This window comes from Lygodium microphyllum, chromosome 22 (assembly GCF_053477565.2).
Source record: "Lygodium microphyllum isolate KBCC chromosome 22, Lygodium_microphyllum_v1.1.10, whole genome shotgun sequence".
NCBI classification, from domain to species: Eukaryota; Viridiplantae; Streptophyta; class Polypodiopsida; order Schizaeales; family Lygodiaceae; genus Lygodium; species Lygodium microphyllum.
This window is the reverse complement of record NC_141156.1, coordinates 68720527-68792615: the sequence shown is the minus strand read 5'-3', so window position 1 is coordinate 68792615 and position 72089 is coordinate 68720527. Positions and strand designations below refer to the sequence as shown.

The 72089-nt window shown below is 44.3% G+C and overlaps 1 protein-coding gene across 2 annotated transcripts; it reads right to left on the bottom strand.

Moving 5' to 3' along the window:
- Positions 1 to 14989: 14989 nt before the first annotated feature.
- LOC148017262 (zinc finger (CCCH-type) family protein / RNA recognition motif (RRM)-containing protein) lies at positions 14990 to 66705 on the bottom strand. Of its 2 annotated transcripts, none has more exons than XM_087662532.1 (6): positions 66154 to 66705; positions 65770 to 65888; positions 64035 to 65071; positions 62650 to 63903; positions 62188 to 62544; positions 14990 to 15912 (listed from the first exon to the last, which is right to left on the bottom strand). In XM_087662532.1, the coding sequence occupies exons 1-6, from the start codon at positions 66219 to 66221 to the stop codon at positions 15397 to 15399; spliced, it is 3351 nt and encodes a 1116-aa protein (XP_087518658.1). In that variant the 5' UTR covers positions 66222 to 66705; the 3' UTR covers positions 14990 to 15396. The 2 variants fall into 2 exon arrangements, with proteins under 2 accessions (XP_087518658.1, XP_087518659.1); XM_087662533.1 differs by having other exon boundaries at positions 62206 to 62544.
- Between the last annotated feature and the right edge of the window lie 5384 nt (positions 66706 to 72089).

Genomic DNA, 72089 nt, shown 5'->3' with positions numbered 1-72089 from the left:
AGTGTCTTAGCCATGCCCAGTTGTACATGTGTGGGACATTAAATAAGTCAGGTTAGACTGTGTGACCTACTAGTGTTAGTCATGGTTAGTGAAACCTAGTGTATGACTTACTCTTGAGTAAGTGAAAAAAAACAATGGAATAATGGAAGAAGAAGAAAGAGAGCATGACTAAGCTCTATGTTGCTCTCTTCTATCTATGTCTCATTTCTGAACATGTGATTAGAAGATTGGATTGAAAAACTATGCAAATTAGAAATAAGAAGGAAAACAAATAAGAAACTAGTAAGGATGGGAAACAAAGAAGAGAGTGAGAATTGAGGGAAGTAATCAAACATCGAACAAAATTCAAATTGAATATTATTTTTCACTTTAATGAGGATGAGTAAGATCTTCATTATGACAATCTTTGTCACCTTTTTAGCGGCCTAGATTTCTAAGTTTGATGTGACCATGAGATTATCACGACAATGGCTTATTAATAATTTTTTATATATTTACTTACCAAAATATAAAAAATTTAAAAAATCTAAAAAATAATTTTTTCTTGAAATATTTTCTCTCTCTATGATTGCTTACAATGCATTTTTGAGACCTCAAAACTCCCCTAATGTGTATGAGGCCTCTATCTACATATGTCAATGGGTTTCTACCTTCAAATTGAAGTTTCATTTGATATTACGATTGATGTATGAGTCTTTTTTTGGAGTTTAAATAGTGTATGCTCATCTTAGAAACTCTCATACTTTGAAATTCTTGCATCATCACATGAAGTGCTATTCTAGGTAACTCGCTAACTACATGGTAGTGATGATCACACAAAGAGATGTCTTAGGAGCTACGAAAACCATCTTGATTTACTCATCCTCAAAATCATGAGGTTTTACCATTACTTTTCAAATATGGTCAAGTAGAATGTGATGAGATGACTCTCAGGAAGTTGATAGTTGAATCATGATGAAAAAACATAATAGTGCATCATCTTCCTTGTCACAGTGGCTATCACTCATCACATGATACTCATTGTTCAATGCACCATGCCTACCAAATGGCCACATTTTCTTGATGAGACTTTTTTTGACACATCTATCATATTCTTTTCTTAAAGACTAAAAATAGGTCCACTACTTTCTCCAAGCTTAACTACAAAAACTATTAAAATACTTTTTTCCAAACTCTTCACTATTTTTAGGGCTTCTACCATTTAAATCCACTCCTGATTGATATGCCTCCCTCAAGGCTATACTTTCAAGCTCGTCCTCTTGAATTTCATGTTATAGTGCTTCTACCAAGTTGTCAAAATTCTCTTTACTCTACAACCTTTTAATTTGTTTCAAGTCTTCTACATATGTATTTACAATAAATATCCCAATCCATTTTTTCCTTTATTGGGCCCAAGGAGCTATCAATGTTGCAACATCAACCAGTTAGTCTTCAATTGAATAAAAATTGGAATAACAACACTCTACTTGCTAGCTTGTACTTGCTAGGTACGATGCACAATTAATTATGCTCTATAGACTTGTTCCTTAACATTAACTTTCCCTCATGATGGACATCTAGAACTTGCTTTTGTGCATTAGCTCTTATTCAACATTTTTGAGACCAAGAAGGTAGTGCTTGTTGTAGAGTGCTCCTACATGTCTTTCATCACTATGGTTCACGACAATTAGCACTACTCTATCATATCTATGCCCCAAGGTTCATAACATGGACCTACTATTCAAGGAAATCAAGGTAGCCATGTAATCCAACAAATGCCGCCATAATAAGAGGAGATACAATAAGAAGCATAAAAATTTTGTAGTTATACCTAGCCCATCCATATATGGCCTCTAAAATAATTAACAACCTAATGTATAATTAGAACTTTTGTGGAAACCATGCTTAAGTAAGAGACTATACCTACTAACTATATTGACCAATAACCTTAATAACAATCATTTTTTCCACTTTCACAATCCAAGTTCAATGTTCTTACTACTTATCTCTTGTCTCTTCCTATTATGTGTGCAAGCTTGTATAAGAGGGAGAGAGAACAAGAGGACATAATAGGTAAGAGTTTATGCATAAGAGTCTCCACACCATCTCCTTCTCCTCTTCCTTATGATAACCCATGGAGCCTTGTACGACAATTTCAAAGGTGAGAAGGATCGAAGCTTGCACGGTAGAGCTATGGCAGGAGAGCAAGAGCAAGAGAGAGAGAGACTCACAATGTGGGAACTCCAACTGTCATAATGTGTGACCGGGCCTTCCTTTATTCAAACTGTCATTGAAAGAATAAAGAATAAAGTGACGATGATGAGCGCCCGCCACTTGCAATGTGCAACGGCAGGTACTGTCAGTGTAGTAATACACAGGCGGTTAGGCGGAGGCACCTTTACCCCCAATAACCTCCCACTTAAAGGAAAATCTACCCCAGTGAGGAGTGAAAAGAAAAAGAAAAGACAGTACAATGTACACATGTACAACATGATGAGGGAAAATGTCATCTCATCCAATGCCCATCAATCTCTTGAGAAAGGAAAATCACTCAGTAGTGAGGCTTTTGGTGAGCAGATCTACAAGATTTTTATTAGTGGAGATCTTTACATGGTCAACAGACCTATCCTCCACGACCCCACATATGAAGTGATATCTCACCTCAATGTGTTTCGTCTTCGCATATGGAAGACCGAATTCTTGGCTAGCTGAATAGCACTCGTAGAATCCGAATGCACTGTAGGTATAGAATCAATCCCAAGGTCATGAACCAAATGGCCCAACCATATGGCTTCCTTGCAAGCCTCAGTGGCTGCAACATACTCGACCTCAGTGGTAGATAGAGCCGTACGCTTCTAAACCCTAGACATCCAAGAGATAGCACCTCCAGCATAGGTGAATACATAGCCAGAAGTGGACTTCCTACTATCTACATGTCCTACATAATCAAAGTCTGTGTACCCCATAACTCATGTATCCTAGCTGCCATAGCAAATACACATATCTGTTGTGCCTTTCAAGTATCTCATGATACCCTTCACGCCATCCCAATGTTTCTTGCCACGTGTAGCCATATAGCATGCCACAATACCAACAACTGCAAAGGAAATATCTGGACGACTGGCTACCATGGTATACATCAAACTGCCTACGGCTTATGCATAAGGGATCATCGCCATCTCGGCCCTCTGCTCATCTATTTGTGGACAATCGGCATGTGAGATCTTCACATAAGAAGGTAATGGACAGCCAATAGGCTTCACATCCTGCATGCGGAAACGCTCAAGGACTTTATAAATGCACTCCCTCTGTGAGAGGTAGAGTAGTCCCGGATGCCTATCGCGCTTAATGCACATACCAAGAATGTGAGAGGCTTGTCCCAAATCCATCATCTCAAAGCTCTTCTTCAACTGACATTTAAGAGCATCCAGTTCATCATGAGCTTTCCCTGCTATCAACATATGATCCACATAAAGTACCAAAATAAGCAATGAGCCATCATGAGCTTTCTTCATGTAAAGACACCGATCCATAGCACTCCAATTGTCGCCCTATGACTACATAAAGGCATCAAACTTATGATACTACTCCCTAGGTGCCTACTTCAAGCCATAAATACTTTTCTTCAACTTGCACACTAGGTGCTCCCTGTGAGGTTCTGCAAAGCCCTTAGGTTGGTCCATGTATATCTCATCATGCAAATTTCCCATGTAAGAATGCAGTCTTGACATCCATCTGATACATGTCCAAGTCAAGCTGTGCAACTAAGGCCAAAACCAAGCTTAGGGTGGTCATCTTGACCATAGGAGAAAAAACTTCATCAAATTCAACTCCATGCTCATGTTTAAAACCCTTAGCAACAAGTCTTGCCTTATAAGCCCCGACTTGGGGTGGCCATGGGTACTTTTCAGCTTGTACACCCATTTGCACGACAAAGCCTTCTTGCCTTGAGCCAAGGAAACCAAATCCCAAGTCATGTACTTATGCAATGAGTCTATCTCAAACTACATAGCCCTCTCCCAAGAATGACTGTCACCCCTGCGCATAGTCTCATCATAGGTGAGAGCTCTCTAGTATATGTAACTAAGACATAATGCGTTGACGGCTCAAATCTATCACGTGGACATCTATCTCTAGTAGACCGTCTCATGGCAAGCTCTACTGCCTTTCCAACACCATGGCCATGTGTACCAACTACTGCTACTACAGGCTGCCCAACTAGCTCCACAGGAGCACATGGCTCCTCCTAGCATATAACCATGTGTATCTCTACCACCTTCTCAAGCTGTCTATGCATCATGATTGTGGATGACTTTCCATGCTTGCGGATCCTAGAGGCAGTAACCCATCTCGCCTGCATCTCCATAGCCAAGGAAAATGCATTTGACAATCTTAGGATCCAACTTACTACGCTTGTCCTTGGGCACATGGCAGAAGGCCTCACATCCAAAGACACGTAGATGCACATAAAGTCCATATCTCCTCTGCAACTTGGAAATCCGAACCACTAGAAGGTGATCTATTTATGATATGCACAACTGTACTGACTGTCTCATCCCAAAATCTCTGTGGTAGGCTTGCACGGCTAAGTATACTGCATATACGCTCCTAGATGGTTCTATTCATCCGCTTAGTTGACGAACCATAGCAAGTACTGCCAATAAAGAATTACAACCGTACATCCCCAATGCCAACAATAGCAAGTGACCTATCATCACCCAAGAGAACTTAAATAGAGACAATGCGATAGGAGTGTAACCACTAACGGCATGGTGTAACTTGAAATGAAGCACCAGAATCCAAAAGCCAGCACTGCGCATACATAGAGTGAACCTCAGTCAATGGCATAGCATCACAAGAACTAGCTGCAAGTATGCACTCCCCATCGGAGTCCTCAGTCTACATGACATTTATCTCCTCGATTTTCACACTGGATTTCGTAGGCATAATGCTACGATCAGAGGACTTTTCCTATACTTTTTCTTTCCCCTTCTCTTTGTGCTTCTCATTGCGCAACTCATGACAATATGGGCATATGTAACCCTTCTTGCCGCAATGATGACATGTCACATTAGCATTTCTTCCACGATACTTGCTACGTGACTTACCAGCGACTCAAACCTAGACTTCTGCGAGTCTCTGCCACGTCCAAACCCACGATCATTCTTTCCATTAACCATCTCTACCACCTCTAACAGTCAAAGCATGCGACACACGAGAGGCATTCAAGTTCTTACGGTTGTTCTTTTCCTGCAGAAGAGCACTCTCTATATCAGGCAAGTTTAGAATAGTAGCAGGAGCATATAAGGCCGTCCGGAATACATCCCATGACTCACTCAAAGTCCCAAGAAAAAAAAATGGAGTAACCTCATTATTGAAGGTAATGCCCTGTGAAGTCAAGTTCTTGAGAATAGCATGGAACTAGCTCAAATGAGTAGACATTGACATATTCTCCTTCATTGGCAGGTCCATAAACTGCTTCAGCCAATACATCTGACTTGCTGGTCTTTTCTTGTCATAGAGGTTCTTAATTTTATCCCAAAGCTTCCAAGCACTCTATGCTTCCTCAACCACATTGTAATGCATATGTTCAATGAGAGACAAGATGAGGGTGGACTTGCATAACTCATCAAGCTCATCCCATTTGTCATTAGTCATAGTTTTAGGCTGCTCACCATGCGTCCTTAGTGGCTTTATCTGAGATTTATGCACCAATACCTACCAAACTTGGCTCTTCCAATAGGCATAATTTGTACCATCAAGCTTAATGATGTTGAACATAGCACTATCAATGGAAGAAGATGCCAAACTGCAGTCCAAAATGGTGCAGACAGTTCAAAACTGCTTGTTGTTTTTTGCTGTAAACTATCAAAATACCACCAAAACCAAGGCAAAATGACCACGAACGTATAACTAATGATTTTTCCCACCAAGTACCATCAAAAGTATATAAAATCAGGATGATTCAGCATGAAAATACCACATCAGTCCTGTAATAAATTACAGCTAGGTACAATGAGAGGAAGTTGTAGGCAAAATAAATTCACCAAGGCAACCACTAACTGTCAAGGCATAACCAGCATCAAGCAGACATTAATCAACATGTGACAGTCATACAGACATCGAGCAAACACCCAAGCATGTCAAATGAATCCGTCAGTAAGCCAGCACACCCCCTGTATAATAGCGCAAAGTGTACACAACACTGGCAAGACCTGACACAAATAGGTGTATTCTTAGGAAGTGCAAAGCCTAAATCAGCCCAAGTACATGTATGCACACCATGGCATATCAACCATGCAACATCCAAGTGAAGAAGATTCCAGTCTCAGAAGACTCAAAGCTCAATAGCATAAACCGCCTGCTCAATGTTTGTCAAGCATCCAAAGGTGCTCCCACTTGCACAAAAGTCATATGGATCAAGCCAAGAAGCTCAAGAAAGGCATATGATAGCACCAATGACAAAAGATCCAAGACCAAGAATCAATAAGACATCATGAGCATATAGGCTCTGTAGCCCCAATCATAGCATCCATAAACATCAACTGTATCCCAAATACAACTCTGGCAAGCCAAGAAATATCCCAAGAAAGCTTCAGGAATCCAAATTCAAGTCAAGACAAAGCTCTAGTAGCAATCGGCTCCAAACAATGTAACCAGCATATAGTAATGGCATATGCCAAGCATGTCAAGATCGGTCAAACATAAGCAAAGTATATGCCATAAGTACATCGAAGACGGAGCATCCAAATGCTTTCCAAAGCCAATCTCAAGCTCAATCAATGATCCAGTATGAAAGCGAAGTTCAAAGTAGTCCCTGAATGTCAATGCATCATTGCATACATCCAAGACATAGCCCGAAACCAATAGGCATAACCAAAGGCAATCAGAGGCACTTCAGCCCACTATGTACAATAGACATTCACTGCTTGAAACTAAGTATTCGCAGGTCCAAATCATCACCAGAATGTTGGCAAAGCATTAGCACAACATCCACCAAACATAGGCATTAATGGCATAACATACAGGTATGAGCTAGTGTATGTAGATGAGCTCCAGGACTTGTACACTTCTGCTACAGACCTAGACAGACTTGCTGTTGTATATTACAGCTAATGTGTGCTCAAATCAATGTCCCAAATATCAAGAGAAGCATCAATACATTGCAACCAACATTGCCAAGCATTGCTCTAGTCCCCAAGAGACCAAGTATGGTCATTGCCACGTGGAGTAGGAGTGCTACCCTTTGTTGCTATGAAATAGTGCAAACTGATGTGGCTGATTTGATGGTGCTACTGCTCATAAATTACTGATTTAGGGTCAAAGGAAGCTTGAGGGGGTGCCAAAGAAGGCACACAACAAGCCTTAGCAAGTCTTGTATCAAGCCAAATGAGATATGAGAAGAGGGAGGACCAATGGTGGCTGCCCCTTCTTGTAAATACCCTGTGCGACTTGTAAACCAATGAAAAACCTTGAAGCAAAAGAAGCAATACCTATAATGCAATGCCTTGAGGGTGCCCAAAGGGATTAGGAAGGTGCTCAAGAATCAGAGGAGTGACAAGAGCTCAAGGGAGTCAGATATGGCTACCAAGAGTGAGAACCAATGATGTAGGGATTCGAATCCATGCTGAAGGAGTCACAAACCAAGCTAGAATGCTCAAGCAACCATGTTCTAATACCAATTGAGAGGTGAAAAGGATCGAAGCTTGCACAGGAGAGCTATGGCAGAAGAGCAAGAGCAAGAGAGAGAGAAACTCACAATGTGGGGACTCCAACAGTCACAATGTGTAACCATGCCTTCCTTTATTCAAACTGTCACTGAAAGAATAAAGAATAAAGTGATGGTGATGGGCACTCGCCACCTGCAGTGTGCAGTGGCAGGTACTGTCAATGTAGTAATACACGGGCGGCTAAGCGGAGGTGCCTTTACCCCCAACACAATTGAGGTGTCGACCAAGGCATATGGAGCTTGGAGCATGCATTGGATCTAAAATTGGATGTATGATCAAATTTCATTAATATAGAATTTCTCTGACAATTTGCACCATCATTTTGTTGTGTCTTTATGTCTTGTTTCAGTCATATTTCTACTATACTATCATAACTATTACATGCTATTTGATTATGGTTATGTAGTGTTATAATTGAGTTTCACATTGATTTCTTGAAGCAGCAAAGTCATCCGCAATACCTATAGTAGCAGCAGCATGATATATTTCCTTATACCATCAAAGCAGCCTTATTATGTGTTATGCATAGATTAGGGGTTGTAACACTTTGGTGATCCTGCCATTGTCATCCTAGACCTCTAGTTTGAAAGACAATTAAAAACAACTTTGTTTCGTGAAAGAAATCCAAATTTCTTGTAAATCCTTGAAGTTCGATTATGCAATTATGCTTCCAAGTATTTTTGGATTAAAACTCCATCAAAAACAACCCTATTTTAAGGAAAAAATATGAATGTCATGTAAAACTTGAAGTAATGAAACCCTTTCTAAAGCAAGAAGATGTAGTTCAAAGGCCTAATTATGTGTTTTTGTGTGTATGTCAAAGAATTATCCCTATCTGTCCAACGTCATTTTGACAAGGAGAAGATCCACCATTGATGTGTATGATCATAATGCAAATAGGAAGCGTGCATTGATGGACAATGAGGGTAATAATACAGGTAAGTAGACTTCTATGGATATGTCTTTTGGCATGCATGACAGTCACCATGAAGAAATGTAGTCTTCTATGTATATGGACTTTTCATATTGGCTTGATATAGATCTAGAGCATGATGCTAAGAGTGATGTTGTGGTTATGGATATATAGAAAAAAGTTGGGCTTTCAAAAATCGAATTGGAAACAATGCCTGAGAAAGAAATTATGCATCATAAAGGCATTATGGATGTAGACAAAATGTCTATGGTTCCTTCTTGTATTATGTCTCAAAATCTGGATTCAACTTATGCTTGGGCAAGTGGACTACATAAATTCCTTGTTGACTTATAAGTGGATGGAGCTATAAAGGCAAGTGTAGTGCCCTAGGGTCCACCTTGTAGAACATGTAAGATACCACGTGAGTTCAAAAAAATAGTTTATTATATTTAGTAAAACTTATAGGATTATATTTACAAAAGGGGTTTCTTAATTATAATTTGAAAAAAATTTGTAAGTTTAGTAAAGCAAAAGCGATCATTTTAAGTAGCAAGAAAGGGTATTTCTTAATATCCTTTGAGCGCACATTATATAGATGATTTCTTATAGGTGGACTACATAGGTGTGGTGCAAACTTTGCAACAACAACTTGCAAAAGAGAAAGAGAAGAAAGATTAAAATGTAGAAAATGAGGGAGCTTCATGATAATGAAGTTGAGGCCCTTAAGTGGCAAATGGATGAGTATGGCAACATATTGTAGAAATGCAAAGTCTCTTTAACTATTCTTAAAGAATGAACTACCACTATGCAAGACAAGTTGCCCAAGACAATGCTAGGTTGAGCATTGAGAGGGTATTGCTAGAAGCACGAATTAATCTTTTACTACATGTTGAAAAGCAATTGATGTAAGATTTAGAGGTTGATCTTGAGGGTTCAATCTTTATGCAAGAATATCTTAACACTATGAAGAGTTCTTTAATGAAGTTTATGCAATAATAATGAAATGCTATAGCAAGTAGGATGTCACAACTTATTTATAAACCTTACGCTTTGCTACATCATAGTGGCAACCACTTGCCATACAAATACATGATGATGCAGTTTGTCAAGCCCAAAAATGCTTATCCTATGCAGCCATCCTTACCATGCAAATAAACCTACCATTTATGGAAAAGTACCCTTAGCACTCCAAGCCCCACTTGAACAAGGACCCAATGTATCAAGGAGAAAAATCAGTCCATTAGGCATCCCAAGGCCATCGGGCCAATATGTCACACATCCCTTAAGCAATGTTTCTATCCATTATGTTGAAGGACCAACAATCAAATATTTGACCACTCATCCTTATATATGATGAGGGAAATGTACTCTTAATTAATTATAAACCCATCCCAATCATGGTTTTAGGAAGGGGAAGAAAGATGAAATAGCCTCATCAAGCGATCACATGCTAAAACTGCAACTAACTTGGCTCTTCTTCCCCTTGAACCATGACATGTGTTGGATCCCCAACAAACTTTTGTTTTCTTTGAATTATATAAATGATCTCTTCATAATCACATGTTCTCAAGGTTCCTTCACAAACAAAAGCTGAAAAGGATACTTAGGTATACTCAAGATATCCCAAGGTTCCTTCACAAACACAAATGAAAAGGATACTTTGGCATACCAAAGAAGTCCCAATTGTGCCTATATGTATTTGTCTCCAACTCCTTAAAAGACAGTGGTACTCTTTGTATTCTTTTTTTAAATTCTTTAGGATCCTCTTTGCTCATTGTACTTGTTTAAGAAACCCCCTTTCTCTAGGACACGATCTCACTCTATTGATCGCCCGATTGTATGGATTCAGCAGCCTTGTAAGTCACTCATCTTTCTTATCTGTAGTTACTAATTTTAATTAAAATGCATTATATATTGTATGGTGAACTGATGTGTAGTTTTTTCTTTTTTTGCAAAGTCCATTCGATGCTCCTTCACAGTAGGACAAGCTTTCGGATGGTGAGGATCTATAGCTCGCCCTTAGATCCATGGAGCGCACATGCTCTTTTTTTTTTGTCATGTGATTTGTGTAGGCATTTTTTATACACTATCTTATTATCATCCTTTGTATCTTGCCATGATTATACCGTTGCTTTCATTACAGGATCTTACATAAAATCAATCCAATGATATAGTTTGTCTTCGTCTTCTTTAAATGATGCATTCTTGTAAAGTTGTAGGTCTTTAGTTGGTTGGAAACTTGGTTATTGCAACCATTACTCCCCTCTTTAACATTGGCTTCTTACAATCTTGTAAGCATCATGGTCCTAAGGATCTCCTCTACTACTAGTCCCTTTGGACTAATTAATGGCTCTCAAAGCATGTAACCTAGGTATAAACACTTCATGACTAAACCAAAAGTGTTCTTTAAAAATAGATCTTGTTGTCCTAATAAACGATCCCTATGAAGAGATAATGATGACCCATCCTAGCAAAGAGCACCAACCCATTTAAGATAATTTAGTTGTAATTTTCATTCTTACGTGACATTTTTGGAAGCCTCATCATAAGATGAATAATCTGGTCACCAGCTCTAACAGTTCTCATAGAGTAGCTAAAACAATCAACCTATCTGAACCTCCAATGGCATCATTGTAGTCATGGTCTAATAGAATAGAGGCTAGTTCTAACAACTCCCCTTATTAAGCCTGATGGTTCCAAGACATCTACTTTGTTACCAAGTGTTGTGATCCCCATGAGCTTATGGTACCAAGTATTATGTGCTTGCAAATTCTCAATATGCACTTTGGAATGGCACATAGACTATATTAATGAGAAACTTCTATTATTAAAAGTAGATGTATAACATCAAAGCACATCTCCATACCTCACTCCCAACTGAAGCCCCCCCAAACTGGGAAGGGAGTCCTTACATGAAAGGGAGGGAGGAAGCGAGATGAAGGACAAGGGAAATGGAAAAGGGGGGAGGGGAGGGTGTGACGACTCTGCACCCTAATTGGGACTTTGTAGGTATGTGCTTCCCTTAGGCCCATGGAAGTTCCACACTTTTAAGTGCAAAATAAGTGGGGAAGGAGTCTCAAGTAAAGAAAACTAATTCTTCTAAGCCATCCAAGTTGTAACATCATAAATATAGTGGTTTAATAAGATAGAAGTAATCCAAAAGATGGATGGGGATTTCAAATTGAAAATCTTTGTAGAAACCAAAAATGCAAGGTTGCAATCATAACATGTGGGGTAATCAATAATAAGATATGATTTTTAAAGTTCACAAAGCAATTGGAGTACAAATTTATACAAATGACCATACCATTTTGGATGGTATGGAGCTCTTTACAAAGGAGATTTCAACTAAAAGGCAAGACTGAATCTTCTTAAATGTCCTTTTAAAGGGTCTAAGAAGACTAAGAATTGCTATTCAAGCTTACCTTAATGATTTGAAGGGTAAAATGCACCAAATTCTTTTGTTTGGTCTAGGTTGAGCGTAGGAAAGATGCCCATCATGATTTTTGTTGGATTGCATGGTGTTGATAAGATAAATTATTTTCTAGTGGATTATGTGAATTTACCATATCCTTGCAATTTTATTAAGGGGTGTCATTATCCTACATTACTATATCATTAAATCCCTATTAGTTTGATCCACCTCTAAGTTGAGAATATTCACATAGCAAATAAGTCAATGTCCTTTAAAGTAGAGAATAATAGATTTACAATATCTAACAAAAATAAAAATACTTCCTTTGTTCATTGATTTGAAGTGTTATTTGTTTTTTGTTTATTGATATTATTTACATATGAGTGTAATGTTTCAAAATGAATGAAGCCATTTATACATCATCCAAATGCACATAATAGAGCATTAGATATGCAAAAGGCGTTGCTCTCATCTTCTTTCGTTCTTCACAAGTTCTTTGTGCCCCTTCCAAATGATTTTTATATAGATCCTTCAACATGTTTAAAAGGCCCAAACATTTTTGGTATTCTGTAGGATGTAGGTTGATCGAAGCTCGCTTGATGCATTAGTTTTGCGTGTATAATTTAGAAAGTGGGACCGTACAAGATGTAAGTTTTTTATAAATGCCCCAAAGAGGAGCCAAGGCAAGCCTTAGATGATAAAGTCTCTATATCAAGACCAATACCAACATCAAGGTTGGAGTGGGAGTCTAGATAAGTTTTGAACAAGAAAATTCTCACAAACAAACAATGTGACCACTAAGGGTGTTAAAAATATGATAATCTAGTAACGCAAACCATGGGATAAGATCTTAAATTCAATGCAAGCAAAGTGGTGAAACGTTAATATTCATGGACAAGGTTTCTCCGACTTCGGGATAGGTGGAACCTCTATAACATTTTAAGTTCCTTCCACCTTTGCGAATGATCATTTCATTGCACATTTGGAGTCCAAATATGAAATTTGAGTTGATACTGTAAATTCTTTGAAAGATGCAGTTTGGATTGCAAAGTGGAGGACTCAGTGTCTGGCATAATAATGAGAGCTGCTCTTGTTACCATGACAATACATCTTCGTCATAAGTTTATTAAGTTAGCAAGGGCACATATTTCTTTTACCGCAGTGTATAAATATACTAGTAGTATTGCCATAAGAGAAGAAAATCAAGTGATTGATGATAGCAACTTACAAACAAATTGTACTTCGATTTCATTTAGAGAAGAGGGACAAGAACTGTGAAAGAAGTCTATAATTTGGGTTAAGAGCACTCAAAGGATGTGGCCTGATTAAACTATTACACTTACGTAATAAGGTTTTGGGGACTACAGGACTCAAAAGCCCCAAAGTTGCTTGAACATGCTTTAACTATCTTACATGAAGCCAGATTAAGTTTTTTTGGTGTTCTAGTTTATAGATGTCTTTAGAAGATGATGAAAGGCATCTATATAGTTTAGGATGAGACCAATATCCATGGGGAACAGGCTTAAATACCCCTAACCATGATAAGCAAAACACAAAGGTATTCAGACTAGGGCATTTCCTGTTTGAAACTAGAAGCCAATGCTACAAAAGATTGGTGTAATATTTCAAACAAAAGACCAAGTCATCTAGTAGCTAGGATTGTGTATACTTTTACATTCGGAGCACTATCTAGAATGTGCTTGTTTATGAACATAAATATGTACCAAGCAAGGAACATTACAAGCTATAAGAAACTAGGGGTTACAAATCAAGCAAGTACATATTTTAGTGTGAGGATTTAATCAACCAATAAACACTCAATACTGTTTTGAGGACTATCAAACTAAGACACCTTGAATGTAACCCTATGATCTCATTGGCCATGCCTCCCGTATCTACATTACTTGATATGACCTACATTATCTGGCCCAATTTTCAATAACTATAAGTCTGAATGATGCTAGTGGCATTGATGGAGTAGAACTTTTTGAAGGGCTACACATTTATAATCATTCGTGACACCAAGTCTTGTTCAGGTGCACAATTCCCTACAAGATTTTAATCTCTTAGGAGTTCTCTTTATCTAATCCTACGTGTCTCCTGATCTAGCGTTTGACAGAGTTCATATCTGTTTTGAGTTGTAACCCTTTGAGATGCCAGACAAATCAGTTGACAATCCCATTGAGTTTTAACGTTGTTCACTTGTCACTTGGAAACAAATTAAGAGAAGATAACATGTCATTTGCTTTCAGACAATGTCTTCATTCAGGTTGCCAGTAGGTTTCACTGGAGTCTGTCCAGACCCTTGCTTCATTGTTTAGAGGTATAATGTTGGACCCAAAACAAGTCAGTGGAGACACATGCTTCATTGTTAAGGGGTACAAATTTGATCTTAAAAGCTACAGATGCCCTCTTGTTGATTTTTGCTAGGTTAGCAATTTTGTTCCCAAAAGGATAAGATACTACCCATCGCATCTTTACAAACCTACTCAAAGATCAGAGATCTCTGGCTGACAAAAATTAGTAGTAGCCTTCCAAACCATTACATGATTCTTCAGCATCGCAGTTCATCAACCACTAAGAGCAAAAACCATCCAGATACGCTTACACCGAAGAGCATAATAAGCTCGCATATTCTACTACAACAGGGTTCCATATTCCATCTGTGGATATAGACAGCAATCAAGATCACAAAATTGGGATTGTGAACATGTTTTGGACAAGCCAACATGTTTTGAAGCCATCACTAAGATTTTGGGCAAGCATCCTGGTCTTACCGACAGCTCTAAAGCCCCCAACAAACTGAAGGCAGACAAGCACCGTCAAATGATCTACATAGTTTATGTGTTACTATGGTCAGTCAATGGTGCTTAAACTTGCATGTTAAGAAAGAAAAATAAAGACACCTGGATTGTCCAGAGGGACCACACACCATTAAAACACAAAGGGCTTCTCACATTCTTAAAACAGGAGGGCTTTTCATATATGAGATAACTGAGGATACAGTACATCTTCAAATTCCTCTGTAGCAACCAAACTAATTACACTGTTCTTCCAGGTCTCTGCATTTGAGCCTACCTGTCAGAGCCAATATCTATGAGTGGATGTCCTCCAACCCACCCCAGTTAGTTTCAGAAGCACTCCTCTTGAAAATTTCCTGTTGTCAAAGCAAACTAAAACAATCCCAGCTTAGTTCTAGCTTATAGGAAAACCCTACTTAAAGTAGCAGTGCGCCTTGTTTAACACTTTCATCAACTGTGAAAAACATACAGCTGTTTCTTATTTGCTCACTGATAATCAATGAGACAACTTGCATTTCTTGAAACAGGATTATCCACCACTTTACATGAATGGACTCACTAGATAGGAGATCCTATAGAAACAACAGTAGGGGTTTCACCAGCATCATCTAACTCAGTGCCAACCGGTAAATTAGATGTTGCAACCACTGGGAGCTGAGAATCTTCAGGATTGATGACTTCATTTAAATTTACAACTTTACCTTGTACCTCCGTGGCTGATATGTCATCAGCCCCAGATCTGTCTCTCAGCATATGTCTCCCTGCCTCTGAACCTTCTCTATCAAAGGCTGAACTGTGTGAACCCCTTGAATTGGACGTTGACTCATCTCTACTGAGGTCCCCTTGCTTGTTAGTAGCTGGAGGTGTTGCAGGATTGACCCATGCTACCTGGAAAGATGTCCCTTGAAACCACCTACCTTGGATAAAGGCATTTTCTGCAGCACGCCTGGAGTTGAATGTTAATCGAATTGAACTGTTCCTTGCAAGGCTGCCCTCTGACTTTTGATCCTTATCCTCCACTTCTAAACTTGATAACTCTCCGAAATTCAGAAAGTGTTCTTTAAGAATTTTGACCTGGGATGAGTTTGCCAATCAAAAGACAATTAACATCCTCATTTTATCAGTAACAAAAACAAGTAACAGAAAAAGCATTGGTGTTCTGTAAATTTTCATATTAAAAGGATTCAAACTGGATTCTAATAGTTGAAACATGTTTTCCAATGCTAGCTTGACTCTAGTGTTTCCTTATAGCAGTGCAATGGTGGCAGTGGTGGCAGACAATTTTTTTCAAAAAGGACTTCCTCATTCAAAAACTCTTTTTTAGATTCCCCATCTTAAAACTATCATAATACCAACATACAACATCTAGAACCACTTGCATCATTACTATACAAGCATATAAGTTTAGCTCTCACAAATGTCAAGACTAAACCGATGTAACTCTCAAGATATCCACCAACAACCACAAGACACCTGTTTCCAGAACTCACAAGCAACCACAATAGTTCCAAAAAAAGGCTGAAGCCTTGGCTCCAGCAATTTTCTGTAAAAGGAACTCACAATGCACACCACTCTTGATCCCTCTTCCCCACATTCAATGCCCTACTACCATCATTACTCCCATCACCATTTACCTCACTACCAGCTGACGTTGCCACTACTTCGAGCTGGTATCCTGCTCCTTGGTTCTGCCACCCATACTTCAACAGGTGCTGCCAAGCTGCTGCCACCTTATCTGGAGGCCTTACCTATTGTCACTACATTCCAGACAGCATTTTGCTCCTGGAAGACTGCCAGCTGCTGCATTTTCATCATCAAGCATCATTCTTCATTATCAAACTGCTGTCATCTGCCATCAGGCCACCCTAACACTACAATTTTGGTTCCAGGCTGCTGTCCAGCATCAACATCATATATATACTGCAGCAGTTTCCAGTTTATCTCCAAGTGACTGTCTTTTGCCCATGACGACAACATCTACTGCATTGACTGATCCTCAACTGTTGAGATTTCATCACCCTAGGCTTCAGTCCACTGCATCGATGTGCAGCCCACTGCTTCACATCAGCATCTATTGCACCTACTGACCCTTGACTGTTGTGCTTTCACCACCCTATGCTCCAGTCCACTGCATCAGCATTCAATCCCTTGAAACCATCATTACTCCCATCATCATTGACCTCATCACCAGTCTCCCCACTGCTACAGGCTGCCACCTTGCTGCTTGGTGCTTCCTCCCATACTCCCAAGAGTTGCCACCCATGCCACCAAGCTGCTGCCCTGGCTACCTGGGTTGCTGTCACACTATTTGAAGGGCCTACCTTCTATCACTATCATTCAAAACACTCTTAGTTTCTGCATTTAGCCTCTAGATGGCTGCCAGCTGCTATGTTTTCATCATCAGCATCATTTTTCATCATCAAGCTGCTGTCCTCAGCCATCAACCCACCTTAGAGGCTATGTCTTGGTTCAAAGCTGTTGTCCCACATTCACATCATCTACTACAGCAATCGCCTTCTTCCAGTTCATCTCCAAGTGGCTGCATTTTGACTGCCAGCTGCACCACATCATCATCTACCACATTGACTGGCCTGGCCTTCAACTGCTGCATTTCCTCACTCTGGGCTCCAACCCACTGCATCGACATTAATATGGTGGCCCTCTGCACTCCAGATCCGTTCTCAAAAAACAACACTCTTACACTATCCCTGAGTCTACTCCCATGAGAAACGCTGATTGTTGGACAATGTCTGCTCCTTGAGCTCAGATTTGTATCACATTCTCTTCATTCATTCGTTAGTTTCTTCTTCTTTATTTAGCATTCTATTCTAAGTTCATTGTGTTTTAGTCATGTTTACACGCTCTTTGAGCATTTTCTCTATCCAAACCCTAGCATATTGTCACACATAGGCCATGGATCTATGGCCAAGGTAACTACGAAACATTACACCCCTAAAACATTGCATTTCACCCGAAATGTTTCACATTTGGGCAAGACCCAAGGAAAATGACGAGTGAAATGGTTAAACGATATATAAGAGAGAGTTTTGTTTATAAACAACGAGTTGCAACTTACACATGTATACCATGTGAATCCTTTCGTGTCAACAAATGATTTCTATCCTATATGTAGAGTGTCTAAACATTCTCAAAAAGGCAAGAAAAAACAAATGTTTTCCCTTTCAAAATCTTGTTTCCACTCTGGGCATTTCACGTTTTGGTGAAACGTTTCAAGCGTTTTGGGTTTCAACGCGAGCGAAACGCAGTTCACAGTTACCATGGATCTCCCTTCTTAATGATAGCCTTGAATCATCATTGGTGTGGGGGCAGGGTAAAGGGGGAGGATTGTGCCATGACATCGTGATGTGGAGAGGGGGTTTTCGGCCAGTTGAGGGGGGGGCAGGGGTGTGCGGTGTAGTGTGTGTCAAAGTGCAGCAAATGCAAAAGCGTATGACCCGACTAAAAGAAAGTCGTGAACATGGAGAGAGAGAGAGAGAGAGAGAGAGAGAGAGAGAGAAAGAGAATAGAATGCTGAGGACTGCAGAGTATGAATGCTGAAGACTGCAGAAGAATGTGTACAACGGGCTGTCAGAGTATCACAGTGAAAGCTCTCTCTCACCTGCAGAAAAATGAAATCTGAATGTATGTGACCCTTGGGCAGGCTGGCTATAAACAGCCTAGAATAAAATAATAAAATACAGCAGGTCAGCCAGGCTAGAAACTTGCCAACTGCAGTACATTGAATAAAATAATCATTAAATCATGAAAATGCAGCAATTACTGTCTGTCTGCCACCTAGCACCTGTCCACCTGCCCAAACTGCATAACAGATGCTAGCGACTACACCAAAACTGTCCAACCTGCTCCAAACTGGGTAAATCTGCCCTAAACTATCCTGACACAGCCTGTGCCCACCCTGGGGATGACCAAATCTCTAACACCCCCTCTCGAGGATCTTGTACGCAACATGAGGCTCAAGGTTCTAGAATGTTGACAAAGAACGGCCTAAGGAAGTGCTTTCATAAACAAATTTGCCACATTATCCTGTCTTAATAATACTCCACATTTATGGTCCCATCTAGGAGCTTCTCATGAATGTAGTGATACTATATATCTATGTGCTTCGTCCTAGCATGGAAAACAGAGTTCCATGCCAAGGCTATACAACTCTCATTGTTGCACAGAAGTGTACTAGTAGCTTCTAGTTGTGAACAGCCAAGCTCCTCCACCAAACTCCAAAGCCAAACGGTTTCACAAATGGTAGTACAAGCCACCCAATACTCAGCCTCCGCAGATGATAGGGCAATTGTGGGCTGTTACTTGCTACTCCACGAGATAGCACATGTACCCAAAATTAAGCAATCACCTATCATGGGCCTCCTATGGTCAACATCTCTAGCCCAATCTCAGTCCATCCAGCCTCATAGCACAAGGTCAGGAGTCCCCCTTAAGAACCGCAATATCCTCAATGCCCCCTGCCAAAGAATCTTCTTAGGTTCACTCATAAATCTTGCAAGGAAACAGATTTGAAAGCACAAATCAGTCTAAGTATTCAAAAGTCATATCAACGATCCAATCAACTATCCATAGCAGGAAGCATCTGCCAACAGTGAATTTGTATGAACCATAGCCTTCCAATTCGGATCCATAGGAGTAGAAATGGGCCAACACACTTGCATCTCAAAAGTAGTTAAGAGCTCTTCCATATAATGTTGCTGGAGAGGAAAATCCCCCTCTCGATCTGCCATATCTCATGACCTAGAAAAAAATGAGCAAGTCCCAAATCCATTTGTCATCTCAAACTTCTCATATTGAGTGCTCCCTTAGCCTGCTTGACTATCTGGGCATGGTCACCTATTAAGATGAGATGGTCACTCCATTCAATAGACTCCAATTCATGTTCCATGGCCTTCCACCAATGATTAGACTGTAATACTTCCTTTGTCAATATCAGCTTCCTATCTTGCATAGCAAGGGTCAACAAACCATGGTTAGTACAAACAAGCTCAATGGAATGTGCCTGGCTCCTCTAAGACGGCCACACACAACCCTACAATTGCTAGTTCTCGCGAAGCCCCTCAATCCCAACATCAGAACGTGTATCACGGGCCCAACAAGGAGAAGGTCAAGACTCCCTCGCCACTTTGCTTCTACCGAAGTCTCGAGAACATCCAGCGATGGAAAAGCCACCAAAGAAGCAATCTCCTCATTTGTAGATGGAGCCTCAATAGGCATAGGCTCCACGAGATCACACTCAAGGGCCTAATTATCACCTTGATCTCCAAGAATGGGATACTCTTCACCCCCCTTTGGAAGAAAGAAACTCTACGAGCCGCATATCTCAACTTGTATAAACATCCCGGGAGATGGGATCATATATACTATACCCCTGTGACTAAGAGTTGTAGCCAACAAACACCTGTTTCTTGGAAGCCAACTCGAACTAATCCCTATGTTTCTTTGGAATGTGAACATAGGCATCACATCCAAATATCCTGAAATAGAAAACATCTAGCTTTAGCCCAAAATATGTCTCAGAAGGAGTCTTATCTATAACGGCAAATGAAAGTGACTGATTTAGAATATGAACTACAATGGTGGCTACTTCATCCCAAGTACACTAAGGTGTCTATCAATACTTCATTATAATTTGAGCCATTTCGATCACACTCCTATTCTTCCGCTCCAAAATATCATTCTCTTGAGGAGTATTCATGTTAGCATACTCCCGATGAAACATCTTAGGAGGCTGCCTCTTGCGTTTATGGATCCATTAGGGTACGACACACTATTCTGCTCATGCTTTTTGCCTAGGTTCTAGAGACACAAGAGTTTGGGGATCAATATTTCACCTAGCATAGAGTGTTTTGTTACATTGAGCATCGTACTTATTCATTATTCAAACTTCTTTCATCTTCTATGTTCATGGTGTCTATGTTAGCCCTAACCCTAGTTATGTTTCTTTATCAATCTGTGTGTTTGTCATACAACTATGTTTATATTTTGTAGTCCCACTTCATATGGGATAGAGTACGACAAAAAGCCCTAACAAAGCTAGGCAAAACTAGTTCAAGGAAATACACACATAGGGAGCATACGGCCGAGAGGGAACTGTTGAGCTAAAAATGCATTAGCTTCACTTAAACAACCCGGGAAGAAACCTTGTTTATTTAAAAGGAAATGTGTTCCTAGAGAGTGTATGTAAGCCATAAGCAGAAACCCACTTGGGAGGGCCCAAACTTTCTATAAATAGATATGCTGCCCTCCATTCAGCCTTATTCTCGTTTTTGCAGATTTCAAGTGTTTTAGCTTTTTACCCACACCCCGAGCATAGAGGATATCGCGGTCCAAGTTGGCCATTGCTGTCTACAACAATCTACCACCTGTTTCAAGCCTACCACACACTGTTCGAAGCTGATTTCAGTATGTTGACTGTTGCTACTGGTTTTTCCTACGTTTTCAGTCTTTCTCTCTCCTGCAACTAACGTTTTTAGTCTCTGTCTCTCTCTCCTCACCTGCATTTTTAGTATTTGTCTCTCTTGCACTGCCATCTACATTAGATTTAACCTTCTTTAGTTGCATTTGCTAGTGTTCAACATCCGGAGGCTGCCTTGTTGCGATTCGAGATCCGTTCAGAATACAACACACTCTCCAACTCATTATCCCTGCCCTGATCCTTGAGATACAAAAGTTCGAGGTACAGTATTCATCCACTTCATAGAATGTTTGTCGCATGAGCATTGTATATTCAATAGTCATATCATATCATTTTATTCATTCTCTGTGTTCATTGTCTCTCGGTTACCCTAACCCTAACTATGTTCTTCTATCAGTCTGTGCTTTGTCGTACAGTGTTATTTGTGTTTGTGTTAGGGTATTTCTTCACAAGATCTCCCTAGTGAGGGCACAAGAGATCAAAATTGCATAACGACTTGGTGTCTTTAGCCAAAGACAGCCCTACTCACACCAGAGAGACCATCCACATTCAATAGCAACATGAGATGTACTTAACCCGCCGCACTAGCTCTTGTACCCAAGAGATACTCAAGAGTCAATTCCAAGAGAGCCCCACCCCTCAATCACATCTTTCATTCCCTCATCCTCACTCAATAGACTTAGATTTGCATGCATTATTCTAAGTAACAAATTGAGTCTCATGTCTCCAAATTAACATACTTATCACAGTAACAGGGATATGTTAGCAGAGTATTTGTCAACTCATGTGTGAGTCTGAGCTTGATCTGGGCTGGGCATTTTTATTAGGTATTTTAGGTATTTTTCTAGTGTGGCATTTTATGCCATTGGGGCATTTTATGCACCAGTCAGCCAACATTAATGCTGTCCGACCAGCATTTATTGCTCCCCGCTTTTTCAGCCAATATATACTCAGTGGCTCCTCCTCAGTCAGTATCATCATCATCATCTTCACCATCTGCAGACTCTGTGTAGAGAGGAGTCAGTGCCAATGTCAGTGCCCACACAGCCAGTGACTCACTATTGTATGCGACTGTCTCGTGTTCAGATATATGGATTCCATTTCCCATGCATGCATCTGAGTTCTCATCTGTATCGTGTTCTTTTCTTTTCTCTTTTTGTCTTGTGTTTCAGCAGTTTATTTCAGCACATGTTTATGCTTCCACCGCTGCTCCACTTCTAACATGGTATCAGTTTTCAGGATTTGCGTTTCTGTTGTGTTTTCTTGCTGATTTCAGGACTGTTTTGTACCCCTGCCGATCAGACGACTGCTGTCGCAGCCAGGCGACCTGTTTTGGGGCTGTTTTCAGCCTGCGTTTTTTGCAGTTTTGCCATCGCCTGCTTTTTCATCTGCAGCTACTGGCGACAGTTTTCTACCTGTTTTTCTCCAGTTTACAGCCTGCGTTTTGCTGATTCAGTGTCTCTCATGGCTGGCTGACTGTTACTTCAGGCCGTTTTTGCTGTTTTTGACAGTTTTTGACTGATTTTTTGACTTTCTGCAGCAGATTTTGTCTTCTATTGATCAGATTTTGGGTTCTATTGCATGTGAACTCTCATTTTCTGCAGTCTGTGCTTGTGTTTTGGCTGTGGTTCCTCTCTCAATTCCATCTCTTCTCTACTTCTCTTCTTATCCTCTCCATATGGCTCCTCCGTGCACTTCCACTGATGATAAGTTACATGGACCTGATTATCTCACATGGAGTGCTGTCATGAAAGCTTGGTTTGTGCAGAAGCGGTTATGGTACACCGTCTGTGGAGCTATTGCTCGACCTCTCCGTCCTTTTCCTCTTCCTGAAGACTTTGATGAGGACAACCATCAGGAAGCGGTGCTCACATGGGACTCGGACGATGCCCTTGCTTACTCAGCGTTGCTTCGGTGTATTTCTAAAGCAGTCTTACCGGCGGTTACCTCCTGTAGGACATCTCCTGAAGTATGGCAGAAGTTGCAGCCGATGTACGAGACACCTTCCACCATGCGGGCCGTCACACTTTATGGCCAGCTCCAGCAGATGAAGTTTGAGCCGAAAGATACTATTCAGTCTTTTCTTCTTCGTGTTACACAGGTACAGGACCAGCTTCGGCACATGCAATCTGCTCTTCCCGAGGCGCATCTCGTCGGGACGGTCCTCTACAAGCTCCCCCCGGAGTTTGATGGAGTGGCCAATGCTTTGCGGGCGCAGATATCATCGACTCCTATCAGTTTTACACATATGACCTCGATGCTTCTTGAGCATGAGACATCCTTGAGATTACAGGGGCAGCTTCAGGCACATTATGGAGGCGAGGCTTATGTAGCTTCAAAGAGGGGTAACGAGAAGAAGAAGTCGAAGGCCCAATGTTACCACTATGGCAAGAAGGGACATTTGCGGAAGGACTACAAGAAGTTAGCGGCTTCCAGGAAGAAGGAGCAGAAGACGAAGCAGACTGTTGACTCTACCGATGAGTCCTCTCCTTCATCAGACCCCGACTCAAATCCTGCGACCAAGGTGAAGTCCATGGCACGGAAGGGATCCTCTTCTTCGGATCGCGGGAAGGGCTTGGTGGCCCCTTCCTCGGCTGCTTTCTAGTGGTGGTGATGAGGTCATCCCTCCCGACTCTCTTGTGCCAGAGAGGGAGTGTGAGCAGGTGTTTAGATGGGGCAACCGCGCCTCATCTATACTTTTATACAGGTGCACAGGTTCCAAAGAGGAACGTCCCTGTTGCATCGACTTCAGTCTGGCGGAATCAAATCCTGAAGCTGGGATTGACATCCAGGTTCATGATGAGCTGGTTATCTGACAGAGAGCGGGAGGCTTTCGTCTGGCGCTCACATGAGGGGACACTTTGGCGGTCTGGCCAAAGGCGGGGAATCCATGGTCACCTATGTTCAGGGGCATTTTTGACAGGATGGTCTTGTATGCTACTGCGAAACATTGGTGATGGACACAGAGACATGCTATGATCTTCTCTATTTTCAGGTGTTTGGTACGATCGACATCGACATCAGGTTCTCTCCCAGGCACCTTGGTGGTGGCTTGATCACCCACTGCTTGGGTATCCATGGTTCTACTTGGTGGTTCTATAGTTTCTGATCCCTTTTCATTGTACTATTGTATTGTATCACATCACCCATGATCTCAGAGAGGGTGTTAGCAGAGTATTTGTCAGCTCATGTGTGAGTCTGAGCTTAATCTGGGCTGGGCATTTTTATTAGGTATTTTAGGTATTTTTCTGGTGTGGCATTTTATGCCATTGGGGCATTTTATGCACCAGTCGGCCAACATTAATGCTGTCCGACCAGCATTTATTGCTCCCCACTTTTTCAGCCTATATATACTCAGTGGCTCCTCCTCAGTCAGTATCATCATCATCTTCACCATCTGCAAACTCTGTGTAGAGAGGAGCCAGTGCCAGTGCCAGTGCCAGTGCCCACGCAGCCAGTGACTCACTGTTGTATGTGACTGTCTTGTGTTCAGATATATGGATTCCATTTCCCGTGCATACATCTGAGTTCTCATCTGTATCGTGTTCTTTTCTTTTCTCTTTTTGTCTTGTGTTTCAGCAGTTTATTTCAGCACATGTTTATGCTTCCACCACTGCTCCACTTCTGACAGGATAGTCGTCCCAGGCCCTCGGAACATTGAAAAGCCATCTCAAACGGATTTGCTGAAGGGGATGGATGCCAAAATGGGAGAGGGGATGTCCTCTGTCCCGTCCCCAATAGCCATCTCCCCCATCTGGGCCATCTCCTATCTCGTCCCCTTATCACGTCCCCCAACAAGGGATGCTTTTCGTTTTTTTTGGGTTCTTTTTGGGGTTGTTTTTTTTGTGGGTTTTAGACTTCTTTCTTCCAAGGAGTTTAATATGTAAGTTATTTTATTTCTTCCCCTTTTGTCACACATATGCACATACAAAATCAGCATACTCTTGTATGAAGTCATATCAAATCGGCCCACATTACACGTGCAATTTTCAACTATGGAAAATACATGTACGCATTGCTGGCACATGCATATATTCTTTGGTAGTATACATTCACCCACACATCCACCCACCATATCACATGCATACATTTCAAAATGCTATTTGTCTATGTCGTCCCCTCACACATCACACCTCCCATCCCTATTCCCTACTTTTGGCCGTCTTCCATCGGCAACCCCATCCTCATCCCTGTCCCCATTCCCCATCCCTCACCCCATGTTACTATGACTTGTACACGCCGATGGCTCACCTAGATGATGAGGCACACACACATTGCACATTAGATAGAATGTTTTCCTTTTCACTTTCCTAATACCATGAGGATATTTTGTATGTGGATATGTTTCATAGACCAATTTGGTCTTTAGTGGACCTGTGTGTGTGTGTGTGTGTCTGTGTGTGTGTGTGTGTGTGTGTGTTCACATTTGCTATGCCCAAACACGTCTTCATTTGGTATTAGAGACTTCTTAGCCTTCACATTAGTTGACAAGAGATCTGCCTCAATCTATTGTTCTCTGTTCCTGCTCAATTATTAGCCAACTCTATGCACCTATTTGCTGCCCTCGCCACCTATTTATTGTCATTGACTATACCTAGAGTCAACAAGTGTCTTGGGTACCTCTATGTACCTATTCGCTGCCCTCTCCCAACTATTGACTTTCCTTGCAGCCTATTCACTAAACCTACAGTCAATAACAAGTGTGTTCATGGTTGACTATTAATTCTATACCTGCAATTTGCTGATGTGGATCACCCTTTGTGCTTGTTGGCCATCAGATCCTGTGAAATTTTATGTTGCCTGCCCACTGATCTGTTGTCATCTCCTGCTGTCCACTGCTTATTCTCCTCACAGCTCACTCAGTATTCATCATCTACTTGCTGTCTCATAATCAGCTATTTGCTACCTTTCATTTCTCTTTATTCCACTTCCCTAAACCCTGCTAATCAGTATATCAGCAACTTGTTTTGTTTCAACTTTCACGTGTTGACTTCTACCCAGCAAAAAAAGAGAAGAAATGCAAAGACATTTGCTGCCATCTACACCTCTTCGGCAGTCAAGGTCAAAGTACATACTCATAAGGTGCAAATTGAAGTCTCTACATAGGAATCTCCAATTATAGTTAAGCACACATTTTACACCATAGTTTCATCTTTCAATAGCTATCTCCGATCCAGTCCAAAATAGACATCAGAGTCGATCTTCATCTCCATCTCTGAATCTATCTTGTATGCATACTCGCTGTGTGTTATATTCATTCCCAACTCTGACTCGGTCTAAGAGGGGAACCTTTACCACAATTCTATTTTCAACATCTATCTCCAGTTCTATTAAAGAGAGCATCTCTTTTTTTGGAGTTCCATCTTCTTTGATCAAACTCTGATTCAGTCTTTCAAGAGGGCATTTACATTAATGGGCTAATCAACAAAAGGCATCTTGAAGCCCTAATTTTCTAGGCATATTTCTATTGGGGAATATTCTTGTTCGTGGAAAGGGAGAGTTCTATCATCAGGCAAAGTCAAGTAAGCTAATTTTCCTCTATTCCAATTAAATAGCAAAAAATTCAAACACATTCAATTTGATCAGTAAATAAAATAAGCTTAAGGGACCCAAATAATTCCCTCTAAAGCTTCATGGTCAAAAATGCATAAGTTGCTAAGGACCTCTAGAGAATCATCAAAGGCACTACTAAGCCTTGCCCAGCTCTTCCCAAGCACCCCCTGCTCGACATTTAGCTAATTTTAATTGGAGGGAAGTAGAAGACACTAAAGCCCATGTAGTAATTTCTTTAACAGTAAAACGGCGTATAATTCCTCACATTAGATCTTCTCTCATTGCTAGAGAAGCTTGGAAAGCATTAGAATCCATGTTTCAAGCTAAAAATCAAGCCCAAAATGCATATCTCTATAGGCAATTGGAGTTATATCGAATGAGTGAGTGTGATTCCATGATGAAACATCTCACTAACTTGCAATATATACTCAACACCCCCTCTCAAGCCCATTTTTACCCCAAGGCATCCCACATTAAAGAAGCTAGGGCCTCAGACAAAGGGTGCACATTGGCTGCCCAATGGCCTACCAAGACTAAAGAGGCAACGATTACCTTACCAAGGGAGTCCAAGTAGTCACCCCATAGAGAAGGGCATCGGAAAAAGTTTGCTCATCAATTGCTAGTGTTGGGAATAAAAGCCCTCGTGCCTTTGAATGTGCTCGGGTGTGAACACACCCTTAGCACTTGTACTTACACATATATATCTATCTAAAAACCTAAAGGTAAACACTCGTTATTGTACCTACAAACGTGCAATCTCTGCTCTGCTCTGCTCTCTCTCACTCTCTCTGTCTCTCCGCGCCTAAGTAATACCTATTGTCTCGATCTTCATGCCTGACCTGTCACTTCAAACTGGTATCAGAGCCATCAAGTTCTGTGCGCTTGCCGAGATCTAACAAGACCAACAGACAACTGGAGTTCTTGACGACCTGCGTGTCAAGCTGAGGTACAAAACCACATGCGCCAAGGGTGACCAGCGTGGTGACTAGGCAACGTGTGGCGTCAGGCAGGCGTAGATTGCCAACGGTTCAGGCGGGTTGGATAGGGGACAGCAGCGGTTGAAGAATAGTCGCAGGCAAGCTGATGGACGGCGCCTGACGGACGGCAACAACAACTGTTGAAGAGTAATCGCAGGCGAGCCAACAGACAGCGCCTACAAGGCAGTTGACCTGTGCAGAAACATGACAAGTAGCAACTGACGGGACTGGAAGCGCACTGCACGACAACCACGCCACGGGACCAGAGGCGCGCTGCACAGCACCCATTGTTCTTTTATAGAAGATCGAGTTTTTCTACCTCATGATCCTTGTCCTTCCCCATCCCCTGACATTCTATCGACTTTTCCTGCTTATCTTTTAACGCCTTTCTTAACCGAATCTCCTCAATTTTCAGCAAATCCATCTTTAATCCATTCTTCATTTTATGATTTTGCATATCCATCGCTTCATCCTCTTTCATTAGTCCCTCTTCCGTCTCCTAGCAGTTCTATTCCTAATCCTCCTCAGTTGGTTAGTGGGTATCAAGGTTTTGATCAAAAGATTCTTCGAAGAAGAGGCTAGAGTTCAAATGATTCCCTTACTCCTTTTGCCCCCCCTTCCTGTTACCGAGTGTTTACACCTACAAGCACAAAAGGCAAATCTGTGTCTTGAAATTTGGGGGTTTTCCCAAATTTAAGCCTGACACGCATTGCAGTATTCTCTGGACCAGAAATTGCAAACATTGAATACGCAGGCCTCATAAATCTTTTGGAGATTCTCAAATTCAAGTGAGATTTTACTAGATGAGTCAATTTCACTGAAATCTATGCAATCTTGGTCCGAAAATTTGAAGCTTTTCTTGAATTTGGGGATTGTGATACAAGACAAGACAATTTCTCTAGGAAATAGCTAGAATTTTGTGACATTTTGCCTCTGACATTTGGGGCTTTTCATATACATACATAAATTGGGCTGAAATTTATTCAATTTCTCGACATTGATGCACATTGGACCCCGTGCAATTTGGGGCTTTGTAGTTTGGGCGAAATCTGTGCAGCATTTGGTCGTTTTATGTACATGCAGGTTGAATTCCACACAATTTGGACATCCAACACTTGGTAAAATTTGGGGGTTTTGCAGAAATTGCTCTATTTTGGCAAAATTGGCCTGTTCTATGCATGACAGAGAAAATGCGGATGTGCAGTTGATGCTTTGAGAACAAAAAAATTGGGGCTTTTGACCGTGTGTGTCAAATTTTATGCCCGTGGGTACATGTACAACAGAAATTGCAGCTAAAATTTGGGATTTCTCATGTAATGTGATGCATATGCCCTTGGAACAGCTGTAATCAGTTGTGGAATGTTGTAGCACATGGTTTGGTGCTTCTGAAAATTTAATTACAGATCTGAAATCAGTGCTTCTAAGTCGTTATTTATTGCTGGTTGGTACTTGTTTGTACTTTGGTCACGTGGGTGACAGTTTTGGGCCTGCATTTGCTGTTTTTGGCCACATTTGGGCTGAGAATCATGGCTGGCAGCAATGACAGCAATAATCTAATGCACATAAAGAAGCTTCAAGGAGCACATAACTATGTAGTTTGGCAAAAGCAATGCTACAATATCTTGTTGCAAAAGAAGCATGCAAAGCCAATCAAAACACAAGGGGCAAAGCCTGCGGACATGGAACAAGAAGATTGGGATAAATTAAATGAGCTTGCGCGCTCAACCATTGGGCTATCGATTTCTAATGCCTTGCTGTTTAACATTGAAGGTTTGGATTCTGCATATGCTATATGGACTCGACTAGAAAAACTATATGCACAGAAGAGTGCTGCAAGCCAAGTGTATTGGCTGAAAAAGCTTATGGATTTGCGTATGAAAGAGGGCACAGCAATGTCTACTCACTTGAGTGAGTTTAACTCCATTTTTAGCCAGATGGTTGCCTTGAAGTTCATGATTGATGAGGAATTTAAGGCTACTTTCTTGCTTTGCACTCTACCAAAGAGTTGGGATGCATTCACGACTGCTATGAGAAATTCTAATGTGATCCTTTTGTATGCTGATGGAGGAAATGAATCGGTAGAACAATGCATCCAGTAAGTCTTCTAGTGCTTTGCATACTAGGGGCAAATCACAACAAAAAGGCAAATATGATAGCAAGGGATGTAGTAAATCACGTGGCAAAGATGTTGAATGCCACCATTGTGGCAAGAAGAGTCACTTTAAATGTAACTGCTACAAATCGAAGAAAGAGAAAGGAAAGGGCAAGAAGACAGATGATAGTAAGGAAGAGAAGAAAGACAGCCAGCCTAAGAAGAGCAGTGTCAAAATTGAAGAGGTGAATGTAGTCACTCATGACAGTGATAGTGGGAGTGACGTACTCTTTGTCTCTTCACACTTTGGTGCACATGCTTTACTTGCAGAAACAGATGATGACATGCATACTTGGATTCTCGATTCAGGTGTTTCCTTTCATGTCACCCCTCATCATGAGTGGTTCTATGCCTATACAAGGGGTCGACATGGTGTTGTCCATCTTGGGGACAACTATGCATGTGAGATTGCAAGTATTGGCAGTATGCAATTACAGTTTCAGCTATGGCTCTGTCTTCACACTTTAGCGTGTACGGCATGTACCTCACTAAGCTCAATAAGAGCTTGATTAGCACAGGGCACCTAGTTGATGATGGTTTTCATACCACCTTTGGTGATGGAAAATGGAAGATCTGTAAGGGATCTAGGGTTATTCCCAGAGGGTGCAAGAGTGATACTTTGTATCCACTTCATGTATCTAGTGTGCGTGACCATGTTGTTGCCGTAACCGAGCAGCCAAGTGTTTCTTTGTGGCATGGCCGATTGGGACACATGAGTCAAACAAAAATGAAAGTCCTTTCTTATTTGGGTTACTTGCCTTGTCTTCGTTATGTTGATTTTGAGCATTGTGATAATTGTATTTATAATAAACATGCACAGACGTCTGACAAAAAGTCTCTTTCTTTGAAGTCTTCTCCTTAGAGTTAGTACATTCAGATGTATGTCAGATGCCAGGACTACCTTTAGGAGGAAAGAAATATTTTGTCACCTTTGTTGATGATGCTACAAGGAAGGTAAAGGTTTATCCTATTCGTAGCAAGGATGAAGTGCTTGACAAGTTTAAAAAATTCTTGGCATTGGCTAGAAATCAGACTGATAAGATACTTAAAGTGTCTTCACTCTGACGGTGGTGGGGAATATGTGTCCAAGGCCTTTCAAGCATATTGTGACAGCAAAGGGATAAAGAGGAAGCTCACTGCCCCTCATAATCCACCCCAAAATGGAGTGTTTTGTTGCGAGGCTTTTGTGCACATTCGTAAAGAAAAATGCAGCAAACTTGAGCCAAAGCCATGTAAATGCATTTTCCTAGGATATGGTGACGAGGGTGAAATGGGGTTTAAATTATGGGATCTTGAGAGAAGAAAAATAGTACGCAGCAATGATGTTATCTTTCGGAAAGATCGCATGCACAAACAGCCCGAAAAAGACTGAGACGGTCCGTAGGGTCGTACTCCAGGAAGAAATACCTTTTGGACAGCAAAATGTGCCCGTTGTACAGCAGCAAATACTTGCTGTAAATGAACCTATAAATGCAGAAAATAATGTTGGAAATGATCAGCCAGCTATTGCCCATGATAATGAACCACCACATGTGCAGGAACAGCTAGGGCAGCAAGCTGTTAATGCTGATTTGTAGGCTGAAATGCCAGGACAGTATGCTCAAAATGGAAATTTGTAGGAACAGCAAGCAACCAATGATCATTGGGTTAGGAGATCATCTAGAGCTACTAGACGACTTGACAGATTTGTTCCCGGTGCAAACAATGTGGCTCATTATGTCATGTTGACAGACTCTCGTGAACTGTCTTGCTTCAAGGAAGCAGTGGACAGACAGGACAACAAGAAATGGTATAAAGCCATGTTGTCAGAAATCAAATCTCTTGAGAAAAATGGCACTTGGAACTTAGTGCAGTTGCCTCAAGGGCAAAAAACACTTCCATGCAAATGGGTTTACAAGATGGTCACTTCTCATTCCTCACCAAAGTACAAAGCAAGATTGGTTGCAAAGGGGTACAAACAGGAGCATGGCATTGACTTTGATGAGATTTTCTCTCCTGTAGTCAAGATAACTTGTATCATCTGCATACTCTTAAGTCTAACAACTCTGTCTCCTCTCTCACTGGAAGCCGGAGGCCGCGTAATTCGCTCGCACATGACCTAAGGAAGTGAGACATCGCCTTTGCAAAGAGTAGAAACAGGTATGGGGCCAGGGGGCAGCCCTACCGGACCGATCTCTCCAACTGAAACTCCTCCCCTCACCTACCACCTATGAGAACGCTGTTGGTGGTTGAAGTGTAAAGTGCGGAGACCCCGCGAATCCAAGCTTGGGGGAAACCCAACCTCACCATGGTGCCTCTAGGAAATCCCAATCCACCCTGACATAAGCTTTCTTGAAATCCAAAAGTAGTACGGCCAATCTTTGCCCACTGGTGATCAGTCTCCACTAGGAAAACTCTAACCGGTCTCCCCCTTTGGGGAGAAGACTAATAAGGCCTGCCAAAAGACTCCCTGGCATCTATCCTGAAGTGAAAATCTCTTGGCCATCAGTAGCGGGTCCTTCACCACTTTCCAGTAGATAGTAAAAAAGGCCTTGGAGAGGCCATCCTCTCCCAGGCATTTCTACCCATCCCGTGTATGGAAAGTCTCCTCTAGTTCCTTCTCTGTGAAGGGGGCTAGGAGGAAGCATCCCATCTCTGTGACAAGGGACGGAATGGGATCCTAGACTTACTGTCTACATCGATGTCCTCTAGCTGAGGTTGTCTCCTGATGGAAAAGGCGACTGTAGTAGTCGGTGGCAATCTCCACCACCTCATCTGGACTAAAACGAGTTCTCCCATAATGATCTCGAAGGCTGAATATCTACTCTCCTGAGGTGTGAGGCTGGTGCACTTGGAAAAACTCCTTGCACATCGTGTCCCCCTTCCGCACCCAAAAAGCTACTGAGGTGTGAAAAGAGAACTCCGAGCACCTGTCCTCTAGACCAGCAATGGCTGCTCACGCGCGCACCTCCTGTGAGTGGAGGGTGGGATCCCCTAGTGCCTCATATAATAATCTCTATGTGGCTGCAAGGTCCCCCCGAAGTGCTCTCTCCTCCTCCCAACTCTACTACCTAGCCTGTATGGCTGCCTCTTGGAAGATATTACTCGACTCGGCTAGGACCTCTACCACCTCCTTTGTGATCTAGTCCCTTCTGCCCCACTCCCTTGTCCAAATCTGCTCTATCTATCTCATCACCTCCTCCCTCCTACGGATCGAGTCAAGGATCCAACAAGATCGTGTGTCTAGGGCAGATGCTGAGGGATCAAGTGTCAGGAAAACCGAGCAATAATCAAACAACATGGTGCCCGCCAACTGCCCAATCTAGCCTCCACAAGAGCCTCCCCACTCTCCCACATAAAACCTATCCAATTGCTCCAGCAAGACTCCACCTAGCCGCCTATATCCCCAAGAGAAGTCCACCGACCTCTCCCTCCTGTGGAATGCAAGGTCTCTCCAAGCATCGCGTGCTCTTACTGCTAGTAGAAAGACCTCCCATGCCTCCTACTCCTCCCCAGCCATGCCCTGGTAGTTTTTGCCTCTGTCCTGCTAGTCCTTCAAAGCCTCCAAGTTGTTGAAGTCTCCTCCAATGATCCAAGAGTCCACCTCTGGGAGTCCATCCATGATCTCCACCCAAAACCTACTGCGTGCCCTAACCTCTATAGGGGCATAAACATTGAGGACTCAAAGCACGAGTCCCCAATATCCAATCTGATCCATAGAACCCTCCTTGCCACTATTGTTCCATGGTCTCATACACGAACAGTGAGACTCAGGCCAATAGAGGTGCATACGCCTCCACTCCTGCCGTGGGCACCTATGGCGTGCTCCCAGTAAGTGTGCGAGCTGCTCCGGAGTACCTTCCCTACCTGCTGGGCTTGGGTGGGAGTGAGCTTGTGCTCCTGTAGAAGTAAGATGTCGATCCATTTGGCAAGGGCAGGCTACAGCTCCTATTGAACAATCAACTTTCTGATGCAAGGTATAGGCTCATGGGGAAACATGCGGCTGACCGAACAGGGATCCATTCGGTGTGGAGGCTGCTGATGAGGAGGAAAAACTATGGAGCATGCAAGTACACTTTGCCGCAGGTCTGGACGATGAACTCCAGTCCCCCATGGTGGCCCTCAACCGGACCATTGGGGTGATAGATGCTCCAAGTGGTACTATCAATGCATCTATCAGCCATACTGAGAATCGTGACTCTGTACACTAGTAGAAACGGGCCGCCTGTGCCAAGGGCCACTCCATCACATCCCTCATAGCTCTCCACTGTGGAGGAGCTCGAAAGATAATGCTCAAGTATGGGACCTCAACACCAGCCCACTAGTTAATGTCCATCATGCAACCAACCCACTGTTGTGCAAACAGTGCTAGTCCTTCTCCCATCCACTGGGAGATGTGGTCCACCACCTAACTCTTCAACTCCTCTATCTATATTGTCGTCCAATCCCGTGAGTGAGAGAACTGAAGGAAAAAAGCGTAGCTTGGTCCATCCATTGGTGCTAGTAGATGAACCTTGCCCCTCCTTGACTTACGAACCACGAAGATCCCCACCTCTAGAGGTAGGGGAAACTCTCCGCGCTCCGCAACTCTCAGGTAGGACCATGGGCCACTGTGGAAGAACTCCTGTGGCAATAACTGTGCCTATCTTGGGAAAGTGTAACGGGCAACAAGGGCAGATGAGCTGGTGGCTGTGTGGGAGGGGAAAAACTGCTGGTGCGAGGAGGATGTAGGTGTGTGTGGGTCATCACCTCCTGTGGAAGGGGGGGTCTTGGGGAGGGGGGGATCACTTGAACCGGGTGCGGATCAGGGGGGTGCTCGACGGGGGGGAGGGGGCTCAGGTGAGGTAGTCTGTGGCGCGGGTGGTGGATGTGGGGAACTGCGGTCTTGCCGGACGGGGCAAGTAGGGGGGAGGCTACGGAGAGCTCTGCCGAGGGGGCGTCGCTCGCCCTCCTACTCCCTACTATCGAGGCTGCGTCTGAGGAGCTGGCTGCGCCCCCCCCCCCCCCTCCCCCACTGTCTCCCTCTCTGTCATCTCTGGACCCATGTGAAGCCGTCAACATCCACCTGCAAGCCTGTCGACAGAGCCGCCTTGGCTCGAAAACGCATGCAATCTATTACCTGATGCCCGAAGTCGTGGCAGCGTAGGCACTGCCCTGGTTGCCCAGTCACAATAACCTACTCCCTAAAGGAGTGACCTCCTACCTCAATCTCCAAGAACTTTGGTATACTCTCTGTCTTTCACGACCACTCGTACCTTTGGGACTCCTGCAGTTGTCACTACATCCGCGAAGGAGGCAAGAAGAACTGTGCTGAAGAGCCGTCCAAAGTTCTCCACTAGCTTGCGGTACTCTACCGCCAGTCCAAGAAAAAGTAAGATCACTAGATATCTAAGAAATCTGTTATGGAGCGCAAATGTCTCCACTGTGAAGTCACTATACCAAGGAACCATGTAAATGACCCTCTTCATGGAGGCATAGGGTGCGCTCTCCACTAGCTCATGAGCTACATCCGCAAAGGTGAGTCAAACCATGAAGATACCTTGGCCCATGAGGACTGTTTTTGGGATCTGCGATGTGCCAATCCCGCAGCTCGGCTCTTGATGGGGAGTATCCAGCGACCTGACCAAAGATCGTTGTTTCTTTCAACTCAAGCTATCTGGCTCAAAGGGCTAAGAGTTGTTCCTCAAAGAGAATGATGCGCATGGTGTTTGACTGGGGGGGTACTCGCAGAATGCACCGGGGTCTGATCAAAGGTTTCCATTGCCTCAAGGAGGAGAAGGCGAAGGGGGGAGTTGGTAGAGCGGACACGCTACTAAGCCGCAAGCAGGGCAACGGGTAGGCCAAGCGTCACTAGACGGAGGTGACCAGCAGGGGACGGGAACAACGAGCTACAGGCAGGGCCACAGGCAAGGACAATGGCCAAGGGACAGGGGCTACAAGCAGGGCAGGCACCACAAGTCCGCATGTGGGGGCGACGGGCAGGGGAGCAAGGACGACGAGCACAGGCAGGAAAGGGGGGGGGGGGGCCACGAGCAATGGAGATGGGTAAGGGCGGACGTGAGAGAATAGTCGGGAGACACAATACCAAGCAACACGACGGGCAGGAGTCGTCCTCGATTAGTAGTTGATGAAGTTAATGTCGATCTTCATGTGTGGTACCGAGAGCCATGAAGATGAGGATGAAGCACCCCGACTAGAAAAGCAATGTAGAAGTCACGGCCATGATAGCATCAAGACAGATACTACACAAACTATCTCAAGAGAAAAAACCACTGTGCTAATAGAAGAGCAAATTTCCTAGAAAGATGAAACCACGAAAGAATCGGTCAACATTTCATGTCTCCAACCAAGCCAAGACTAGTGCAAACCTGCATGTTAGCACTACATTTGTTGTCGAGTGCACGAGGATCGAGACAGTGTTGGGCTAATATATGCACAGTGAGAGAGGGAGTGAGAGCAAAGAGTAAGGAAGAGAGTGAGAACACGACTCGATGTGTGGGTACAATAACGAAGTGTACAGCTTTAGGTTTTTTTATAATATATATAAAGTACAAGTGTAAGGATGCGTACACACCCAAACACCGTAAAAGGCACGATGAGCCTTTATTCCCAACAACCTCCCACCTAAAGGCAACATGCATGAAGATAGAGGAAAAATTTTAATATTTATGCATAATCAGGTCCGAGCTCATCTCCTACAAGAGCCAAATTCAGAGGTGCAGTTTTGTCCAAATGTGACCTTGGAGAAGCAAAGGGAGCTTCGTGACCGTGTAGCAGGTCAACAAGCTTATCTTGCATCTAGACCACGACGTGTTGCAGTTGACTCTGCAACTTTTGTGACACCATCCCCATCAGATGTATCTAGAGCAGGGTCAGTATCAGGAAGTGCTACCTCCACACCTACTACAGGCATTGCATCGGCCATGGCATCAACAACACCACATGTTGCACGTAGACAAAGCACACTTGATTTATCAATTAATTTATCAATTATTCTAATCCTCAAAAAATTAATTTCATCAACCAATAACTAAATTGGCTAGGCCAATTTGTCTTCTAAGTATCCCTAAATGTCTTCTTACATTTCTTCATATCGAAAACATTATGTTTGCTTATAATATAAACTTTGCTATATCAGTTATTAGCCCTTAGACTGGTATTAATAAATATAATTAATTAATACCTAGTCTCTAATGTCACCACTGACATTAGTAGTCAATAAATTGGTCTAGCTCCATATTTGACACCAAAGACCTGTTCTCAGCTGATATTGTTCCCTGCGTTGTCCTGCATCATCTGACCCAAGTGCCCCTTGATTCTGACATCAATTGGGCTCTGAAATAACCTCTGAACAGTCCAGAATCAGAACGGATTTAATGATGTTTCAGACACTTGCTTGGTGAGGTTACCACCCTCACCTGTTCCTGCTTGTGGGCAGCAAACAACTGCTCCTGTTCCTGGAGAAAAGAGGCTCTTGCCTCATGCAAAAATAGCATATTCCACACAGCTGTACCTGAATCAGAAGAAAGGCCCTTGATTTTGTAGCATAACCATACTGTCAGGGAGAGAGAGAGAGAGTAGGAAGCAAGCTCAAGCCTCTGTGCATCATAGACAAGGTAGACCAGCTCTCAAGAGCTCTCCTTCTGCAGCAATCCATCTCCCTTTCACAAAAATGAGCCCCCTATACATTGAAACCCGTTTTTGTGCTGCCCTCTCTCTCTCTTTTGGGAATTTATGCCCAAATTGTGACACATGGCATACATGTAACAATTTTCCTGTTTAAACCTTTTGGTCTAAAATTCTCCATCCTCGGTTCAACATTTGACCTCAGCACAGACCACAAGATTAATCCTCGTACAAAAAACGAAGATAACGATGCGAACTGATTCTGGGGTCCAAAAATAGTAACTCCCTAAATTTTAGGAGTTGCTTCCATTGCATCCCCACTAGTCTTTCTGACCATCTTTGCAGACTATGGCTACATTCAAATTTGCAGTGTAGCTCAACTGAAAGTTAATTTCCACTGATGACCCCACATGGACTAATCTCTTGCAGATTTGTCCATCTTCACTTTGAACTAGTCTCTTCCAAGCTAGTTCTTCAACACACTTGTCCATATACACTTTCACAAGTCTCTTCCAGGCTTGTCAATCTACGGTGCCATCAATCTCTTCTAGACTTATACTGGACCTTAACTGTCCAGTCTTGACTCACTAGACATTCCTGTCCGTTTCACATACTGGCCATGCAACTCAGGCGTTTAGATTTCAAGAGGGATCCTTCCAAAAAGAAAAACCAAATAAAATATGTAATAAAGAAATCAACAAAAAGGTAATAGTTGTCACAGTCTTGTGACAATACCATATGCTTCAACTGTTGGCAGTTTGATCTATGCTATGGTTGCTACATGTCCTGACATTGCATTTGTAGTGGGAGTGGTTAGCAGATACATGGAAACCCCTGGCAAGAAGCATTGGGATGCAATGAAAGGTATTATGAGATACCTCAAAGGCACAAAGGAGTTGTGCATCTGCTTGGGAAAGCAGAAGGCATCTGTTGTTGGCTTTACGGATGCACACTATGCTGGTCATGCGGACTGCAAGAAGTCCAAATCTAGATATGTGTTTACTTTCACAAGAGGAGCAGTCTCTTGGATCTCCAAGCTACAAAAGTGTGTTGCATTGTCTACTACAGAGGCAGAGCATGTGGCTGCCACTAAGGCATGCAAGGAGGCTTTATGGCTTTCACGTCTGGTGGGAGAGCTTCGCATCACAGAGTTACTTGTTCTCCATCGTGATAGTCAGAGTGCTATCATGCTAGCACGGAATCATATCTTTCATGCAAAGACAAAGCACATAAAAGTGAAGTACCACTTCATTAGAGATGTACTTGACAGCAAGAGCATTGAGCTTGTCAAAGTGCATACAGATGATAACCCTGCAGACCTTCTCACAAAGGGTCTCCCAATAGAGCGGTTTGCTCACTGCCGACAGATGATGGGAGTTGGATAGATATATGTACTTCAGCTTTGTACATGCCTAGGCTTAGCTAATTCTTTTCTTCTCTTAAAGCACATTGCCTTTAGGTGGGAGGTTGTTGGGAATAAAGGCCTCGTGCCTTTTAAATGTGCTCGAGTGTGAATACACCCTTAGCACTTGTACGTACACATATATATCTATCTAAAAACCTAAAGGTATCGTCTTGTCATTGTACCTAAAAACATGCTCACTCTCTGCTCTGCTCTCTTGTACTCTCTCTGTCTCTCACTACGCGTAACGACTGTCTGCCTCGATCTCCGTGCCTAATCGGTCCCTACAAAAGATTTCGGAAATGTAGAGCATATATTGGGCATGAGGATTCGCAGGGACAGAACGCAAAAATTGTTGCTATTATCTCAAGAAAAGTACATTGAAAAGGTACTAGACAAATTTAACATGGCTGAAACTAAGCTTTTTGAGGTGCCCTTACCTCCATACACGTGGTGGTACCCACATCTCTGAGGTGTTGCATGTGCCCGGTTTGGGGTATCATTCACTTTCAATCCATAAGATTTGTGCTCTTGGCCTCTTGGTGGAGTTTGACAGCGATACTGTTCAAGTCCTTAATCGTAGATCGAGGAAGGTTCTCTCTACACGGTATGAGGAGAATGGCGTCTACAAATTGAAGTCTTCTTCAGCTCTTACTTCTCTTCTTCTTACTTCTCACACAAGGTCTCAGTTATGGCATGCTCGGTTTGGCCATCTGAACTACGAGTACCTTCAGAAGGCGTCACGGGGTCGTTTGTCCGAGGATTGCCGGACATAGTGGTGAGCCATCAACCCTATGTCTCCTGCATTCTTTCTCTCACTTCAAGGATTGGCTTCTCTTTAAAGAGAACCGTTCAAGCCGGTGACTGAAGTCCTTGCATTCCGACAAGGGAGGTAAATTTATGTCTAATAAGTTTGCTCATTTTTGTGCAAATAGGAGCATTCACCAGGAGTTTGCTAACACCAACACTCCCCAAGAGAATGGCATTTTGGAGCAGAAGAACCGAAGTGTGATTGAAATGGTGCGCACCATGCTGAAGCACTGACAAACACCTCAGTTTCTGTGGGCCGAGGCAATGGCTGCCGCAGTTCACATCCTCAATCAATCTCCCACTTCGGCCATTGACAGGATGACACCTTTTGAGGCTTACTTTGCGACTAAGCCTGATGTCTCTTATTTCAGGATCTTTGGGTGTGACGCTTATGTGCACATTCCGAAGACGCAGCGTGATAAGTTCGAGGCAACTTCCCGACGACAGGTTTTTGTTGGCTATAGCTCCCAGTCCCAAGGTTATCATTTGTTTGATCCCGTCAAGCGAGATGTCTACACGAGCCGAGATGTGCGGTTCGTGGAAGTTCCGGCCACAAAGGGGGGTGAGGAGCACCCCATCCTTGGAGATCCAAGGGAGAGTTGGGCTCCCAAGTCAGTTCCTTTGGAGCCAGAGCCTCTTGATGGAGATTCTTCTCCTGATTTAAAGTCTTCTCTTCTACTAGCCATCCCCGAGGAGCTTCCGCCGGTGGATGTTCCTGAGACTTCAGCAACAGGAAGAGGTTTGTCCTCCTCCTCGTTGGGCCCGTGACACACACTGAGATTCAGGGATCGAGGGGGTCCCTGAGGAGTGGGAGCCGCAAGATGGACCGCGGAGATCACGGAGGAACCATGCACATTGTTCAGAGCTTGTTTGCTCTAACTATTGTTTGTTGATCCGTGTTATGCAGGATCGAGAGCCCACTTCAGTGAAGGAGGCTTTGCAGTCTGATCATTGGCAGAAGGCTATGGAAGTTGAGTTGGAGGCTATTGAGAGGAATGGCACTTGGTCTCTTGTGCCTCGTCCCTCTCACACAAAGGTGATTGGTGTCAAGCGGGTCTTCAAGACCAAGTACCTTAGCGATGGTTCTTTGGACAAATACAAGGCTCGCCTTGTTGCTAAAGGTTTTGCTCAACGCCCAAGCATTGATTTCCATGATACTTTTGCCCCCACTGCTCGTATGGCGACTATTCGAGCTGTTCTTGCCTTGGCTGGCTATAAGACATGGCTTATCTATCAGTTGGATGCATAGTTACCAAGAACGGGGAACGGGAACGGGGATAGAACCCCCTGGAACGGGGGAACGCCCAAAGTGAGGAAACGGGAACGGAGGGAACGGTATATATATATATATATATATATATATATATATATATATATATATATATATATATATACACACACACACACACACACACACAGAGAGAGAGAGTCAACACTTGTCTTAGAATCTAGAGAGAGATCATATCAACCATAATTCATGAAATTAGACTCTAGAGACATAATAATCAAGTTTCAACAATAATAAAGATTCAAAACATTGTAACCAGCAATGGATTGTCGCATTCATAATTCAAAATTGTGTTGCATAAGTCCAGCTGGTAACAAGTGTGGATTGCAAAAACACAAAATATGCACTAAACAGTAAATTTTAAAGCCTAAATAGTAAAGATCCAAGTTACAAGAGCTCCAATTTCCAAGTCAATACTCTAAAGTTCCAAAAGGCTAGCTACTAAGTGCTCTGATTCATGGAAGATGGCTCCACTGTGCTTGAATGCTCATCCTGCTGAACAACATCATGCCCATCATCATCACCATCATCATCATTGTCATCTTTTTCCCAACATATAAAAGAATCAGCCTTTGCAACTGATGTACGAGCTAGCAAGCGAAAATTGGAGCTCACATAAACTAGGTCATTCGTCTTCATTGTACCAAGACGATTTCTCTTCTTTGAGTGAATGTGATTGAATGAGCTCCATAGTTGCTCTAAACAAGAAGAGCTAATTGTTTGGCTAAGAATACGAATAGCCAAACTCTGCAACTCTGGAGCTTCTGCCCCGTAGTCCTCCCATCATAAAGCAACCCCAATATTTGTCCTGTCCTCTAGTGCATCCTCTGTACCAAACATCCCTAATGTTTGCTGATATACAGAGAGCTGATTTTTAATTTTGCGTTGCATTTCACGGCTAGGATAAAGCCTTGCAAGCAATGTGTTCCAAGCCTTGACCACCTCAAGGTCTCTTTCTTGCATCTTTCCTTGAAACTCAGGATCAAGCAAATATGCTGCAGCATGCATAGGAGAGTCATACTCATTCCATCTGCTCATGCATAACTCCTTGATCTGCTCATACCTATCTGCATTTGGTTCCAAACTCTCCAACCTCTCAATCATGCGATCCATACCTTCATAGATCTTCCCAATGCATGGATCCATGCCATGTGCAAGCCTCAACATGTGCATAATAGAATCAACCATTTGGTTGGTGCGATTAACCTCATCCAAAAAATCTCTATCAGAAACATATGCATTACATAACACAGCAGTAGCAGTGGCAGCCCCAGTCCAATTTTCATACTCATCACTAGCAAATAGCTCCGTAATTGCACCTTTGCAATAGTGCAATCGACCAAGCATAAGAAAGTTATATGCAAATCGTGTATCCGAGTATTTGAGAAGTTCTTTGTGACTTCTCTTGCGAAACTCAGCATGCAAGTACTGATGATTACATATAAATGTGATAATCTTGTTGCCTTTCACAACAAGAGATGCAATCCATGGCAAGTTCCCAATATCCTTCAACAAGTTATTCAAGCAATGCGCCATGCATGGACTAAAGGTGATATGTCGATACATTGCCATTAAAATGTTTCCTACTGCCCTGTTTGTAGGTTCACCATCTACCACAAACTGCACTACATTTTCTGCCCCAACAGCCTGCACTGCCTCGCACCACTCGGATGCCAATACATCTGCACTCTTTCCAGTCTCTGAAGCATCATGACTACCAATGAAGTATACATCTCCACGAGAATATGTCACAACACCATGTATGGACCTATGGCGTGTGTCACTCCATCCATTTGCTATCAATGTCACTCCATTTCTTGCCCATTGATTGCGAATATTTACTGTTGCAATCTCTATGGCTACTTTCTCCTTTTGAAGCAATGTAGTCCTGATAGTTTCTGATGAAGGAGGCTTATATGTGGGTCCATACTCTGCAATCTTTGTCACCATATTTAAAAAAATAAGGTGACCTGGCTGATTTGAATGCAATATGGTCATGGTAAAAAAAGTGTGTCACTGCCGCATCTGTTTCCTCTTTTTTCTTTGGTTCCCATGAAGTGTGCAATGAACTCTGTTTAACACCACGACCTATTGACATTGATGGCCCACGAGAAGGCTGCGTAGCCACTAATCCTGGTGGTCTTCTGCATAAAGCACCATGCCCTGCTGGCCTTGGAGTCCATGTTGTTGGATCCACTGCTATATTTGGCGTCTTCCTGGCATGTGAATTCCCCATAGAAGTGGCTATGCGGTCAAGTAACTCCTGCCTTTTCTCAATTGATACATTGGTGCAAAAACGCACCTCTTTCCCCTCCTCATGTAGAAGATGGGCTCTCACTTTATCAGCCCCACTAGTGCGAGCATAAGGGCAAAGTTTGCATTTCCAAGGGCGAGCCCCTCCACCTCTCAATGGCACCCTTGCATCTACCTCATCCCACCATGACCAAGTAGTGCTTCGACTTCGTCCAGTTGTTGACGAAGTACCTGCTGAGGATGATGAAGATCCCATAGATGTCAATGCTTCCATCTATATAGAAGTGACAAATAATCAGTAAACTTCAATGAAATTACAGAAATTTACAAAAAACATTTCAACATCCATGTGTCAAAGTTCAATGAAATTGCAGAAATTTCAACCAAAGTTGAAAGTCCAATGAAATTGCAGAAATTTCAGCCAAAATTTCAACATGAGTATCAAGAATCTAGATTCCTCGGACCTCACCTAATCACGGGCGGGAGTCAGGCCAAGCAATCAATAGAGATGTACCATGTGCCGCACGCGACGTAGGCGGGAGAGGCAGGTGGGAGAGTCAGGTGGGCAGAAGTAGGCATGCCGCACGGCCTTGGCGAGATAGGTGTGGCAGGAGGAGCAGGTGAGTGAAGCGGGAGCAGGTGGAGCAGCAGGAGCAGCAGGAGCAGCGGGAGCGGGAGGAGCAGGGGAGCGGGCGGAGCAGCGGGAGCGGGCGGAACAGGCGCAGGCGGGAGCGGGGACGGGCGCGGGCGCGGGCAAGAGCGAGTGGGGAGAAGCTCGCCTGTGACACGCGAAAGATGCAGGCGGGCGACACACACGAGGTGGACGGGCAACAAGCGGGAGTAGCATGCGGGCGACACACAGGAGGTGGACGGGCGACACGCGAAAGATGCAGGCGGGCGACACGCAAGACATGACGGGCAACAGGCGGGCGACAAAATTTTTTTTATTTAAAACTTACCTTGCTGGAACGGCCGTTCCAAACAGGAAACGGCCAGGGAACGGCCAGGGAATGGGCGCGAACGGGCCAGGGAACGGGGGGAAACGTTTCGCCAGCGTTTCCTGGGCTCGTACCTCCCGAAACGCGTTAATCCGTTCCTGTGCACCGAAACGGGCGTTCCCTGTCTTTATGGTTGGATGGAAAGTCGGCCTTTTTGAATGGTGACTTGCAGAAGGAGATCTATGTTGAGCAGCCTCTTGGCTTTGGATCCTCAAATGGGAAAGTTTACAGGTTGAAGGCGGCCTGGTTGTTAGACAATCATTTCCTGGATAGCTGGACAGCTGGACAGTACGGACGTCAGTGCCATGTCAGCAGGTGCCACATCAGCACCTGCAATCGGCCAGATTTCTTGCAGTCGACTGCATTAAATGCAGCCAACCTGGTGCTGGGATTTTCTATTTTTTCGGCTATTTATAGACTGTTTGGTGCCTCACTCCAGCATTCATTATTCAGATTCTGATCTTGAGATCTGTTGGCTGAGACAGACTGTGCTCGGACTGACAGAGATCGAGGTCATCAAGTCGGAGACATACGCAGATATTTCCTCTGTCCTCTCGTGTATTTCTGCACTCTTATACAGCATACTACACCACAGATTTTCTGCGTTTACGCTGTCTCCTTTTCTCTCTCTCTCTTCTCTCTGTGTTTACTCTCTCTTAGTCTTTGTCCTACACTTCCGCATCGCTACACTCTGACACTTGTATGGCCTCAAGCATGCTCGGTGTGCATGGAACGAGAAGATTGACTCATTTCTTCGGTCGAAGATGGGATATCGACGCTCCAAGGCCGATCCGCAGCTTTATGTGCACACTTCCGAGGTTGTTCATGTGTTGTTTGTGTTATATGTTGATGATTTGATTTTGACAGGGGATCATGCACAGAAGGTCCGAGAGACCAAGACAGCTTTACATCAAGCATTCAAGATGACGGATTTGGGGCTTCATCATTTCTTCTTGGGTCAAGAGATTCATCAATCTCAGAGGGGGATTTTCATCTCTCAACAAAGGTACATTCAGGAACTCTTGGTGACTTTTGAGATGGAGATTTGTCGACCCATTACTACTCCTATCGATCCGAATTGGAAGGCCACTTCACACTCAGATTCTCCCATGATGGATGATTCACGCTATCGTCAGTTGATTGGATCCTTGATTTGGCTTCTCAACACTCATGGTGATCTTTGTTTTGCTATGGGTCTTTTGGCAGGGTTCATGACGGAATCCAAACAAGCGCATTGACAGGCTGCCCTAAGGATTCTTCGGTATTTGAGGGGCACCTCTAACTTAGGGATTTCCTATCCCGCAAGTACAGATGCTTCAAATCTGGTTCTTGCAAGTTGGAGTGACTCAGATTGGGCTGGCGATGTGGACTACCGACAGTCTACTACAAGCTACTGTTTTATCTTGGCTACAGGTGTTATCTCTTGGAGTAGCAAGAAGCAACCCACTGTAGCCCTTTCTTCTACAAAGGCGGAGTATCAGGCTGCGTCTTCCACCACATGTGAGATTGTGTGGCTTCGGAGATTGTTGGAGGAGCTTGGCTGCCCCCAAACTCGTCCTACTCTACTGCAGTGTGACAATGAGAGTTGCATTGCCTTGGTACGGAATCCTGTATTCCATGCCCGGATGAAGCACATTGAGATCCAGTATCACTTCATTCGAGAGAAGCTTCTGGATGGGACCATTGATGTGGAGTACTGCAAGACGAAGGATAATCTTGCAGATTTGTTTACAAAGGCGCTTCCCTAGGCTCTTCTTCGGCAGCATTCCAGATCCCTCAGTCTAATGCCTCGTCCAGGATTTAAGAGGGGGTGTTAGCATTAGAGTATTCCCCTACAAAGGCTGTTTTAGGGCTTCTGCACAGTTAGGGTTGGTACAGCAAATAGATTACAGAGCCAGCAGACAGAGTACAGTGCCACGTCAGCAGCCACCCACGTCAGCAAACTGCACAAGTGCCACGTGGCAGCCTGCAGTGCAGTCGGACAATATTTGGCATTATATTATTGCAATCGGCTGCATTTAATGCAACCAACCTGTTTATTTTTATGCCTTTTATTTCTACTTTATATAGCAGCCCTCCAGCACATTGTTGACACATTATTCAGTGATTTCAGATTCTGATCTTGAGATCTGTTGGCTGAGACAAACTGTGCTCGGGCTGATGGAGATCAAGGTCATCAAATCGAATACATACGCAGATATTTCCTCTACCCCCTTGTGTATTTCTACACTCTTATACGGCATACTACACCGCAGATTTTCTATGTTTACATTCTCCTTTTCTCTCTCCCCCCTCTCTGTGTTCACTCTCTCTCAGTCTTTGTCCTATGCTTCCACGTCGCTGCACTCTGACAATCACATGTGAGAAACAACCGTGCACATTGGATAAGTAACTTAATCAAATAGTACTAGCAAAACTTCACATCCCTGTGACAGGAGACCTCGCATCTCGAGGAAAATTGAAGGGAGAGGTATCCTTACCTTTGTTCTAGTGCAAAGAAAAGAAGCAAGGAAACCTACTTCTTGCGCCCTGGTCGGACTGCACAGTCCCGTCAGGACTGCCACGTGGCAGTCCGACTGACTGAAGTACAGTCGGCTGCATTTAATGCAGCCGACCTGCTATTTCTGGCGCCTGTTTTCTGGCTATTTATAGCCGAGATTTCTACAGTCTACACACACTTTTCTGCTCGCAGATTACAGACTGGTGGCTCGCGTAGATTCCGTCTCTGTTCGTAGATTTCTGACAGGAGACAGTGCAGACTGCAGCGGACTTCGAGGTGAACAGCAGGTTGCATCGTCGAGGTGGAGACACGCAGTCCAGCTCACTGCGCCCATGTACATATTTGCATATCTTTGTATACAGCACACTTTATACAGCAGATCTTCAGCTTCCACTGTCTCTTTCTCTCTCTGTGTTCTCTCTCTCAATCCTACGCTTCCGCACCGCTGCACTCTGACATGGTATCAGAGCAGTGTAGAAGAGCTGATTGAGTGCAGAACCAACCTGAAGAGGAGTTTCTATCGCGACACAAGGCTGCGTTTTCAGCGTTTGAGGGCGGGCAGGAGGGCTGCGCCTCGGAACAAGGCTGAAGCGAGCGTGGGTGCACGGGAAAGGAGTCCAGATGGTGGATTTGCTGCTGTTTACTGCTGTTTGATGAGGAGGAAGTTTGAGTTTTCAGCTTTCAAGTGCAAGTTTTGCTTTTTCATCGCCTTCGGCGAGTGAAGAAGTTTTGGGATGCGGAAGAGCCCTAGCAGGCTGAGTTTTCGCAGTCAGAGGGGGCTGCTTTTGCGTTTGTGAAGGCATTACAAGTGAAGATGTCTACCGAGATTGACTTGGAGTTCTAGACGATTATGGACCGGAAGGTGCCTGTCTTACCGGCTCTTCCCACAGATCAGAAGCTCAATGGCGACAACTACCGCATCTGGCGCGGCATGATGTTGGCCATCCTTGAGTCCTATGATTTGGCGGAGCTTGTACAGGAGGAGATCGACCGGCCCTCGGTGAGAGATGAGTCCAAACTCTCTTCCGATGCTCGTGCGGAGTTGGCCAAGGCACAGTCTCATTGGGACAAACTGAATGCCAGGATTCGTTCCTTTCTTTTTCTATCTTGTACTACAGCCGTGATAGCTCACATCGAGCACTTGACGATGGCTTGGGAGATATGGCTGGAGCTTGATCAGATGTATAACCGGATGACCCTTATGAAGCGGGTTTCTTTGGAGGTACAGATGCGGACCTCGTCCGTGAACAAGTCTTCTTTGTTGCGGGAGCACATCAACAAGCTTAGACAGCTTCAGATGCAGGTTCAGAATGCGGGGAAGCCGATTTCCTCCGAAGACATGGCGATCACACTCTTGTCCCGGCTGCCGCCACGATTCGGTGCTTTCTACTCCACCCTTATTGCTTCGAGGCGGGAGTCCACTCTTCGGTGGGAAGAGTTGGTTCCTATGGTCTTGGACCAAGAGGAACAACTAAAGGGACAAAATGCTTCCAAGTCGGAGGCACTGACAGGTCAAGCCTCTCAGAAGAAGGGAAAGGACCAAAAGAAGAAGAAGGGGGATAACAAGTCAAAGAAGGACAAGGACAAGGACAAAGAATCCACATGCCATATCTGTGGGACTGGCCATTGGAAGAAGGATTGCCCTGACAAAGACAAGAAGGACACGAAGGATTCTGGAGCGGTGGCTGCACCCTCATCAGCTGCATTACTTCATCTAGCTGTCATTGAGGACTACACCGAATGCTTCTGATGCTGCGATGACAGCTCCCCAGGCTCGAGAGTGGATCGTTGACAGTGGTGCCTCCCGGCACATACCTCCTTCATCAGATGGTGTTGCCCAGTTGGGACCCTCGCGTGGGCAGATTCTCATTGGAGATAGCTCTTCAGTATCTATTGCAGGACGGGGTGAGATGCAGATTATTCCAGATGGACACGGTGGTATCCATACCTCCGAGGTCTTGCATGTACCAGGTTTAGGATATCATCTTCTGTCAATTCACAAGATTTGTTCCCTTGGACTTTTAGTGGAGTTTGACAGTGGTTCGGTGGGAGTCCTTGATCGTGGGTCTAGGAAAGTTCTCTCATCTGGATATGAGGAGAATGGCATCTACAAATTGAAGTCTTCCACCACCCTCTCTACTCTTCTTCTTACCTCTCAGTCACAGTCAGAGCTATGGCATGCTCGGTTTGGTCACCTCAACTATGATTATCTTCGGAGGGCGTCACGTGGACAGCTTGTTCGAGGGTTGCCGAACATGTTCGAGGGTTGCCGAACATAGTGGTGAGCCAGCAGCAATGTGTCTCCTGCATTCATGGGAAGCAGCATAGGGATGCCATTCCCCACAAAGCTTCGCGGCAGTCTACTTCACCGATGGAGCTTGTATCTACGGATCTTTGTGGCCCTATGAGGAACGAGTCCTTGCGAGGGAGCTCGTACTTCATGTTGATCGTAGATGACTACAGCAGGATGACATAGGCCTATTTCTTGGCATTGAAGTCAGAAGCTTTCTCCCACTTCAAGGATTGGCTTCTCTTTGAGGAGAACCGATCAGGCCGGAGATTGAAGACCTTGCGATCCGACAAGGGTGGTGAATTTGTTTCTAATGAGTTTGCTCGTTTTTGTGCAGATAAAGGTATTCACCAAGAGTTTACTAATACCAACACTCCTCAAGAAAATGGCATTCTTGAACGGAAGAACCGAAGTGTGATCAAGATGGCGCACACCATGATGGAGCACCGACAGACACCTCAGGTTCTGTGGGCCGAGGCTGTGGCTACTGCAGTCCACATTCTTAATCGATCCCCCACTTCGGCTGTTGATGGGATGACACCTTTTGAGGCTTACTTTGGGACTAAACCAGATGTTTCTTATTTTAGGGTCTTTGGGTGTGATGCCTATGTTCACATTCCCAAGGCTCATCGTGATAAATTTGAAACAGCTTCCTGAAGACAAGCATTTGTTGGCTATAGCTCCCAGTCCCAAGGCTATTGTTTGTATGATCCCGTTAAGCGGGATGTGTACACTAGTCGAGATGTGCGGTTTGTGGAGGTACCGGCCATATCAGTGGGTGAGGAGCATCCCGTTCTTGGAGATCCAGGAGAGAGTTGGACTCCTGCTACAGTTCCTTTGGAGCCCGTACCTTTTGATTCTGACTCTGTTTCTGACACAGAGTCTACTGTTCCACCGGTCACCCCTGAGGAGTTATCACCGGTGGATATCCCCGAGTCTTCAGCTGATGGAGAGAGATGAGGGGAGGTCCGGCCTCCTCCTCGTTGGGCCCGTGACACACTCCGTGATTCAGGGATCGAGGGGGTTCCTGAGGAGTGGGGACCGCAGGATGGTCCGCGGCGGTCATGGAGACACCACGCACATTCTACGGAGCTTGTTTGCTCTAACTATTGTTTGATGACTCGTGTTATGCAGGATCGAGAGCCCACCTCCATGCAGGAAGCTTTACAGTCCGCACCATGGAAGAAAGCTATGGAAGCCGAGTTGGAGACTATTGAGAGGAATGGCACTTGGTCACTCGTGCCACGCCCCCCGAATAAGAAGGTGATTGGAGTCAAATGGGTCTTCAAGACCAAGTACCTTAGCGATGGTTCTTTGGACAAGCACAAGGCTCGCCTTGTTGCTAAAGATTTTGCACAGCGCCCAAGGATTGATTGCCATGACACTTTTGCCCCCACTGCTCGTATGGCGACTATTCGAGCTGTTCTTGCCTTGCCTGGCTATAGGAGATGGCCTGTCTACCAATTGGATGTAAAGTCGGCCTTTCTCAATGGTGATTTGAAGGAGGAGATCTATGTCGAGCAGCCTCCTGGCTTTGGATCTTCAGATGGGAAAGTCTACGGGTTGAAGAAGGCCTTGTATGGCCTCAAGCAGGCTCCGCGTGCATGGAACGAGAAGATTGATTCGTTCCTTCAGTCACAGTTGGGATATCGGCGTTCTAAGGCCGATCCGCAACTTTATGTTCACACTTCCGAGGATGGTTGTGTGCTTTTTGTCTTATATGTTGATGATTTGATTGTAACAGGTGATCATGCACAGAAGGTCCAAGAGACGAAGGTAGCTTCACATCAGACGTTCGAGATGACCGACTTGGGTCTACTCCATTTCTTTTTGGGCCATGAGATTTATCAGTCTCAGAGGGGGAACTTCATCTCTCAGCAGAGATATGTACAGTAGCTCTTGGTTTCTTTTGCGATGGAGGATTGTCGGATCCTTTCTACTCCAATGGCTCCGAACTGGAAGGCCACTTCCCATTCACCTTCTCCCATGGCGGATGCTTCCGTTATCGTCAGTTGATTGGATCATTGATTTGGCTCCTCAACACTCGTGTTGATCTTTGTTTTGCTGTTGGGCTCTTGGCGGGGTTTATGAGTGAACCTCAGACGGTGCATTGGCAAGCTGCTCAGAGGATACTTCGGTATTTGAGAGGGACGTATGATTTAGGGATTCATTATCCTGCAGGCACAGGTGGTTCAGATTATGTACTTGCAAGTTGGAGCGACTCGGATTGGGCTGGTGATGTGGACCACAGGCGGTCTACTACAGATTATTGTTTTACCTTGGGTGCAGATGTTATCTCATGGAGTAGCAAGAAGCAGCCCACAGTAGCCCTTTCGTCTACTAAGGCGGAGTATCGGGCCGCGTCTTCCACCACATGTGAGGCTGTGTGGTTTCGGAGATTGTTGGAGGATCTTGGCTGCCCCAGACTCGTCCTACTTTGCTGCAATGCGACAATGAGAATTGCATTGCCTTGGCACGGAACCTTGTTTTTCATGCCCGGACGAAGCACATAGAGATCCAGTACCACTTCATCAGAGAGAAGCTTCTGGATGAGACCATCACCGTAGAGTACTGCAAGACGGAGGACAATCTTGCAGATTTGTGTACGAAGGCACTTCCCCAGGCTCTACTTTGGAGACATTCCAAATCCCTTAGGCTTCTGCCCCGCCCAGGCTCTAAGAAGGGGTGTAAAGGATCATCGCCCTGGTCGGACTGCACAGTCCAGTCGGACTGCCACGTGGCAGTCCGACTGACTGCAATACAGTCAACTGCATTTAATGCAGCCGGCCGACCTGCTATTTCTGGCACCTATTTTCTGGCTATTTATAGCCGAGATTTTTGCAGTCTACATATACTTTTCTGCTCGCAGATTACAGACTGGTGGCTCGCGCAGATTCCGTCTCTATTCGCAGATTTCTCACAGGAGACAGTGCAGACTGCAGCGGACTTCGAGGTGAACAGCAAGTTGCATCGTCGAGGTGGAGACACGCAGTCCAGCTCACTGCGCCCGTTGCATATCTGCATATCTTTATATACAGCACACTTTATACAGCAGATCTTCATCTTCCACTGTCTCTTTCTCTCTTCTCTCTCTCTGCGTTCTCTCTCTCTCAGTCCTACGCTTCCGCAACGCTGCACTCTGACACTTCTACATCTATCTCTACACCCACCATTGTGAGAAAGTCAATATTCCTTCACATTCATCAAATCAAGGAGTCTCCCTAGCTTTCTCGTCTTTAGGGAAGCCATGGCTAGTCAACAATGGTGCTTGGAGTGATATCACTCATCGGGATGATTGGGTCTAGGATCTTCAATATCAAAAAAATACCACTATCATGCCCAGTGTTGCTGCTCATCATTGGCATCCACACTGCATTCAATGCAAGTTGGGCTGGTCAAAAGTTGTCACTTAGAGGAAAAGTGAGTCATAGGTTTGCTTGCCCATGAGGAAAGTGCTCGCTCTCCCATGTGGATTTGATGCCTTCCTCGGAACATGGTCAAATAGGATGTGCAGTGTTGCTGCTTATCATTGGCATGCATAGGGATTGAAGAACTGCCATTGATAGGAAGGATCTCCACCTAAATTTGGGGGAGAGAGTGATAGACTATTTGCTTGTGTTAGGGCTCATGTTGTCATTTGACTTAGCTTGAGATTCATAGGTAGGAGATGACCATAGAAGATAGGTTTGTCAATACTCCATTTCAATTCTTGGATGTAGCGAAAGATCAAAGGAGAGGATATGGATTTGAGGGTGGCAGAAAGAATACCACAGTTGACGAAGGCTATTAATACTAAATGCTAGCCAATGCATTATGACCCTTGCCTCCAATGAAAGCGTGATGCAATAGAAGGCTACCATAGGCCAATGGGAGGAGAGAAGCCTAGAATGGATCACTCCAATGATGTCTAATTGGGAATGGGTGAGCCAAGCTAGGGACCCAATTGAGAGATAATAGCAAGGAGCTATCGGAGGTGGTGTAACTAGCAAAGAAAGAACAACAAAGACCAGGGGCCATGAGAAGGGCATGCAGCGGCTTGACGATGAAGGAAAAGGCTGTTGCACCTTGAAGAAGCCTTCATGATCTTGGGATTCTCTCTCTAAACCAAGAAGGGCCAAGAAATCCATAGTTGCATTTTTGAGATTGTCTCCTCTTATGAAAAGGATTGTTTTGGGGGGGGGGGGGGGGGGGGGGGGGGGGGGCAGGGGGCAATGAGGGAACTACCAAAGAAAATGGTGGGAATAGGGGAGAACCTATGGGATGGGTTACGCACGAGGAAACTATCAGAGTAGATGGTAGGGAATAGGGAAGAATCTATGGGATGGGGTATGCATAGGTGGGAATGAGTGCGACAATGGAAACATGCCTAGGAGTGCTTTTCACAATGGAAGGGAAATAGAGTTGATATAGACCCCTCTCTTGCTAACTTGTCATGAGAATGGGACTTCATGTAGAATTCTCAATAAATATGACTGGCTTGGTGAAGACAACATGGGTACTGAGTTAGGTAAGGCAATATAAGAGAGGAGATGGAAACCTAAGTCCAAAAAATGTAGGACTTTTGATGCGAAGGCTAGAGAAGGATAGTTGGAAAACAAGGACAATGTGACAAACACCACAAATAGGCATTGATGGAACATTTCACATTTCAACATGTTCCGAGGAATGCATCAGAGCCACCTCGGAGGGCACAACACTTCCCTCATGCGCAAGCAGGCCTAGGCAACACTTTTCCTCTACGCAACAACATTTGACCAGCCCAACCTGCATTAAAATGCAGGTTGACCAGCTTCAAATCAGCCACTTTCTCTTGCATTGGCTATTTATGCAGACCCCCTCTCCACCATGTCCAGTCATCTTTCTATTAAATCTTCCTCCTCATTATGTCATCCATCTCATGCCTTGTGTCTAGCACCCTTGTTGACGCTCCATGATGCATGAAGGGGCAAACAAATTGCAGCCTTTTACCTTTGTGTTCAGTCAGTTTTGTTCCTTCAGTTCCACCATGTTTCTCTTGTATCCATCTTCTCTTGTCACTGAGTTCTTATGTTTTTCCATTGCATACTCCATTAGAAACAACCTATGATGACGACCTCCAAAAGGAATAACACCTGCCATAGTTGCTAGGTGACTGTTGTATGATATCACAGCAACATCTAACGATGGTCACCAACCTCCAGAAAAGAAGGAAGAGCAAAACGCATATGGCAGCCCGTAGAAGATGGTGGTGACTGCTGTAATCAAGGAGTGGGAGGACAGAATACAAAGGGGCCAGAATGCATAAATGCAGCTGTAGATGTGAAGTAGATTACTGTAGGTGAAGATTAGGGCCTCCAAATGCAAAACACAATGTGAACAGTGGGTTGCAGAAGCAGGCAGCTGTTGAGCAACAGCCAATTTGAGATGGCAGTCACTCCAGGATGCTTAGTGGATTGAGCGACAGCCAATTTGAGATGCCAGTCACTCCAGGATGCTTGGTGGATGCAATCCACCAAGCACCTACAGGAGGAAGGGGGCAGCACTTGGAGAAGGACCTCCTGATTCAAAACGCAAGTGGGAAGCAGGTTGGACTCTAGGATGCTCCGAACAGGGCAGCAGCAGCCCCATTGTGATTGCATCCACCAAACAACTGCAAAAGGAAGGGGGCAGCACTTGAAAAAGGAGATGGCTGGGAGAATGAGTGAAACTGAGTGTGGTTGAGTGTGACTGTGGAATGCCCACAACATGCCCTTTATGTGAGAGTGCGCAACGGAAGAAGAACACGAACACAGAGGAGAGGAGAGAGGAAGCAGAAAATGAAGGAAGAAAATCTGCACTGACTGAGATGAATGCTGAATACACTGGAATGGACAGAACAGTCCCTGCACGCAGCCCGGAGCGTCAGTGAGGGAACCAGGACAGACTGGAAGCAGTGGCAGCACCAATGCCGGAGACGGAGACGGAGACGGAGGGAGCAGTGCTGTACCTGCAGAGAGCAATGCTGGACTGACTAGGGGGGCTGATATAAATAGCCCCCAGGCCAGCAAACTGGCCGACCAGCCAAACTGGCCGACCTGGCCAGATTTGGCCGACCAGCCAGATCTGGCCGACTATGGCCAGATCTGGCCGACTGCCCAGAAAAATGGGCAGTCAGCACAAAAACAGCCCAGTTTGGGCTGGAACAAAACCAGGACTGCATGCTAAACAAAAATGTCTTGACAGAGCTCCTCTGTCTCCTGTCAGACTCTGACAGGAGCTCACAACCAGGAGATGACAGACTGAGACTGAAGAAGAGCAGGCTAACACCCCCTCTCAACTCCTGGGAGAGTCTGAAGACCCAAGAACCGCATGTGATGAAGCAAAGAAGCCTGAGGCAATGTCTTCGTAAAGAGATCAGCTGCATTGGCCGCCGTAGGACAATAGACCACCACCAGCTCCGAATCCACGATCCGCTCTCGAACATAGTGATACTGAACCTCAATGTGCTTCGTACGAGCATGAAACACCGGGTTCTTGGCCAGAGCAAGAGCACTCTGGTTATCCACGCGCAGCTCCGTAGGTCCAGTCTGGGAAAAGCCAATCTCTGCGAGTAAGCGACGGAGCCAAACTGCCTCCATAGCGGTCGAACATAGGGCCCGATACTCAGCCTCTGTAGAAGAAAGTGCCACAGTAGGCTGCTTCTTGCTGCTCCAAGAGACAGCACTAGATCCAAGGGTGAAAGCATAACCTGTAGTGGATCGTCTCGAATCCACATCACCTGCCCAATCAGAATCACTCCATCCAGAAAGGGTAATCCCATCTCCATACATGATCCCGAAGGATCGAGTCCCCTGTAAGGCCGCCTGCCAGTGATCCTGGGTAGGAGTCTGCATAAAAGAAGACAATAAAGCCACCACAAAAGAGATATCCGGCCGAGTGTGAAGCAGCTAGATAAGAGAGCCGACAAGGCACCTGTAACGGGTGGGATCGGTAAGAGGAACTCCAGCTGTCAAAAGCTTGGACTCAGGGTCCATGGGGCATGAGATAGGCCGACACTCAGCCATATCAAACTCCGAAAGAAGCTCGGAGATGTACCTGTGCTGCGAGATAAAAATGCCCTGTGCCATCTGATAGATCTCCAGACCTAAAAAGAAGTGAAGGATCCCTAGATCCGTCATGTCAAACTCCTGCTGAAGAATGGACCGTGTATGCTCCACCTGCGGAGTGTCGCTCCCTGTAATGATAAGATCATCCACATACAAGATGAGGAACACCGAAAGAGAATCCACAACCCGTAAGTAGAGGTTGGGATCATAAGCGGAGCGCGCAAAGCCACTCTGTAGAAAGAATCGGTCAATCCGCTGGTACCAAGCACGAGGAGCCTGCTTTAGGCCATAAAGAGCCTTCCGCAGTCGGTAGACATGATCCTCCTTCCCCTGCACAAGAAAACCAGGAGGCTGTGAAACATAAATCTCCTCCTCAAGAATGCCATTTAGAAAAGCAGACTTGACGTCCATCTGATAGACAGGCCAACGGTGGTGAGCAGCAAGAGCCAAAAGAACTCGGATGGTGGTCATCCTAGCTGTAGGAGCAAAGGTCTCAAAGTAGTCCAACCCTGCACGCTGAGCAAAACCCTTGGCAACAAGCCTAGCTTTATGCTTGTCCAAGGAGCCATCGGCAAGATATTTGGTCTTAAAGACCCACTTCACACCAATCACCTTCCGTTTCGCGGGACGTGGTACAAGCTCCCACGTATGGTTTCGCTCGATGGAGTCGAGCTCGGCCTGCATAGCCTGTCTCCAAATATCCTGTGCAAGAGCCTCCTCTACAGTGGAAGGCTCGGAATCCTGAAGAATCTGTGACATAAGAGCATAGTTCACACATAGTGAACTGTCCCGCTAGGCCTGTAAACGTGCTGATCGACGGGGACCTGTAGAAGAAGCAGGAAAGTGAGTAACACCTAAATCCTGCATGAGCCGGCGATACCATAAAGGAATCCTGAGAAACTCCTGCGGCTGTGAGGGAGACCGGGGGGGCTCCAGAACCTGTAAAGCACCCAAATCGGAGAGGGACTCCCCCTCACCGAGTGAAGGTAGATCCTCCGCATCTGAAGAAGGCTGTATATCTCGTGAAGATCCCGAAGTAGCGGTAGAAGAGCTCGTAGTAGACGAAGGCACATCCACCAAGGGGGAAAGGGAAGCCGAAGGAGGAGGAATAGGGGGGGTGCTAAGAGGCATCCTGGAAGGAAGTGAAGGGAGAGAAGGTGGGGGGGGGGGGGGGGGGGGGGGTCCGTCGATGATGAAGAAACATCTGTAATGGAACCATCAATCGGATCCTCAGAGGCCGAAGCCTCATCAAAGATCACATCCCTGCTCACCTCAACCGTCCGCGTCGTCGGGTCATAGAGCCGATAGCCCTTCGTAGTCGTGCTATAACCAACGAAGATAAGCTTTCGCGACTTAGAGTCGAACTTCGTCTTCCTCTTCTTCTTGTCCACATGGACAAAAGCATCGCACCCAAAGATGCGAAAATGGGACACGGAAGGCTTCTTTCCAAAGAAAGCCTCATACGGAGTCATGTCCTGTAATGCCGAAGTCGGAGAGCGGTTGCGAATATGCACCGATGTAGCCACCGCCTCACCCCAAAGGAAATGAGGAAGACTCCTATGCTCCAGCATAGATCGGGCCATCTCAAGCATGGTCCAATTCGCACGCTCCACCACACCATTCTCTGATGGTGTGTTCGGATGGGAATACTCCACCCGAATACCATGATCCCTGCAAAACTGAGAGAAAAGATGAGAAGTGAACTCTCCACCGTGATCAGCTCGAACACCACGAACCTTGGAAGTGGTTTGGGTCTCCACAAACACCTGCCACTCACAGAAACGGGAGTACGCCTCGCTCTTGTACTCCAAGAAATAAGGCCACACATAACGACTAAAGTCGTCCACAAGCAGCATCAAATACTTGGCCTTCCCAAGGGAGGCCGTGCCCATAGGTCCGCAAAGGTCGGTATGAACCAACTCAAGCGGAGAAGTAGTCCGCCTAGTAGCAACCTGCGGGTGAGGCTGCCGGTGCTGCTTGCCCCTCAAGCAGCTAGGGCATAAAGTGTGAAGAGGAGGGAAATCAGAAAGTCTCTTCACCATCTTCCTCCTAGAAGCCCGGCGAAGAGAATCGAGGTTCAAATGACCATACCGAGCATGCCAAAGCAGCCCAAGCTCATGGGAAGTCCACGCAGCCAAGGCTGTGAGCGTATAAAGCCCACCCTCCTGTGTACCTGTCCAAAGAGCATCACCTGTAGAAGTATCCTCCACTGTGACTGCATCCTGAGTAAAAATGACTCGGGTACCCAACTGAGTAAGACCATGCACAGATAATAGGTTAAAACCCAAATCAGGCACATAGAGAACTTTGGCGGAGGAAGACCGCCTGTCAGAAAACATAGGTAAAGTCCCCACTCCTCAAACAGGAACTGTAGAATTGTCACCAATGGTGACTGTACCCCCTCTGGAACGAAGATCCTGAAGCCAATCCTGACGGAAGGTCATATGTGAAGATGCTCCACTGTCGACGAGCCAAGGCTTCTCCTGTGTGGTAGAAGCTAGGGTAGTGTCTTCCTCAACAAAGAGATGCACAAACGCAGATTCTGTTGTGGCTGGGGCCGCCTTCGAGTCCTTCTCCTTAGGCTTCAAATGGGGATACTTTTGCCAACACTTCTCCTCGGGATGAGTGCCCTTCCCACAATGGGGACACTTGGGCTTCTTCTCCTTCGCATCCTTCTTGTCCTCCTCCTTCTTGTCCTTGGCCATCTCCTTCTTTGTTTTCTTCTTCTTGCCGCCACCTGTGCCGGCCGTAAATGCCTTGGTGGAGCCACTGGCTCCCACCTCTTTGAGTCGCTCATCATGCTCCAAGACAAGCGGGGAAAGCTCCTCCCATAGGAGTGTCTCACGGGTCCTCGAAGTGATGAGGCTGGTGTAGAAGACATCATAACGGGGTGATGGCAGCTGAGTCAACAGAATCATCGCCATATCCTCAGACGATATCAGACGACCAAGAGAGGCTAGCTCGCCTCGCATATCCTCCATCTTCGTGATGTGCTCCTTCATGAAAGAAGAACCATCAAGACTGAGCATCCGCAACTTCTTCTCCCGGGAAATCTTGTGAGCAAATGTCTTGTGCTGATACAAAGACGCAAGCTTTGTCCACACTTCCGCCGCGGTCTATAACCTGTGAACATGTACAAGAACAGAATCATGGAGACTCATAAAAAGAAAGGAACGGGCTCGAGAGTTGAGCCTGTCCCATAAGGCTGCACGGTCCATAGAGGTGCCATCGGACGAATCCACGGGGGGTCGGTCGATGGGCGAAGAAACAAGCTCCCAAAGGTCAAATGTATCGAGGATGCAAGCCACCTTGCATGACCATAGGGAGTAGTTTGAACCATCCAACTTATCTTCCTTCGGAAAGGAAGGGAGAATCGGCACCTGGATAGAGGGAATCAAGGAAGGCATCCGCACATCTGAAGCAGTCTTCACTGAAGAGACCTTCGCAGTAGATGGAACCCTCTAAGATGCACGGACGGAAGAAGGACAAGTGCGAGGAGGGTCTTCCCGATGTCGAACTTCACGATAGTCCCGCCTCCGCTCAGAGGAATGATGAGAGAGAAGCTCATCCTCTGAGTCTTCAAAGCCTGAAAATCGGTAAGACATCTTCCAATCTGCAAAATACCAAAGAAAGTTGTGCCACTGTAGAAATAGGACCAACAATGTGGTCACCAACCACCAAGACGCAGGCAGAGAGTGCCCACAAACACCTGGAGCTGCAAAACGCAAAGAGATCTGATGTCGAACACCAGAAAAGAGACCAGCAGCACCAAGAAACAGCCCGGACAAAGGTCGCCAGCAGTAAAGGAGCCGCCTGGGTGGGAAGCGACCTGCAGAGCAGCAAAACGCAGCCTGTAGGGAGGTCGCCCAGCAGCAGGAGAGGCCGCCTGGCTGCAAACGCAGGGTTGCTGCGTCGCTGGATGACGTGGCAGCCTCTGCAGTCAGCGTGGACAGCAAACGCAGGCTGAACAGCCTCCTGATGCAATCGCCTGGCTGTTGTGAATCTGTTGGCAGCAGCAGTAAGGTATATCTCTCCTGAAGGTATGTCCTCCGTGCTCTCAATCAGGCGATGATACCATGTGAGAGTGCGCAACGGAAGAACACGAACACAAAGGAGAGGAGAGAGGAAGCAGAAAATGAAGGAAGAAAATCTGCACTGACTGAGATGAATGCTGAATACACTGGAATGGACAGAACAGTCCCTGCGCGCAGCCCGGAGCGTCAGTGAGGGAACCAGGACAGACTGGAAGCAGTGGCAGCACCAATGCCGGAGACGGAGACGGAGACGGAGGGAGCAGTGCTGTACCTGCAGAGAGCAATGCTGGACTGACTGGGGGGGCTGATATAAATAGCCCCCAGGCCAGCAAACTGGCCGACCAGCCAAACTGGCCGACCTGGCCAGATTTGGCCGACCAGCCAGATCTGGCCGACTATGGCCAGATCTGGCCGACTGCCCAGAAAAATGGGCAGTCAGCACAAAAACAGCCCAGTTTGGGCTGGAACAAAACCAGGACTGCATGCTGAACAAAAATGTCCTGACAGAGCTCCTCTGTCTCCTGTCAGACTCTGACAGGAGCTCACAACCAGGAGATGACAGACTGAGACTGAAGAAGAGCAGGCTAACACTTTATGGGGTATTTTTGGGCATTTGTCCTAGGATGCACAAAAAAAGCCTTTTTTAACATAAATAAAGCTTTCTGAGGCTGGGTTAAGGAGCAAAAATCAGGAGTAAATGCATCACAATTAAGTGTTAATGCCAGCCTTGATTTTGGTTGCTCAACAAATATGGGACGAGCCACATGGCAATGTGCAAGACAAGCAGACAAGCAGATTCCTAACGGCATGTGGCACAGGCACAGAAGTCAACTATTGACAGAGGTTAGTGAAGTCAGCCACCTTTCTGGATGGAAGAACTATTAAAGCCAATGTTATGTCCTCCCCAGCCATCGCAGAATTTGGCGGCTTTGATCTGCAGTTCCCTGAGATTGTACTAGCCTTTTTGTAGTTGCACATTCTATTCCACCTCATCTGTTAGATGTGTAACTTTGCTGAGGATCTTGGTGCAGATTGAAATTGCGCAAATTTCAAAATTTAGTTCTCGGCATTCACTGTCTTCCAATCATAGTATGACCATGAACTCATGATACAGTATACCATACCTTCCCCTGATTCATGCAAGTTTAGAAGGCAAAACAACAGCCATTTGCATTACTTTAAACCAGAAGAAAATTCAAAGTTCCAGGACATCCCCTATCAGTCCCTCACAGCCATCCCCCCATCTTGTTTGGAACAAACAAAGGATTATCCCCCCCCCCCACCCCCAAAAAAAAGTTCCCTAATTCTTCTGCACAGGTGCCAGGTTTAATAATCCATTCAGACTCCTTTCACACATACACATGCACACAAACTCAACCTGAAAATTTGACTTCAAACAGACCATAGCCAGAAACTTTGCTTTCGAACACAACACGCTAATGTTTTTCACATGACCGTATGATAATAGAATCATGGAGAGAGACACACATACACACAGATGCACATGTTTTTGATGATATAATGATTTACATTCTCAAATTTGTTTTACTTTTTGAAGTTTTTGGGTTTAAGTATTCTATGTTATTTTAATGTCATCCCTGTCCTTTGATTTTGGCCATCCCCCATCACATCCCTATCATCATCACTGTTCCACATCATTTGTGACTATGCAAAACACCAATTCTCATTCATCCTAGATCTGTACGTGACAATTTGCCATTCAGATTTCTTAACTTCCCGTGTTCACATCACTTAACCTTTCACGCGGCACCTTATCAACCTTCACCATGAAAGTGATTCTATGACACATTTCTTAGACACAAACATATGCCTGCCCACAATTACACCTCATGTGTGCACCCACACCCATAATAGATTATCCTACTAAAAGATTGGGTTGTTTGGTGTGGTTGTTCGCAGGGGGAATGGTGGAAGAGGGGTTAGGAAGAGAGCACGAGAGAGAACCTCAGGCAGGAAACCAACATACCAAGATGCCAGCACTTACATCTGAGATGCCCTCTGGAAGAGGTGGAAGAATGCGAAATACTGTCGTGCGGTTATCGAGCTTGAAGCGTGAGACACTTGATTGAGGGGGACCAAGGGATCCTGTGCTTATCAAGCCTGAACGGGGGTAAGGGCTTCTCACAGGTGGTTGAATTGGACTTCCAGATAACCCAGGGCTGTGTCTAGATAAACCTCCAGCTGTTTGCTCACTTGTTATCACATTCTTATCAATTGTGAGTTGCTGGTTAGTGCAAGTCGTTGGTCCGTGCACATCCTCTGACTTCGTTGGAGGTCTGTTCTTAGAAGGATCGGTTTCGGACTCTCCTTTCCCGCTATTCCCCTGCAGAATATTCAACAGTAGAGGTAAAAAGCTTAGTTCATGAGCATGCATCCAGCAGTATCCATATCACATGTTTATAGCTAAGTATTAAGCATATAATTTCACCTGCTTAGATAAATGTTCCAATTTGAGTCGAAACTCATTTCTCTTTCGAGCTAATTCCTGCTGTTTTTGCCTTAACTCTTCTTTCATGTGCTCGAGCTCTTCTTTCTTCTTTTGTGCTGCGACAGCCGATGGATGTGGCTGACCGTTTAAGCCAGAACACTTTGTAGTATCAGGTGGGAGCGGCTCGGAAGTAGATGGCCCAGCTCCACTCTTCACCTTATCAAGTGGGAGAGGTGATTGGCTGGCGGCTACTTCATTGGGTCTATCAGTTATCCCTTTGCCAACTACTTTATAGCCTTCATTGGATGAAGACTGTATGCTGTCCCTGTTTGCCCATGACAGGCGTATAAATCGATTTCCCATAACCGCATCAGGTGACAAAAGAGCCGATTCTGCATCCTCCCGTCGGTAGAACTGAACAAAAGCTCTATCACTGTGCATAGGAATGCGGATATCCATAACATCTCCAAACTTCTGGAAATGCGCTAGAAGCAGTTCTTTCTTATTGTTATCACTGGGAATGCACCTCACATAAAGAGTTCTCTGTGCTCTCTCCTTCCGGCCACCTACATGTGCGGTACTCCTGTCATACATATGCCCTGCATTGTCTGTAAGCTGGTCTACACCATGGCCCTTTCCAGCAGTCGAATTTGACACAGGACTAACAATTTGCTCTTGCTTATCAGTCTCACCTTCCCAATTGGACGGTTTACCATGAGCCTCTGTATCTTCCACAGCTTCCTTCTTTATCATTTTAGGCCGTGGTGGGCCATCATAGCTGTTGGAAGGCCGATTACTGACCTCAGATTTGGCCTCATTGTGACCAACAGGCCCAATACGATCCCACACAGAATGCCCTGCCACTTGACTCTGAGAGCTTCCGCCCATCAATGTCAAACGTCCATACTTGTCAGAACTGCTAGCATCAGGAGTCCGTACAGGGTGAAGATCAGGAGCATTTCCCTCCCAGAAATGATCATCATGTCCCTTCCTCAGAGATGTCAGTCTCCTTAGTCCTGCACCTGCATCAGATTGCTCCTTGGTCCACAGCGGCTTGTCTGGATCATACAAGTCAGGCTCACCACCTGCATCAGTATCATCCAATCGCGAGACACTCGCTTCCCGAACAGGTCTATTTGCCAGTCCAACACCAGCAGGGTACAGAACAGGAGATGGGCCAGAAACTGGGGCAGAAGACCCTGCAACAGCACGCCCACTTGGAAGTGCCACTGGAAGATTGAACTGAGACAGACTCTGAATAAAAATTATTGACAGAACAATTAAAACAAGTGTCAATAGATCAAACAAGAGTGTCATATCATTATGTATTTAACTGTTACACATGTAGTATTTCTGAGAAGAAGAAAACCAAATGAACTGCACACCTGGACATCTTCAACCACAATTCTGTTTGCACCATGCTCCATTGGACATAGGTCACCTCTAAGACAGTACCCACGCTCCTCGAAATCTGGACACCTTGGCCGTCCCAGAGTCATTCCAATACCAATATTCACACCCACACCCATTGCTGTACTTATTTGGACCCCTCTTGAACCCTGGATACCTGCCTTCAATGGCAGGCTTTGATCCAAAGCACCATTTGCCAATCCTGAATGATGCCCATACCCACCCCAAGGCAAGTGAGAAGGATTCCCTCGGTTGGGCATCGATCTTCCAGAAAATAGAGTTGTAGAAGAACTTGGTTGAACTAAAGCAGGGTTGTAATCAGAACTATCAAAAGCTGCAATTCTAGACTCATGTGATCCCCAAGGACCAATACCTCCCCTACCTCGTCCTAATATTCCGCGAGACAAACCATTCTGACTCTCTAATCTGGATATGGTACCCTCATTTCGAAAAGTTGTAGGCCCTCCTCTAAAGCTAACCCGTTGAGTACCATCTCCAGTCACACGCAAAGATGCATCGCGATTTTTCCGCCTCTCACTCTTCAATAGCCCATCTGCCATTATGGATCCCCTGCGTGGCTCTGAGAAGGAGCGATCATCCCGAAATGGCTGCCCATTCTCTGCAGGTCTGCTACGCTTTCTGTAGGGACCCCTGGCATCCTCATCTTGAATATCTTTATCAAAAGAATTGGATCTACTGACACGTCTCCTATGCTTATGATTGCGGTCATCATCTTCATCATCAGTGCCTTCCTCTTGATCACTAAACAAGCCATTGTTTGTACTCGTTGCCTTCTCGGACTGAACCACTGCCTTCAAGTCAGCCTTTTCCCCAGTATGGGTCACTGTTGTAGCCGATTCAGTTGCTGCTGCTGCTGCTGCTGCTGTCATTGCCGTTGACATTGCCATTGTGACTGCAGCATCTACCCATTTAGAATCAGGTTCTTCAGGGGAGATTGATGTTGTCCCTTCCTCCAGTGCATGAAACAGTCTCTGAACAAACGGCTTTGTCTCTGCATCAGTAAACATGGCAACTCAGATAACACTTCGCATCATCAAAAAACTGCTGGAAAAAACATGTACAACAGCAACACCACCAGAGAATTATTACCTAGGTCTTGCTGCCATCCTTAAAAACCCCATCCAATTACATCAAGGTTCTCTACAACTCTCCTAGATTTTTAATCCCCACTCCTAAACTCATTAAGCAAATCATCTACTGCTGGAGTAAAAACCCCGTCCAATTACATCAAGGTTCTCTGCAACTGTCCTAGATTTTTAATTCCCGCTCCTAACTCATAAAAATACAGTTCTGAGAAAGTTGGTAAAAAATCCCTGCCTTCAACTTGGGACTCTGTTGATTAGGCATTACAATCACTGAATGTACAAATACAATGCACAAATTATTGACAGCATTCAAGCCCAATCAAATGACACCACCATGCCATGTAGCATCAAAATCTTCAACTTCATTTGCGAACATGCAGACTACTGACTGCCATGTCCATATCCACTAATAAAAGCCAAGCATAGGTTCTCAGGTGATAGGCTGTCACAAGAACCTACAGTGAGCTGCATGATCAAAACTCGCTGCCCATGAGAGATGTGGACATATTGTCTGGTAAAACACATGGCACACCCACAATTTTTCGAGAGTTTTGAAATACAGTAGTGAATAGACTGGACTTCCCGAAAGCCACCGTGTCCATACCTTCTCCAAGAAAGTCGAAAAGTTGGTCAATGCACAGCTTTTGTAAGTCCTTCTTGGGTTTGTTGTTTTTCAACAATGCAACAACATAGTTCGCAAGTAGAGTGGGATCAGCCTCCGTCCTGTATTGTAAACCAGTGCGTCCCCAGCAAAACAAAAGCAGCAGAAAAACCAATGATCAGGTAAAATTCTTCCTTCGTAACCTCTTACAATGCAATTTCTTTCTTTTTTGTTTCTAGCAAAGAAGCACACGCAAGGACAACTGTTACAAGGAACCAGATTAAAAATTGAAGCAACAATGCATCAGCGCCGGGTTACCGCCAGTTTGTGCAATCGCATTAAGGTCTTAATGAAGGGGGGGAGAAAACCACGGTGCGTTCGACATACAAGGGTTGCAGGTGCTTGACAAGGTATCCAGTGAGAGAAACATCGTCGATCTTCATGTTGGCCACCATGAGGTAAGCTCCTGCTCCTCCTCTTCCTCCTCCTCCTCCTCCTCTTCCTCTGCTGCACGAACGCAAGCCGCTGCTGCCTGCTCTTAAGCCATGATCGATCCATCGACGTCCTTCTCGTCCTCTCCTTCCATCCGAGCGAGTAATACCTGGCCCTGCAATGCCGAGCGAAGCATAACGGCAAGTCTCTCGAGACGAGCGCGAGCGAGGCGGGGGAAGAAAAGGGAGGAAAAGACGGCAGCTATGGCGAAAACCCTAATTCACAAAGAAGGGGGGGGGGCTCTGGCGCAAGTGCAAGGGATAAAGGAGACGTTTAATCCTCTCGTCCCTTAAGCACAGGGATCGCACAGAGAGAGAGACAGACAGACGGACACACGCACACACGAGAGAGAAACACAGAAGCGAGAGCCTGCAAATATTTGTGTGGATGGGAGGGTGATGTGGCAGGAGGAACTGTAGGTTCTTCTTATTGTTGCTCGAGAAGGAAAGGCAAAGTAGAGAAATGCCACCATTGATATAGCCTATAGAGCTTACATTGTCATGTCCATGTCTATCGCATTAAAATCTCTCCCCCCTTATGACAAAAATTTTATTTTTCATCCTTTGTAATTCTCAAGAATGGTGGCATTGTATAAGAAGGTCAAAGCCTTGTTTCATATCAACTTCAACTTACACCGCTAGGAAAACAAGCCCCAAAGCCCCGCAAGTTTACCACTCAAAAATTGGAACTTATTGAAGTGCTTGAACAATAAGAGTGTCTTGCAATGTTGCATGAGCAGTGATCAAAGTCATGCAAATAACCTCTAACCATTGAGCGACCACGTCGCTTGTGACAACCCATCCCATATCATAGAAGCCACATGCCACAATATGAAGCCTGTACCTAATGCAACCAATGTGGCCATGAGTTCTATCATCCTAGTCAAAGATAAAAACATTTCCAATCCACCAAATGTGTCAAAGCCAATCTAACACAAAAAAATGAAACATTAGAATGTTGTGGATGCAATGTGTCAATCTACAGTAATCTTCCCAAGATCCATGCTCCATTAGTAGTTCTTTGCAACATTAAGAAATCTAGACCATAGAAATAAAACCTCAAACTTGCTCAACATCCAGACAAGAAACAAAAAGATTAGATGTAATCTCTAGACCTGTAGTACAATAGATAACTGCAACTAGCAATCTTGCATCATAGCATCGCGCCACTGATAAGGAGGCCTCTAGTAAGAACTCTTCAAAGAAAACCTTGCCCTGATACTAGATCTTTGACTTCCATGATTGTAGTAATCTATCTCATTGTTTGATATAGCCCTCTCTAGATGATCACTTGTTATTAGCATTTTCTTTAACCCATCTTTTATCCTCTATCATCTTATGACATACCACACTTGCTTAAAGCTATAAAAGGCAAAATTGGTGAAGCTCGATCTCACTAAAGCACAAAATCCTCTAGTTAGGAAGTGGATGTGGTGCTTGATTTTCTCCTCCAACCTAGACCACACCAACATGTGATTTCTAAGTATGTAGAAGTATAGTCATATATAACAAATAAAATAAAGGCTTGATGATCAGTGAGGAATATGAGTATCTCTCACCATCTTTGCCATTCTATTCCATGTCTTCTTTGGATATGGATTTATATAGTCAATCTACCAATCTAGAGATAACAACACTTCAATTTGCAAATGATCAATATGTTGTCTAGACTAAAATGAGCGCCAATGATGAAGGACAAAATGTTGTGCTAAGAAGAATGAATTGTGCTAATAAATTTGACTTGAGATATTTAAATCTTTGAGCTGAAAACATGCCACCAAGAGGCCTCTTCAATAAAAGTTTTTTAAATATCCACAAAAGGGTACTACTCTAAACACATCATGTAAGAGAGTCTATCAAAGAGCCACCATGTGTTTCTTGACATCCATAAAAGAAGTGTCACCCATACACTTTGGAGTAATGACATGATCTAAAGAGTCTGGCCCAAACAATTTCCTTGTTTCTTCCATATCATCGATCAAATAGGCTACATCAATTCATCCAAAGTTTTCAAAGTTTAAGGTACAATGGTAGGAAGAAGCAAACTATACTAATCATAACATTCAATGCCACTTTGAGATGAACATGAAACACCTAGCCTTAAAGTTTTTGGTATATAAATGTATCCCCTATATGACTAGACATCAAGTCCAACTAGGTGCCACAACTAACCAAATGGGATAGTCGATGTGTCTAGTAATTGTCCCTCTAGTATATCAACATGGGGTGCTAACCCAAACAAAGCCCAAGGAACTATAGCTTTTTCCACCTCTTTTTTGCATGCCCAAGAATCATGAAAGAGCCATTAACCAAACGCCAAACAATCAACTTCCCATCACTAGGAAGAGTGAGATTAGTGATATCTCCATTTGATGCAAGCTTATCAAATAAATTCAAGATGGGATGAGTGAATAAAGCAAACAATAAAGGACTAAGAGGGCATCCTTATCTCAAAGAATGAGAAAGAGAAAACTCTTTAGAGACCTCTCCCTTGAGTACAATCCATGCATCCCCATGTCAATGTATAGTTTTTATGACATTAGTTATTTGAGGACTAAACTCATAATGGCCATCACTTCTTATCAAAAAAACAAATTGATGTGATCAAAAGCTTTTTCTATTGGATCATTCCAATCAAGATGTTGTTACATAATATTATAATCCTTTGTAAAGCCATACTAATAAGGACAAATTAAAGTGGGAATTACTTTTGCAACATGTCTACAAACCTTAATAAGGTTTTATACAATGACGCCATCATAGAGATTGGCCTCCATTACTTAAACTCCATTGGGATGAACAGTTTGTGCAATGTTCGCCTCTATGAGAGCTCAACACAATGGGGCTTATACTAACACTTGTTCTTTCAAATGCTTTTGGTCTCTAAGCTTAAGCTACCTCTCACATGGCCGACTCGTACTCTAGCTCAGAATCATCCATTCTCTCTCTGTTCCATCTAATGAGTACAAGAAAGCAAGAAAAATATAGAAGAATTGGTTGCAATTGACTCATTATATTTTAGTGTATCTTAAAGGAAGCTTCACTGGTCTTATGATTCTCCTATATGTTCCACCAAATGCTTGATACCATCTCTTTTGGTTTCCAAACTTCACAAGTACACCACATGGAGATGTGGAGAAGGAATAAAAGCACGAATATGGACCACACACACACGCACGCACGCACACACACGCACACACACACACACATGCACATATGTACATATGTATATGGTGAAGTAAGAAGGAGAAGTAAAAGGTAGGGAAACAAAAGCTCTCAATTATGCACACGTAAGAAAGAGAGATTTAAAACTTTAAGGACATTGGTTATATAGGTGGGCACCCTTAATTAGTTTCTTTCTTTTTCAGTTCATTGGCCTATTTAGCATGCATGTTGGCCTTCTCAGCTTGTCCACAATATTTCAATTTACTCACACTAGACTTGTCCACAAATTAGAATATTTATGTGGGCCTTTTGTGTGCTATGTGAGGCTTATGCTTTTACCCCATAAATTAAATACAAGTTGTAGGAGAGTGAGCTCGATACTTAGATTTCACAAAAATTATTTGCATATATGGGACTTAAAGAACAAGCACATGCACACTACTTTAAGTGACAGTCGTTCTACTTTGTTTTTGGCACCCAACTAGTCTTCTTCTAGATATCCTAGCTTTAGGATGCCCATTGCTATTTTTAACAGTTCATTGTTTTAAGCAACTACCCATTGAAAATCACTATTTTTGGTAGTTAGATTCTTTTTGAATCCAAACTATTTTATACATTGACTATCAACCTCTTTTGACTTATTTACTCATCTTTAACCACCTTTTTTTACTAGCATTGACTTGTTGTTTTGGCGTTTGTCTTGCAATCATTGCCATCGGGGTTAACAAATAACAAACAAAGCAAGGCTAGCTTCCATTCAAAATGCACTAGACCTCCATATCTCCTAATAGATGAGAGTCAAGGGAGATTTGAGATCCTCCAAATAAGCTCCAAATACCTCATTTGGCAAGCAATCCCAACTTGGACTATTTTTATGGGGAAGATGCAATAAAACATGCTCCATTTCATCCTTTGAAATGTTTGTATCCATAATTTCAGCCCACTTACATGTGACTTGATTAGGGACAAAGTAGTGTAGTGCATGCATCTAGGCTTACTAGCAAGATTTGGAATAATCTCTATCAATTGTCGGGGGTAAAGGCGCATGTGCCTAGCTGCATGGCTATTACTACACTGATAGTACTCGCTCACCTGTACACTATGATGGCAAGCACCCATCACAATCACTTCATTCTTTATTCTTTCAGTGACATTTGAATAAAGGGAAGGCTAGTCAGACATTGTGACTGTTGGAGTTCCCACATCTTGTGTCTCTCTCTCCCTTGCTCTTGCTCCTTCTAGCATAGCTCTCACTTCCACTTGCGTGCTTCCACTTCGAGCTCACTCTCTTCAGCTAGTATCAAATCCAAGTTCCCCAAGAGCTCAAGCTCAACCTAGCATTACTTCAACTTGTGAAGAATACCTACAATTCATAGGTTTCATGGTAGCCATGTCCTCAGCTTGAAGTGGTATGTATTATTGATCACTTGCTTCCCAATTTGTTTTGGCATGTTTCAAGGCTTTCCTAAGACCTACTCAAGCTCCCTTGTGCCTCATTCAACCCGATAATAGCAGCAAATATGATCAATAATTCAATATGAATTGAGCCTATTTTTCAGGCCTCTGTTCGTGATCAGTTTGGCCATCATCATCAGCTCCCTGAGCTCTTAAGTACTCTTGGGACACTTGGGTCAACCTCTAGCACACTCCTGGCATTGCCATTGAGCATTGGACATTAGATTTGACCTCATACACTTTAGTTCACTAATGTATACAGTAGTAGACCCATTGCTTACAGGTCTGTGAAAGCTTCATTTCATTGTTTGGAGCTCGTACATGCTTCTAGGGATGCCCATATGCATATATATGGATGCTAAATACTTGGAGGATGATATGGCTTTGTTATGAGATGCTATTGAGCTTATTTGAGTAGACATTTGGCTCAATTTTCTCAGAGATTTCATAACGGTAAGAACACAACTGATAGTCATTTATCTAGGAAAAGCATATGCCTTTAGTCATTTCATGCTTTTGGGGCTTGGTATTGATGCCCAAATGTTAGCTCGACACTTGGGATGCTTGATACATGCCTTGTAACGCTTTTGGGCTTTGATTGAGCTCTCATTAGCTCGTTTTCTTACTATCATATCACTATTGTTCATAGTGGACATCAAGCAATTGTCTAACATAGATTATGCTCATTATGCTTTGAAGCTACTCGGGTACCCCATATTGGATGTATCAACACTTTGGTTGTCATGTATGCCTATGGATATGTTGGATATGTTTATGACATGCTCTTAAGTTGAGATTGGAACTTGGATACTTTAACATTAGCTGTCATTCTTGTCTTTGGATGCTACAATAAGAGTCTTATAGACTACTTGGGTTTGATGCTTCTGGATGTCTGTCACTTGGATCATGGATGTATGGATGTCATTCACATGATGTTTTGAGCTTTATTTACTTGTTTAGCATCTAACTTTTGCTTCAGTGGGAGCTATTCAACTTTATGTATTGAGCCACGTTTGGCACCTAGATGTACTATAGCATTTGGTTTATGCAGCTGAGCTTAAGATTATCAGAGAGAGATTGTGGAACTCATTGTGACATGTACAAGCTCTCTTGATATATATTGGATGTAGTTACCCTATCATGGGATGATTTGATCTCTTGGCTTGGGCCTAGTACTTATGTTTGTCAAGGTGTTGTCAATGATATTTATAT

Bases quoted from the DNA above. Each gene is read 5' to 3' on its own strand.
- LOC148017262 (XM_087662532.1), bottom strand. From the start codon at position 66,221: ATGGTGGCCAACATGAAGATCGACGATGTTTCTCTCACTGGATACCTT. The intron at 62,545-62,649 runs GTGAAATTATAT...AATATTCTGCAG, and splicing joins TGGAACATTTATCTAAGCAG to GGGAATAGCGGGAAAGGAGA. The intron at 15,913-62,187 runs GTATGTTGGTTT...AACTCATCCCAG, and splicing joins ATGTAAGTGCTGGCATCTTG to GTCAAAATTCTTAAAGAACA.